A 72,089-nucleotide genomic window follows, 5' to 3' on the forward strand; every position below is an offset into this window, starting at 1 on the left:
CAGTGATAGCCAGGGAAGTGGCTACTTCAAATTCAGACCTTTGGGTGTATATTGACTTAAAGAACAAAAGAATGGAAGATTGTTGGTGTTTTGCCGTCAACCTTCTCAAGACAATGGCTTCCAGGTATTTTGTTGCCTTGTCATTAGACTCCAAAACAAATCATTATTCAGAGCTAGAGAAATGTCATAATTTACATTTTCCCAAAATACATATGTCCAGTAATTCTTGTCTCCAATGCATTTAATGTAAAATTTATCCTTTGTATTGCAGGACAATAGCTCAACTGGGAGTACCTGACTTATACAATAATTTGGAGAATAACATCCAACCTGAAATGCTCCGTCAACACTTTTCAGTGCCATGGTGCAGGCCTAATATTGTATAGTTGTTTATCTCCCATGGCATTGCTCTTGAGACTTCACTTTTGAGTCTCTTTGCTGGATCATTTCTTCACCAAAGATCCATTGACCTAGTAACCACCTCATTTCTGAGTGGTGCATAATTTGGGTGATTATGTACAAACGGAAGAGACTGCCTGAAAATGGGATATAAATTTAAGTTACACTAAAATGTAATAGAAATGGGGTCAAGTCATTGTTCCTGACAATTTATTCCATGAATGCTGAGTGCTGGAAATCTGACATCCATATTAGGCAGCGTCACAGGCCCATTAAATGGACCAGCAGATAAAATATGTTTTGCTATAACTCGTGTGGATAATACTGAAAGTTGGTGTTTGTTGACTTATGTCTCAAAATCAGTTTCTTTCAGAGACACAGTATGTCAGTATATCTTTAAGAAACATGGACACCATTGCTGTGTTACAGAAGGGTGTAAAGATCTCAGACTGTGTCTTAACTCATATCACTTGGGGCATGGCATGCTACTAGAAGCATGCTGCTCAATGTTGTTCTGTTGTAATATAAAAGTTTAATACTAGCTCAGACACTATGTGCCTGCAAATGTAATATTTGTACTCAATAGTCAACTCTAATGGATGTCTATTGGGGCCCTCAATGCTGCTCTATCCACGCCAGTTCCTTAGGTTATGAGGGAGGTATAAAAATATTGCTGGAGGCAACACCCACATCAGTGTTTACAAGTGTTTCTGGTTATTGTAAAGGAATGTGCCTCTAGGGCCCACAATAATAGTATTAGTCACATTGCCTGAAACCACCAACCACCTCTATTGCCTCTCCTGTGACTCACCTCTATTATTCACCTTACTGGTGCTTGCACTGTTGTCTTCTCAGCCCTCAATCGGGTGAGCACCATTTACCTCTCTTTGGGAATCCACAGCTTGCCTGCCATGTTTTGAAAAGACCAGTGTTTCAAAATCGTAGAGATCTGGTCACTGGTGGAACAGGTGTCTGACCAAAAGTCAAAATAAACACTCCTGTCTTTTCTTCTCCTCAAATATATTTTAGCTTATATCCTGTTTTATCTCTCGTACTTCTCTTTTATTTCCATCTGTTACTTGTTTCTTAAACTCTTCCTCTTAATTTGTGCTTCAAATGTTAAAAGATAGGATGCATACTCATGGCAAAGGATCACGTAGGAAAGAAACAACATTATGGTTCACCCACAATTCAGAAAATACCATCTGCTTTTTTTAAGTCTTATATTCACTAGGCTGAAAATCTTTAGTGCCCATTTTCATATCAAAAATTCAAAAGAAATATTGTGCACAAGTCGCAGCATTAAATAACATGCTGTGTCAAATGTCTGTCCAGTTCTCTTTCAAATCTGCTGTTGCTTTTTACCTTCACTTTCTGTATTTGCAATCTGTTCTATTTAATCTGTCAAAATAAAACCAGCAAAGAGTGTACTTGGAAGGTCTGCCAGAATTTGTGGAGACAGAAACAAAATTTACATTCAGGGTTTGCTAAAACTTGGATAAATTAGAAACTTAATAGGCTTTAAACAAGGTAAAGATAATTTATTGTCTTTATTCAGAGGCTTTCCCTTTTATTCTTCTTCCTGCCCACATTCCCTTACTTGTTCAAAACATAGTACTTTGATTCTGCTCAAAGACCACTTCAGAAGTGATGGACCTGATTTGTTTCTCCCAATGGAGGCTGGAATGGGGACAGGAAAGTTAAAAATAAAATAAGCCTTTTGACTTATATTTGACCTATAAAAATTCCTGGCCCTGCATTATTTTTCTTTTGAGTTGGGAAGGCCTTAAATGTGAAGATCATCTACACTTTTTCCAAGATCACAGCTGACATTGTAAGAACCTTAAGAAATTTAAATTTCCTTCCCCATTATTTTTCAATAGGCTGGTTTGGGGTTTGGAAGCTTTTAAAAAAATGCCTTTAGGGTTTCAGAGCTTGTAACCACTGAAGGAAGCAAATTGTAGGGTCTGGAACATTTCGAAAGGTAATGAAGGATTTTTTTTAACTGTCCCACCCCTCCCATTAAACCTCATTGATTCATCAGAGGGCTGTATTCCGAAAATGTGAGTTTACTGTTACTTTGATCATCGTTGTGTAAGTGTTGATTGGATTACAAAGTTTCTTGAAATGGGAAACAGAGTGCCATAATGCTTTCAGAACTGTAGAAAGATATGCTGGGAAATGCTCCTGCCATGTTTTGCACGGAGATTTAAATGTTAAGCAACGTGTAACTGAGACAAAAAAAAATAGCGATTCTGCAGAAGATTTTCTAAAAAGAACTAATCATCTGCCCCATTCTATTATTTGAAAGGTAATTTGCTATGGAATGGAAATGAACATTGTTTACAGCTTGCAAATGGCTTTCTCTCGTTTCAGTTTTCACGATCTCTATTGTCGATATCTCCGATGAGGTTTTGAAGTCTTGGATTACTATGAAAGCTTGCCTGAATTCTCAAAAGTTCAGCACCACCTAACTTAATGGGAAGTGGGGACAGTGCTATGTTCATGTTTTGATTGACAGCTTTAAGAGGTCATTAAAGCCTATCTTTAATATTGTAAGTGAATAAGTGATTGATTTTATGTCAGATTAAAGAGTTGAAGGAGTTTTCAGTTTTTGAATGATTTTCATGGGTGAGAGGTAGCTTTCAGCGTGAATATGTCAACTCCATTTGATTGATTGGGGCTTCTTTTTAAATGTACATTTCAAAGCTCTCCTGAGATCTGCTCATGGGGTATACTGGATGAATGAAGGATAAATGGGCAGCATTGTGTCATCTCAGTGACTGTTAGAGGACATGATGGGGTGTCATGACCAGTCCTGGGGTGGGGTTATCCAATTTGTTATAGTTCCAAATGGGACTGGAGAAGCTTGTAGGGCTGAATGGCCTATTCCTGCTCCTATGTCCCTATGACACCTCAAACCATTAAGCATGCACAGGGCAGGGTGAACTGGCTCTCTTTCATTATTTACTTACCACCTTGGTGGGTCACAACAAGGTTAATTTTAAAAAGATTCCTTCCCTTATTGATCTGTTTCTCCAGCCACACACAGAATTCCGTTTTCAAAGGAAACATTTCTGAAACTAACAAAACATTTATTAATTACTAACTGCAAGGAAAAATAGTGGTGCTGCATATAGATTAAAAATAAGAGGTGAGTTCAAAAAGATAAATATTTTTAAAGAATGGAGCCATCTCTGAATTTTTTGTGAAGAGTGCATATTTCAATGCTGTGGCCATTGTAGTGGGTTTTTCTGGAAGCATTGATATTGATAATTGAACAGTCATTTCTCAGATTCTTGGCTTTGTAGATTGATTGAATCTTTTCCATCCTGATTCCTTTTAATAGTGACTGATTGATACCACTCAAGGTGAGAGAGGTTTTCCTTCTTTGTTACCTGCAATGAAAGTGTTTTTAAATCGTTGTTCTCAGAGTTCTGAAGCTCAGAGCAAACAAATCCATAGATATGGACATCAAGTCTCGAAAATGCACAAACTATTCAGTGTTTGTCCTCTTTATTGCATTTCCCAGGATGATCAAAATGAAAAAAAGTTCTGCAAGAGGCATGTGGTGAGCTCCCTCGTCATCTCTTGTTGTTTAGTTTCTCTCTCTAAAATTTCCCTGACATTCTGTTCTTCCTACTGGTGCCACTCAAGACTTTGGCAGACAAAGGCTAGGTTTATAAATGTAGTCATTGTTTGGCCATGGCAGTCAAAACACACATTTTGGAGTGCATTGCTACTTTTGGGATTCCGATAAGTTATCATTACAGGTACACGGGTGATCAGTGAGGATACGGATGTGGAATAAAGGCTGTAAGGGGCATGCAGTGGGCAAAAGAAATAAGTATAAGTGAGCATAGAAGGTGAATGTAAGAGATGTGGGCTTAGGGTCATTGGTCAATGGTTGTCGGCTTTTGAACTAGCCTCCTGGGCACATAGTCCTGCTACTCTGCCTTGGAACTTGGGAAAACCTGAACCTTGCTTCTGTCTCCAGATGGTTACATGGTGGCGTGGGCAGAGCCTATGGCCCCAGGATTCCGAACTTGAACATTTCATTAATGCAACTTGGATATAACGCTTACCACTCCACGGATAACAAAGTGTGTAGCTGGATGAACACAGCAGGCTAAGCAGCATCTCAGGAGCAAAAAAGCTGACGTTTCGGGCCTAGACCCTTCATCAGAGAAGGGTCTAGGCCTGAAACATTAGCTTTTGTGCTCCTGAGATGCTGCTTGGCCTGCTGTGTTCATCCAGCTACACACTTTGTTATCTTAGATTCTCCAGCATCTGCAGTTCCCATTATCTATTATCAGCTGTCCACAGATGTTTGGGTGTTCCTGGTATTTTCAGTTTCAGATTTCAGATTTCCGGAATCTGAAGTATTTTACTTTTGTTCAAATTAAAGCAAATCTGATTTTCTTTCTTCCACTGAGCTTTCAGCTTCCTTTTTAAAATACTTATTTGCTGATGAATCCAAATATCCTCTGTTTATCTCTTTTTCTTTTGATTCAATCTCCTGGTCTTCAAGATGTGCATTTCCACTTCTTCCTTATTACAAAATGCAACGTTGCAGTACCAACAAACTCTTTACTTCATCCTTTCTTGCATGCTTTAGTATCTTCCTCATTTTGTCTTGTTTTTTTGCTCCTTGACATGCTCTACAGTCCAAGCATTTTAAGCGTCATCCAGGAATGTCAGTCCATTACAAGAATGGAAGTGAAATTGTGGACTCACCTTACTTTGAAGAAATTCTCATGCATTTAGATTACAGCAATTCTTTTTAGATCTTTCACACTTCTGAAATTATTATCTATTGTTGGTTTGCAAGACATTTTCAACCCTTTATTTGCCTTTAAATTATTTTTGCCCCTGTACTTTAATTTCACTAGGTGCTGGGAAATTTTAGTATGAGGAGAAAATTGTGATTCTGGAAAGCAGGGCTAACAGGAGAGGTGTGATAGAGTAAACATGAAAGGACAATTAATATAGGGCTGACAATGGCCTATGAATTGAAATGAATTTCTAAATGGGTGAAAAGTCAGGAGACATTTCTTCATGCAGGGGCTAATTGGAGGCTTTGGCACATGGAACGACTGAGGTAATAAACATGATTCATTTTAAGAAAACCTTGGAGATATATTTTAAGCAGTGGGAAATGTAGGACCAAGGGGAGAGAGTGGGGCACTAGAATTTATTTTAAATTACTTTAGCAAGGAGTTGGCATGATTGCGATGGTGATTGTTCAGTGCTATAAATCTCTATGGCTCTAACCTGGGAGCATCCCATCTTATAATGCTTTGTGAGTGCTCATCGTCATCTTGAATACTGGCTAAGTTTTTAGGAACATGTCTGGGAAAACAAACAGCAAACTCTTTCTGGTAACATAGGGAGGGATAACAAATATTGGCAATGCCAGTGATACCCACATTCCATGAAAGAATAAAGAAAACTATTTTTAGTGTCTGGATGAATGCCTTCTTAAGATTTCTTTTGACTCCTAGAAGGCAATGCAGCTTTATGTCAGACCCTTTCAATCCCTGATGAAAGGTCATTGGTATGAAACATTGAGCTGGATTTCACAGCAGGTTGCGTACTGCATGCCCTCCAACTCCTGCCAGATGAAAAGTCAGCCTCGAACAGACTGACCTTACTGACCCCTAACACGGCCCCGCTCTATCCGTTCAACCCTCCAGGTGGCATTGAAGAGGTGAAGGTCGAAGTTGTGCCCCTATGTGGAGGGAGGCCTTGCCCGCAAGAGCTAGTGCCCAAATTGATTGGCCACAATTCTAGTAGACCCCATAGCTCCAGCAATTAGCAATGCCCCCTGCTGGGACTGCATTCACAAAAGTCAGAGCCTCATTGGGCAAGGAGGTACAGTGGAATGGGAGGGGGGTGCACTAGGATGCAGGGGTGAAGGAGGTACAGATTTTGGATGCCAAACGGTGTGGCTCAAAGTGGTATTGAACTCTTGGGATGGGTGCCCCGATGCACACAGGGCACCCTGAAGGCAGGTACCTCCCTCCGGTCCCACTTTTCAACCAGTTGTTTATTGAAAACAAAAGCCCCCTCACTCATGCCCAATCTGTAGTGCTCAGTATTTTGGCAGTGAAGGTGGAATGAGAGCCTGGGGGGGCAATAGGCCCCAGGGTAGGCAACCCACTGGGTGCATTACCCATCACCTGGTACTGGAACTAGTTTGGCCATGGATGGGAAGGTGGTGCTTAAACCACCTGAAGGATTTTATGTACGTTCCCCTCCATATCCCAGCTGAAATCACACCAGTGGAAGGCTGTAAAATTCAGCCCACAAACTTCTCTCCTCTCAGCTGCAGCAGATTCAGAATCAAGTTCAGATTTTCAGTGTGAAATCCACAGAGATTACACTATTCTATTGCAGTGGTTAGATAATTAAAATATTTCCACCACTTTTTGTTATGACATCAAATTTTAGCTCACATTCAGAATATCTAGTAAATTTACTTCTGCAAAATAAGCAAGTTCATAAGTGTCATCCGTATAAGTATTTCTCTACAGTCACGTAGCTCCACTAGCTAAGCAAATGAATTGGTGACCCTCAAGTAACCCTTCGGTAATCCCAAATTGATAACCCTTTGCAGGTAACTTGTCAAATGCTCAAGTGGGTTGATGCTTGCAGAACAGATTATCCATCCTTTCTTTAACATTACTGGTTACCATTTAATTGAGCAGAGAAAACAAAAATCTATCCTTGTATTATAGAATACAGAATATATAGAATACACGTCCTCACACCCAGTTCCTGTAAAAATGTCATCCCCTATTCCCAATTCCTTCGCCTCTGCCACATCTGCTCCCAGGATGAGACATTCCACTCCCAAGCATGTCAGATGTCCTCATTTTGCAAAGACTGCAACTTCCCTCCCTTAGTGGTCGAGAACGCCCTCGACTGTGTCTCCCGCATTTCCCGCAACTCATCCCTCACACCCCATCCCCACAATAACAACCAAAACAGAATCCCCTCATCCTCGCTTACCACCCCACCAACCTCCAGATCCAATGCATCATCCTCCGACACTTCTGCCATCTGCAATCTGACCCCGCCACCAAAGACATTTCCCCTCCCCACTCTTATCTGCTTTCTGGAGGGACCAGTCTCTCTGTGGCTCCCTTTTCTGCTCCACACTCACCTCCAGTCCCACCACACCTGGCACTTTTCCCTACAACTGCAGGAAGTGCTACACCTGCCTCTACATCTCCCCCCTCACCCACATCCCAGGCCCTAAGAGGGCTTCCCACATCAAGCAGATGTTCATCTGCACATCTGCTAATGCAGTATACAGTATCTGCTGTTCCCGATGTGGCCTCCTCTACATTGGGGAAACCAAGTGGAGCTTGGGGACCACTTTGCAGAATACCTCTGCTCGGTTTGCACTAAACAACTGCACCTCCCAGTCGCGAACAATTTCAACTCCCCCTCCCATTCCTTAGATAAAGTGTCCATCCTGGGCCTCCTGCAGTGCCACAATGATGTCACCCGAAGGTTGCAGGAACAGCAACTCATATTCCGCTTGGGAACCCTGCAGCCCAATGGTATCAATGTAGACTTCACAAGCTTCAAAATCTCCCCTCCCCCCACTGCATCCCAAAACCAGCCCAGCTCGTCCCCGCCTCCCTAACCTGTCCTTCTTCCCACCTATCCCCTCCTCCCACCTCAAGCCCCATCCCCATCTCCTACCTACTAGCCTCATCCCACCTCCTTGACTTGTCCGTCCTCCCTGGACTGACCTATCTCCTCCCTAACTTCCCACCTACACTCACCTTTACAGGCTGCACCCCCATCTCTTTGACCAGTCTATCTCCTCTCCACCTATCTTCTACTCTATCCATCTTCTATCCGCCTCCCCCTTTCTCCCTATTTATTTCAGAACCCCCTTCCACTCCCCCATTTCTGAAGAAGGGTCTAGGCCTGAAACATCAGCCTTCCTGCTCCTCTGATGCTACTTGGCCTGCTGTGTTCATCCGGCTCTGCACCTAGTTACCTCTACCCTTGTATTTTCCTTTTCATGCTCTGATCTTAAATTAATGGAACTGACTCTTTGCTTTCCTGAGAGTTCAAGCCACCTTTGTAGAATGTTCAACTATCTCCATTTTAATCAAAGGAACATCTTAATTCTCTACAGAAAGGAGAGGATCCTTTGGGAATGGGTGCTTTTGAGGAGGTGTAGAGGCAGTGGACAGTTGGGATTTTGAACACCTGATCTCAAATTCAACAGGAGCTGGCAGTGATGGACAAAGTAATAGTATTGTACAAATTTAAAATATATATCTCTTAAGCTTGTAACCAGGACTAATTATGAGATTGTGTGAGGTCCTCTGGGGACACTGGCCTTTCACAATAGCCTCCAATAATATTCTCAGATACCAAGGGTGTGTAGAAACTAAAATTTAATCAAATTGATGCCTCATTTTTAATACAGTTTGGTTTTAATCTAGGGAGAGGCTGAATAGGCTGGGATTATTTTCCCTGGAGCATCAGAGATTTAGGAATGACCTTATTGAGGTTTATAAAATCATGAGGGGCATGGATAGGGTGAATAGCCAAGGTCTTTTTCCTGGGGTAGGGGAGTCCAAAGCTAGAGGGTATAAGTTTAAGACGAGAGGGCATAGGTTTCAAAGGGACCTGAGGGGCAATATTTTCACACAGAGGGTGGTACATGTGTCAATTGAGCTGCTGGAAGAAGTGATGGAGGTGGGTACAATTTCATTTAAAAGGATCTGGATAGGAAGATTTATAGGGATACGAGCCAAATTCAGGCAAATGGGGCTAAATTAATTTAGGAAATCTTGTCAGTATGAATGAGTTGGACTGAAGGGTTTCTTGAACTAGCGGTCAAAACAATATCTTAAACGAAGCGGACGGTTTGCTCACTAGCAAGTATTTAATGACTAGTTAGGAACTGATGGAATGCATCACACAGGTTAGCCATCCAGCCATCACTGGAAAACAACTGGCTGTATTCTATCCATCAGTTACTAAACAGAACATGACACTTTACCTTTGGCTTTCAAAGTCCAACTGGCTGTCAATATGGCAAGGGCCATGCTATTACTTTCTTTAGAATTGTGAATATTGCATAACTCCCTACTGCTTAATTAACGTTGGCTAAGTAGCAGATGAGAAGATGCAATAAAGACTATTGTTTGCAAAAGCATCTCACAAAGTGAGCTCAAAGAGAAGCAATGAATCCGAAATTGATTAATGCTAGACCTCGCCATTGATAATGCACAAGGGACAGATTTATTACAGGAATTTCACTCTACAAAATCAGCACATCTCCTTGTGCATTTATTTGTGGATCTAACACTGAGGCTATTGATTTTAGCATCTACCAAGATCATTTGTCAGAAATGATTCAAATGCAACCATTCCCAAACTTTACAAGGTCCACATGGTGGCTCGGTGGTTAGCATTGCTGCCTCACAGTGCCAGGTTAGGTGGATTGACCACTCTAATTGTGGAATTATAGGGAGAGAGTGGGTCTGGGTAGGATGCACTTTGGAGATTCAGTGCAGACTTGATGGTCCAAATGGCCTCAATCGACACTGAAAGGGAGTCCACGATTCTCAAATCTGGCAGTATGAACAGTGGAAAGGTAGCACAGTTGGCAGGAGACTTGAGGGCTGTTGATTTCTTGCCCAGGACAAATGTGGGAGAAAATGGGCTGACCGTATCTCCATCAATTAATAGATGTGAAGAACACATTTCTTCATAGAGGATTTACTTTTATAAACATGTGATCAATGTTGTTCTTGTTGAAATCAAAAAGACAAGTTATCACAATATAAGCACCTACATTCTATCTACACCAGCTGAAAGGAATGGCTGGCAAACCAGCAGCAAACCTTTAAGGACATCTAATAGCAATTACAAAGAGCTCTCTGACTCAATTAACTGACGTTAGGATGTATACAGTGAGAGCACAATCATCTTGCTTCTGGGAATAATGCCTGAACACTAGAGAAAATAATGGCACCCTTTGTTCATTTGCTGTTATTGATTCAAACAGAAAAGAATTTGTAAGCTTAGAAACCAAATGCCAACCAGTAGCTTCATTAGATTCAGTCTGGTTGGCACTCATTGAATAACTCTCCTTTTAGAGGCCATGGCAAGCTATTAGGTTGGAGAGTTGAAGAAGCCTTACATCTTCGAGTGTTGTATGGTTTGTAGAGTACTCCACACTTCTAGTGTAAATTTTAATTCAATCCTGCTGCAAGTTCATTGACGTTTAGCTCAAAAGGATGTTTTATCTGATCATCAGAAGTTAAATTCTTATTCAATTGCATTACAAACTTTATATAAAGATATGTATCTTACTTTAGTCAGTTAGTGATGAACTAATAAGTTTGATTAACTACACAAAATAGTGGAATGTTTTAACTATGTACTACGTATTGCTTTATACAATGAATTTATAGAGACAGACAGCCTAGCAGAAGAGACATGCTGATCCCATTCATCAATCTTACTAAAAGTGAATGACTCGCCTCATCACCCTGCCCACACTCACGCTGACATTATATAGCCAAACGCAGTTTGAACTCAGTGGCAAACCAGCATATTTCTTTTGTTAAGACCCCTCTGTTCATCCCTTCCGATCCTAGCCACTATAATCCAAGTAGCTAACATCATTTTCTATCTAGAAAGACCAGAAAAAAAACTTACATCATCTGACTTCTACAGCATTGGAATGAAAGCTACATTGTATGCATAACATGGAAACATAGAAAATAGGAGCAGGAATAGGCCATTCAGCCCTTTGACTCTGCTCCACTATTCAATATGATCATGGCTGATCATCCAACTCAGCGGCTCTGTTCCTGCTTTGTCCCCATATCTTTTTTGACCACCTTGGTCATAAGAACTATATCTAACCTCTCCTTGAAAACATTCAATGCAGTGGCCTCAACTGCTTTCTGCAGCAGAGAATTTGATGGGCTCCCCACTCTCTGTGAGGTGAAGAAATTTCTCCTTATCTCAGTCCTAAGTGTCCTTGGGGTGTTAAACTTTCAGCTGAGACTACAATTGTTTGATTTTTGACTGGCATCTTCAGCAGTGGTGAAATTTGACTCATCGGTGACTACTTGTTTTCCCAGTTTATATTTACATTGGACATTGTCTTCTGAGGTTGAGAAAAAACAGGGAGAGTGAGAAACTTCCAGTTGTTACAACTTTTTTTTCCTTCTTTTTCTCTGCCACTCAAAAACAGCTACTGAAACATGGTTTGTTTGTTAATTCCCAAAACTGCCACCATGTCTTTCCAAGCTGAAAAGTTGCAGACAACCTTTTATGTCAAACATGTGTACTAATCATACGAATTTGAATTAAAACTAGAAATATGAATTTCTTGATGCAGGCTTAGTTGCCTGTGTTCAGTGTCTTTAGATAAAATGAGAATTTCAGTATAGACAGTTTTGTTTATTCCATACTGGCTTCCTGCATATGCCTCAATCTGTTGTCAAGTGATCATGGCAGCCATCTTAGATTAGCATATGTCCTTTGTTTAAAAGATCATTTAAAATTGTAGAAGGCTAGCGAGTTTTGAGAAGATTTGTAGCTCAGGTTGAGGTTCTAGATGTGAGTTTGCTCGCTGAGCTGGAAGGTTCGTTTTCAGACGTTTCGTCACCATTCTAGGTAACATCATCAGTGAGCCTCCGACGAAGCACTGGTGTTATGTCCCGCTTTCTATTTATCTGGTTAGGTTTCCTTGGGTTGGTGATGTCATTTCCTGTTCTTTTTCTCAGGGGATGGTAGATGATTGTAGAAGGCATCAAGTATAACAATCAGATAAAAGCCAAAAGAACTGTGGATGCTGTAAATCAGGGATAAAAACAAAGTTGCTGGAAAAGCTCAGCAGGTCTGGCAACATCTGTGAAGGAGAAAACAGAGTTAACGTTTCGGGTCTGGTGACCCTTCCTCAGAGCAATCAGATGTTGGAAATTAAGATTTTATGTTCCAGTTTACTACTGTCAGAACACTTTGGATGTCTTGCCGGAGCAGAATTGTTTCTGGAACGTTTGCACTGAGTGAAGAACCTATCACCTATTTCAGGCTAAGACCATCAAAGCCTTTCTTCTGCCTTTAGCAATAGGGAGGGCAATGTACTTGTGTGATGGAAATTGGATACCTCACTGCCTGGTCAATGATTGGAAAAGGACGTGGCTCGATGAAGTTTCTGGATTAGTGTATTCTCATTTTCCTCTCCACTGACTGCTTTGGCTTTCTGTCATCGGTGTCTGAGTTTCTTCATGCAGCGTCTTGGCATTGTTGTAGTCAGAGTGATTCACCCACAAACGTAAAATGAAATACCAGTGGCACTATCTCTGGCACAACATCAATACTGCCTTCAACCCGGCCGCTTTTCAAACCAGGACCTGGTGTAACTAACAACCACGTTGTTAAAACTGAGAGCAAACAAGGCTCCCCGGATCTACACTCCTCAGAAGGAATTATGTGAGCTTCAAATTCCACTGGCAGCTCAAGAAACTATCTCCCCCATGGTAGCTTTTGTTCCAAGTTAAAACTTTCACTAGAATTAAACGACCCCTTTATCTTTCCCATGCAAAATGCCAAATTGCTTTTCAACGTTTTGGTCGTAAAGGTAAGCATTTTATGTTCAATTCTGCTTTCATCCGTAACCTATCGACCCTCTTTGAATTTGACCCGGTATCAAATTAGATTGAATTTTTGTTCAGCTTCAGTTTTGCGTAGTTTAATTGTAGCTCAGCTTCCTGCTCCTGCCAGCACAGAAATGAAACGCTTTTTCATTGGCCTCTTGACAGGTTCCCTGAAGGCAGGACTTCATTCCAACAGTGAGAGGCTGCTCAGTGAGGAATGAACAATAGACCCAAGGGTGATCACCTGTAGCAGGCAACAGTGTGCCAGTAAGAGTGGCATGCCAAGTTCACACATTAATAATCATTCAAGAAAAAAACCACTCCTTGTTCAATCATTTTAATATCACAATAGTTCCGAGCAAACGTATCTGTCCTTTAGCTCAATTGCCGCGTTAATGCTTTGCTGTTGAAAACAAACTATTTTCACATGAATAGTTGAGACTGTTCCCAAAACACATTAATTAGGTACTTAACATTAATTGCTCTTGTTAACAGGTGAGTTGATGGTTTGAAAGGCAAGCATATGTGAGCAAGGTCTTTGGAATAAAATGTATGCAGTGTTAAATTTGATAAAATGATACTGTGATAACTTAAGCCTTTTTGTCAGCTTTCAATGTTACAGCATTAGAACAGGCCATTCAGCCTTCAAACGTGTTACTATTTTAATCTCCACTTGCTATCAGGAATCTCATCTCTCTCCCATTCACCGTCTATACTCTTGAATGTTCACTCATGAACAGCTACCTTATTCAAAATACTTTCTAGTCAACCTCTAAAAGAATGATGGGCTGCAAAGTGTAATGGTGTGGATAGAAATGGAACTCTCTGTGAAATTCGAAGTGGGCACTTTTCTTCAAGTTTTCAATGAATTTAATGAATGGAGCTGTTTGTTTTAAAAGTTGAGTATTTTGTGCCTGCTGTCAGCTAGATTACAGATTGACTGGATTTTGGGAAGTATGTAGTTCCCAAAGCACAGTGGGCTCAGATCATGGACAAAGTTAGAGAGTTACAGCCCAGACTGTAGCAGGTCAGTTCATAACCTACTGGTGGGTAAAACAAAGGGCAGTCAGATTGTAGTAGGGGGTGAGGACAGTACCTAGGGGGCACAGAATATACTGGGGGCTGGTGGGATGGGTAAGGACAGTGCCGAGAGGGTACAGATTGTAGCAGATCTGAGGACAGTACCTGGGGGGGCACAGAATGTAATAGGGGGGTGCAGTGGGTAAGGGTAGTGCCCAGAGGGTACAGGCTGTAGTGAGGGGTGAGGACAGTACCTAGGGGGGGCACAGAATGTAATGGGAGGTGTGGGGTGGTAAGGAAAGTGCCCAGAGGGTATAGCTTGTAATGGGGGAGTGAGGATAGTGTACAGGCGTACAGATTGTAATGAGGAGGGAAGATAACAGTGCCTGGAGGTGTAAATAGTAGTGGGGGAAGGGGGCGGTGAGGACACTGCCCATGGGGTTACATTTTGCAGTGAAGAGGGTAAGGACTGTGTGCAGGGGTACAGATTGGAATGTGGAGGGAGAGGACAGTGCACAGACGAGTACAAATAATAATGGGGAGGGTGAGGGCAGTGTGTTGGGGGGAACAGATAATAATGGGGGGGTCAGAGCAATGTGTAGGGGTTACAGATAATAATGGTTGGGGTGAGGGCAATGTGCAGGGGGACACAGGTAAGAATGGGTGTGGTGAGGAGAGGGTGCAAGGGATACACATATATAATGGGCAGTGTGTGGGGGTACAGATAATAATAGGGTGTGAGGGCAGTGTGCAGGGGGTACAGATAATAATAGGGTGTGAGGGCAGTGTGCAGAGGGGTACAGATAATAATAGGGGGTGAGGGCAGTGTGCAGGGGGTACAGATAATAATAGGGGGTGAGGGCAGTGTGCAGGGGGGTACAGATAATAATAGGGGGTAAGGGCAGTGTGCAGGGGGGTACAGATAATAATAGGGGGTGAGGGCAGTGTGCAGGGGGTACAGATAATAATAGGGGGTGAGGGCAGTGTGCAGGGGGTACAGATAATAATAGGGGGTGAGGGCAGTGTGCAGGGGGTACAGATAATAATAGGGGGTGAGGGCAGTGTGCAGGGGGTACAGATAATAATAGGGGGAGAGGGCAGTGTTTGGGGGGGTACAGATAATAATAGGGGCTGAGGGCAGTGTGCAGGGGGTACAGATAATAATAGGGGCTGAGGGCAGTGCGCAGGGGAGTACAGATAATAATAGGGTGTGAGGGCAGTGTGCAGGGGGTACAGATAATAATAGGGGGTGAGGGCAGTGTGCAGGGGGTACAGATAATAATAGGGGGTGAGGGCAGTGTGCAGGGGGGTACAGATAATAATAGGGGGTGAGGGCAGTGTGCAGGGGGTACAGATAATAATAGGGGGTGAGGGCAGTGTGCAGGGGGTACAGATAATAATAGGGGGTGAGGGCAGTGTGCAGGGGGTACAGATAATAATAGGGGGTGAGGGCAGTGTGCAGGGGGTACAGATAATAATAGGGGGTGAGGGCAGTGTGCAGGGGGTACAGATAATAATAGGGGGTGAGGGCAGTGTGCAGGGGGTACAGATAATAATAGGGGGTGAGGGCAGTGTGCAGGGGGTACAGATAATTACAGGGTGTGAGGGCAGTGTGCAGGGGTGTCAGTGCTGATAATAATAGGGGGGCTAAGGTCAGTGCGTGTGGGAGTACAGATATATAATAGCGGGTGATGGCAGTTTGCAGAGCGTTACAGATATTGATAGGGTTTGAGGGCAGTGTGCAGTCGGGTACAGATATTTAATGGGGGTGAGGACAGAGTGCAGGGGATACAGATAATAATAGGGGGTGAGGGCAGTGTGCAGGGGATACAGATAATAATGGGGGGTGAGGGCAGTGTGCAGGGGATACAGATAATAATAGGGGGTGAGGACAGAGTGCAGGGGATACAGATAATAATAGGGGGTGAGGGCAGTGTGCAGGGGATACAGATAATAATAGGGGGTGAGGGCAGTGTGCAGGGGGTACAGATAATAATAGGGGGTGAGGGCAGTGTGCAGGGGGTACAGATAATAATAGGGTGTGAGGGCAGTGTGCAGGGGGTACAGATAATAATAGGGGGTGAGGGCAGTGTGCAGGGGGGTACAGATAATAATAGGGGGTGAGGGCAGTGTGCAGGGGGTACAGATAATAATAGGGGGTGAGGGCAGTGTGCAGGGGGTACAGATAATAATAGGGGGTGAGGGCAGTGTGCAGGGGGTACAGATAATAATAGGGGGTGAGGGCAGTGTGCAGGGGGTACAGATAATAATAGGGGGTGAGGGCAGTGTGCAGGGGGTACAGATAATAATAGTGGGTGAGGGCAGTGTGCAGGGGGTACAGATAATAATAGGGGGTGAGGGCAGTGTGCAGGGGGTACAGATAATAATAGTGGGTGAGGGCAGTGTGCAGGGGGTACAGATAATTACAGGGTGTGAGGGCAGTGTGCAGGGGTGTCAGTGCTGATAATAATAGGGGGGCTAAGGTCAGTGCGTGTGGGAGTACAGATATATAATAGCGGGTGATGGCAGTTTGCAGAGCGTTACAGATATTGATAGGGTTTGAGGGCAGTGTGCAGTCGGGTACAGATATTTAATGGGGGTGAGGACAGAGTGCAGGGGATACAGATAATAATAGGGGGTGAGGGCAGTGTGCAGGGGATACAGATAATAATGGGGGGTGAGGGCAGTGTGCAGGGGATACAGATAATAATAGGGGGTGAGGGCAGTGTGCAGGGGGGTACAGATAATAATAGGGGGTAAGGGCAGTGTGCAGGGGGTACAGATAATAGGGGGTGAGGGCAGTGTGCAGGGGGTACAGATAATAATAGGGGGTGAGGGCAGTGTGCAGGGGGTACAGATAATAATAGGGGGTGAGGGCAGTGTGCAGGGGGTACAGATAATAATACGGGGTGAGGGCAGTGTGCAGGGGGTACAGATAATAATAGGGGGTGAGGGCAGTGTGCAGGGGGTAGAGATAATAATAGGGGGTGAGGGCAGTGTGCAGGGGGTACAGATAATAATAGGGGGTGAGGGCAGTGTGCAGGGGGGTACAGATAATAATAGGGGTTGAGGGCAGTGTGCAGGGGGTACAGATAATAATAGGGGGTGAGAGCAGTGTGCAGGGGGTACAGATAATAATAGGGGGTGAGGGCAGTGTGCAGGGGGTACAGATAATAATAGGGTGTGAGGGCAGTGTGCAGGGGTGTCAGTTCTGATAATAATAGGGGGGCTAAGGTCAGTGCGTGTGGGAGTACAGATATATAATAGGGGGTGATGGCAGTTTGCAGAGCGTTACAGATATTGATAGGGTTTGAGGGCAGTGTGCAGTCGGGTACAGATATTTAATGGGGGTGAGGAAAGAGTGCAGGGGGTACAGATATATTATGGGGGTGAGGGCAGTGTGCAGCGGGAACATTTAATAATGGGGGGTGAGGGCAGTGTGCAGGGGCTACGGATTTGGAAATTTTGCCTGCAGTTTATAGGAATAAAAGAAGAAATAATGTGGATGTGCACTGTCTCTTTACATATTGTAAATGTAAGTATTTCAACATCTCTCACCCTTTTTTTTCTTTAATTTCGTGTCTGAGGAAAATACCAATCCTTTCCTGAATGTACTACGCTGTGAAATTGAGTTGTGGCAGGTTTGTGAGAAAACATGTGATCCCTGATTTCTGCAGGGCCATGAAGATGCTTCACACATTTAAAATGGTAGGCTGGGCCTGTTTGTGACATGCACATTTTCATCGCTAGGGGACTGGTGTGGGGCATGATTTAAACATGGGTGAAATCCACAGTCAGCAACACCTCTATCAGTGAATACGCCTAGTGCGTCTCCGCGCTGAGTTTAATTAAACCTCATCTTCATTGTAGAAAGGCCAAAGAAAGGAATGGTGGACATCTAAGCATGGGAATGTGTGGAAGTGTCAGTTGGCATCGAAAGTCTGAGGAGCAATTGGGGGTAGGTAGGGGTTATAAGTTGGCGTGAATAATGGATGGGGTGGTGCGGGGGAGTTGAGCATCAGTGTTAGGGTGCCAAATAATGAATAAAACAACTGGATGTAGACTCAGAGTTCTGAAGTTGGCCTATTAAACTGCCTTTAGTGCATTTCCTGATGAAGGGTCCCGACTTGAAATGCCAGCTTTCCTGCTTTTCTGAAGACAGCATCCCGACCCGAAACATCAGCTGTCCTGCTTTTCAGACGCTGCCTGGCCTGCTGTGTTCCATCAGTTCCACATTGTGCTATCTCAGGCTCCAGCATCGGCAGTTCTTACTATCTATTAAACTGCATGTCTTGTCACTTGTCAGAACCTGTGGCCACATTTAATTTTCATTGAAGGTTTGGACACCCAGCTCCTTTCTGTACACACTACCACAGTGGAAATTCCACCACTCAGTGGCAACTCTCTGAAGGCAAGTGCAACAAGCCGGGACAATTCTCATCTCCTGCTATCATATCAAATCCAGGCCATTGTTAGCAACTTGCTGTGTCATCCAGCCCCACACTTTGTTATCTCGGATTCTCCAGCATCTGCAGTTCCCATTATCTCTGATCACAATTTTAACCTCACTACGAAGCCTCTTCCAGGGATGCCTAACCTGAAGAAGGTACCCCACTCCCTCCGGACAAACCTCAGGGAATCTGTCTCCCACTGCAACTCTCCTCTCCACCTATCTTCTCCTCTATCCATTTTTGGTCCGCCTCCCCCTCTCTCCTATTTATTTCAGAACCCTCTCCCCATCCCCCTCTCTGATGAAGGGTCTAGGCCCGAAACGTCAGCTTTTGTGCTCCTGAGATGCTGCTTGGCCTGCTGTGTTCATCCAGCTCCACACTTTGTTAGCAACTTTGCAGTTTTCTTTTGTTTGCGATTATCTAATATTGAAGTTCTGTCATTCTGTCTTGCCTCTCATGTTAATAAGATCAATCACTATCAAATTGGAAAACACATTGGAAGGTAAAACGTGTGAATGCCTTAACATTTCTGAACCCTTAGGAATATATAATCTAAACAGGCATTTGGGTGGGGACTGACTTAATGGAGGACCTTAAGACCTTGTGACACCAGATCTCTCGATCTGTCAAGAGAAGGCACATATCATACGCTCTCCTCAGCACCATCCTTCACCTCACTGTGCTCATATATCACTAAAACAGATAAGATATCGTCACCTACCAAGACTTGTAACAATACTTTTCGTCTCTACCATGTAGACTAGCATCAAATTGAGTGGTGAAGACATCTTCTCATAAAGTTGCAAGGGTAGACTCTTACAACTAACATTTCTAAATCCCTAACAAGGGTGGAAACAATGTCTCAGTCATCTGCAGATTTGCATTCAGTGTCACCTGGCAAATTCACCTCTGTTATTTAAACCTGGGCATAATAAAAGATTTGATTTGATTTGTTATTTTCACATGTACCTCGGTATAGTGATAACACAGTGTGGAGCTGAAGGAGCACAGCAGATCAGGCAGTGTCAGAGGAGCAGGAAAGTTGACGTTTCTTCAGAAGTTTAGAAGGTGTACAGTACAGGCAGATCACACCACATAAAGATCGTGGTGTGATTGAACAGAACGAGAATACAACATTTACCACCGAAAGAAGGTGAGTAATTGTAATAGACCTAAAATTGAGATTTAAAAGCGCAGAACAATTGCAAGAAATGTGATAATAAGATCTGCCGTAGAGAGCTCGCAAAGAGCCACCCTGTTTCAGAGCTCTCTTGAAACCAACAGAGGCTCCCCGAAGGAATTCCCAACATTTTTCAATTGCAATAGCAACCATTGAAACTGGGGCTAGATCCTGTAAGATAGTTTCTGCACTAGAGCTTTTCTATGTCCTGCCAGGAACAGGAACTAAAACAAGCAGCAAAATGTGACAGAGTATCACTGCTTCTTAGAAAACAAAAGAGTATCCACTATTGGCTCTTTATTATCTGAAAGTGTTATAATTCAGATTTGACATTAAACTGAGCGCAATCTTTTTTTAAAAAAAAATCCTTCAAGCCATATGGATATCACTGGGATCATCGCTTCCTATCCCTAATTGTCTTAGAGCTGAGTGACCTACCAATCCTGTCCAGTGGGCAATTAAGAGTCGGGCATATTACTAAGGGTTTTGAGTCACATGTAGCCCAGACTGAGTAAGGATGGGAAATTTTCTTCCATATTCATGAACCAGGTTAGTTTTCATGACAAAAATGATAGATTCATGGTCACTATTGCTAAACGTTTGTGTCAAAACCCACTTTCATCGTGCATTTTCCTGAGATTGGCATGCAATTCCAGACTTTTGTTTATCAATTATATTTAGATTCCACCAGGTGCTTGATGTGGGATTTGCAAACACCTTTCTAGAACACAACCTCAGTTTCTGATCCAGTGGATTACCATCAGCTATCCTTATTTAAATATCTCTTGCCATTGGGAATATTTGAAAGAAAATTAGGAGAGTTATGACCAGGCTCCTGCTGAAAGTGTATCTCTTAATCAGTATCAGCAACAAAGATTACCTCATCACGATCACATTGATGTTTCTGGGATCTCACTATTAACACGATTTACATTGCTCTTTTCACAACTTCCAGATCTCCCAAAGTATTTTACAGTCACTGAACTACTTTTGAGATGTGATCACGACTGTACAGCAGCCAATCCTGGCATCCCAGAAGCTTCATTGTGATACCAATGAGGTAAATCCCTCTCAACTGCTGCCCCTCTTAAGAGCTGCTCGTTTGCACAGAGCACTGTGTTGCTTCTACCAGTTGTAGGCCGAACCCTGAGTTCTATTTTCTATCCATGACCAAAATTATTTACTTTTGCCTCAACAGCATTTTCTGAATTCTGCCATTACTTCAGCTGTATCAAATCAGAATTCAGAACAATCCTGAGGAAGAGTCTGCATTCAGTTCTGGTCTCCCTGCTGCAGGAAAGATATTTTCTAACTTGAAAGCATTCAGAAAAGATTTACAAGGCTGCTAGGATGGAGGGCATGAGGGATAGGGAGAGACTGAATAGCCTGGGATTATTTTCCCTTTGTGTATCGGAGGCTGATGGAAGACTTTCATACAGGTTTATAAATTATGAGGGGTGTTGACAGAGTGAATATCCAGGGTTTTTTCTTCCCAGGCTAGGGGAGTCCAGAACTAGAGGAGGTATGTTTAAGGTGAGAGGGGAAGGATTTAAAAGTGGCATAAGGGGCAACTTCTTCATGCAGAGGATGGTGTGTATATGGAATGAGGTGCCAGAGGAAGTGGCGAAGGTTGGTACAATTACAACATTTAAAAGGCCTCTGAATGGGTACATGAATAGGAAGGGGAGAGAAGGATATGGGCCAAATGCTGGCAAATGGGACTTGATCAGTTCATGATATCTGTTGGTTTGTAATACATGGACTGAAGGGTTTGTTTCCATGCTGTACATCTCTGTGACTTTATAAGAGTCATATTTGACTTGAAACGTTAACTCTGTTTCTTTCTCCACAGATGCGGCCAGACCATGTGAGTATTTCCAGGTAGCACTTTCTCTTTTCATATTTCAGATATTCGATATCTATGTATTTTGCTTTCAACAAATATTAGTTTCTGTATCCAGATCATCGATTTATCTCAAAAATAAGTCACTGAAATGAATGAATTAATCCCTTAACCTGGCAATTTTTTAAAAAAACAAAAGAAACTGTATCAAATTGAACAGCCAAAGCAGCCCAAGGACACTGGAAAGTGCTTGAATAAGCTTGAAAAAAGACATTGTGAAGCATAGAGGGAATTTTCAAGATGAGTGTAGATAAAGAGGTGAGACATTCTTTCAGTATCAGAATGGCTAAAGAGGAAGTGAGCATTCTAACATGGAAGTGAAAGGAGGTCATTGAAGTATCAAAAGAATGTTTCACAGATTTACTGCAGAAGAATAAGATGAAAGTATTGGGGAAACATTGAGAAAGAGACAGAAAGAGAACCAGAGAGATGCAAGCAATGGTGGGAAATAATTTGCCATGTAAACAAGATTTGAAATGTGAGGTTGTCCAAGAAAATGCAAAAATATTTGCACTATTTCCAAATGTTTTTAAATGACATTGAAATATTGAAAGACTGACATGAGACACCATAAAATTTACATTCACAAGAATTGTCTAAATTAGCTGATGAATGTAAAGTTGAAGGATACCAATTATATAATTTAATTAATTCAGAACCTCAGAATTGCCATGGTAAAGAAGGAGGCCATTTAGCCCATTGTGCTTGTGCTGGCTGTTTAAACAAACTTCATTAACTCGTGCTTATCTCCAGTTTTTAACCCCCATATCTTTGCATTCAATGTCTATGCAAATAACCGTCCACTACCTGCCCTTTGAAATGCAGTATGGTTGGAAAAGTACATAACACATTCTTTTCTGGAAGAAACAGTATGAGAACTACAATGGGCCAGGACAACAGCCCATTACCCAATAAACTTAGAATAGGCACTCGGATATTTCCTGGGGTCTGTGTGACTTAAATATTTTGGGTAGGCCTCTCACGTTGATCCCTCTTATGCAACAGAGTCAGCTGCTGCTGGCATAGGAGCTGCAGCAAGAAGGATGAGCGGCACAATTTGGGAGCAATGTGTGGCAATTGAAAGGACCAACCTTCTCTGTTCTGCCCTTTAAAATAAAACTGGGGTGTGGGCATTACTGGCATCCGCTGCCCACCTTAATTGTCTCGGTGAGTTGCCTTCATGCATCAGTGGAGTCCCTGCATTTCTCTCAGGAGGAGAGTTCCAGGATTGTCACCCAGTGACAGTAAAGGAATGGCTACACACTTCCAAGTCAGGATGCTGTGTGATATGGAGTCAAATGTGTAGATGGTGGTGTTCTCATGTATCTGAGCCCCTTGTCTTTATCTTGAAAGTGCTGTGATTGTTTCAGCTTCCTGCATGATTAGAGTATTGTGCTTGAGATGAGCAATTACATTAATAACCCAAACCCAGCCACACTGAAGTCAACCACAACTCACAAATATAGAGAGACAAACTGGAAGAATAAGGAAAAGGAAGAGAAAAAAAACTTTCATCTGGGGGCCATTTGCCAGGTATATGTTGCCCATCCCGAGCTACCCTTGAAACAATTGATTCTTTAGATGATTGTAATGGAGCCAGGGGTCATGTGCAGGCCAGGCCAGGTAAACATAGCCTGTTTCCCTCCTTAAAAGACATCAGTGAACTAACAGGGTTTTTACAACAATCAATGACAATTTCACAGTCACCCTGACTGAAATTAGCTTCATAATCCAGATTTAATAGCTACATTTAAAATTCAGCAAATATAATGGTGGGATTTGAATTCATACCCCAAGCATATTAGCCTGGGCTAATAAAGTGTGAAGCTGGATGAACACAGCAGGCCAAGCAGCATCTCAGGACCACAAAGAAGATAGGTGGAGAGGAGAGTATAGGTGGGGAGGTAGGGAAGGGATAGGTCAGTTCAGGGAAGACAGACAGGTCAAGGAGGTGGAATGAGGTTAGTAGGTAGGAAATGGAGGTGCGGCTTGGGGTGGGAGGAAGGGATGGGTGAGAGGAAGAACAGGTTAGGGAGGCAGAGACAGGCTGGGCTGGTTTTGGGATGCAGTGGGGGGAGGGGAGGAGCTGGGCTGGTTGTGTGATGCAGTGGCGGGAGGGGACGAACTGGGCTGGTTTTGGGATGCGGTGGGGGAAGGGGAGATTTTGAAGCTGGTGAAGTCCACATTGATACCATTGGGCTGCAGGGTTCCCAAGCGGAATATGAGTTGCTGTTCCTGCAATCTTCGGGTGGGATCATTGTGGCACTGCAGGAGGCCCATGATGGACATGTCATCTAAAGAATGGGAGGGGGAGTGGAAATGGTTTGCGACTGGGAGGTGCAGTTGTTTATTGCGAACCGAGCGGAGGTGTTCTGCAAAGCGGTCCCCAAACCTCCGCTTGGTTTCCCCAATGTAGAGGAAGCCACACCGGGTACAATGGATACAGTATACCACAATGGCAGATGTGCAGGTGAACCTCTGCTTAATATGGAAAGTCATCTTGGGGCCTGGGATAGGGGTGAGGGAGGAGGTGTGGGGGCAAGTGTAACATTTCCTGCGGTTGCAGGGGAAGGTGCCGGGTGTGGTGGGGTTGGAGGGCAGTGTGGAGGGAACAAGGGAGTCACGGAGAGTGTGGTCTCTCCGGAAGGCAGACAACGGTGGGGATGGGAAAATGTCTTGGGTGGTGGGGTCGGATTGTAGATGGCGGAAGTGTCGGAGGATGATGCGTTGTGTCCGGAGGTTGTTGGGGTGGTGTGTGAGAACGAGGGGGATCCTCTTTGGGCGGTTGTGGCTGGGGCGGGGTGTAAGGAATGTGTTGCGGGAAATGCAGGAGACGCTGTCAAGGGTGTTCTCGACCACTGTGGGGGAAAAGTTGCGGTCCTTGAAGAATGTGGACTTCTGGGATATGCGGGAATGGAATGCCTCATCCTGGGAGCAGATGCGGAATTGGGAATAGGAGATGGAATTTTTGCAGGAGGGTGGGTGGGAGGAGGTGTATTCTAGGTAGCTGTGGGAGTCAGTGGGCTTGAAATGGATATCAGTTACAAGCTGGTTGCCTGAGATGGAGACTGAGAGGTCCAGGAAGGTGAGGGGTGTGCTGGAGATGGCCCAGGTGAACTGAAGGTTGGGGTGGAAGGTGTTGGTGAAGTGGATGAACTGTTCGAACTCCTCTGGGGAGCAAGAGGCGGCGCCGATACAGTCATCAATGTAACGGAGGAAGAGGTGGGGTTTGGGGCCTGTGTAGGTGCGGAAGAGAGACTGTTCCATGTAACCTACAAAGAGGCAGGCATAGCTGGGGCCCATGTGGGTACCCATGGCCACCCCCTTAGTCTGTAGGAAGTGGGAGGAATCGAAAGAGAAGTTGTTGAGGGTGAGGACGAGTTTGGCTAGGCGGATGAGGGTGTCGGTGGAGGGGGACTGGTCGGGCCTGCGGGGGCCACTGGTTTGTCAATCTAGTAAAATGACCACTATGTCACTGTCTCTTGAAAAATAAAACAGCAGAGTGGGTATGAGACAGAATCAAAAGAGCAAGGAAGCAAGAAGTGAAGGAAAGTGAATATTTCAAAGTGGGTTATAGCAATATTATTGCCTTGGGATAGCACAATTTCCATTTGATACCCATATTGAAGTTGTAATGCAAGTGGGCCCTCATGCATCACAATAATCGTGCAGGCCGATCCAGAAAAATCCATCTGCCTTACACATAACAGCAGGTGGTAATGTTGGGGGACAGCCCATCAATTCTTCTGGTTCCTCCACGGAGGAATGTCTTTAACGAGCTGGAGAAGATAGAGACAAAAGTCATGGACAAAGGATAAAGGAAGAAGGAGCAGGATGTCAAAACTTGTGAATAAGAAGTTTTTGATGGTGATTAGGGAACCAGGATGGGGTATTGGAGCAAGAACACAGCTGCTGGATGTCTGGCTAGACTGATTGGTGGTATATTTGGGCTGGAGAAGCTTCATAGAGAAAGAGAAAGAGAGAGAGATGGAAAGAAGAGCAAGACAGGGGAAGAAAATGAAGTTATGGATCAAATGTCCGAACTCATGTCTCAGCATAGAAGAGCAAGGGCTACAAATAGTGCAGACCATAGTCACTGACATGAGCTAGGAAGTTGGAAAGTGGCAGGAGAATGAGCTGGTGATCTTGGCAAAGCAGAGTTTGAGAGATTATGAGGAACAAAAAGCCCCCTTTCTGTCTGGGATGCAATGTAATTAGTGTGACATGGTCATGGGAAGTTAGCAGTAGGAGCACCTTAAGTGAACTTGGTCCCCAGCATATTAGACATCAGGAGTTTTATTCCAAAAAAGCTAGACTTTTCTATTAATGTTTATACAGATTTGTTGACAGTGTTTAAAGAACCCCTCTGCTATAATCTCTGTGCAGTGATTATGTTTAAAAGGATGGTTAAATGCGGACAAAATTACATCTTAACAGATGTACCTTTTTGAAATTCATTCATGGGATGTGGACTTCACTAACTGGGCCAGTGTTTATTGCCTGTCCCTAGTTCCCCTTGAGAAGGTGGAGGTGATCTGAATTCTTGAATCTCTGCTGCCCATCTGCTGTAGTTTGACCCATAATGCCCCTAGGGAGGGAATTCCAGGATTTTGAACCAGAGACAGTGAAGGAACGGTATATATTTCCAACTCAGGATGATGTGGAGACGCTAGTGTTGGACTGGGGTGGACCTGAGAAGGAGTGAGGCTCTGAAAGCTTGTCTTTTCAAATAAAACTGTTGGACTATAACCTGGTGTAGTGTGATTTCTGACCAATTCAGGATGGTAAGTGGCTTGGAGAGGAACTTGCAGATGGTGGTTTTCCCATGCATCCACTGCCCTTATCCTTCTGGATGGAAGTAGTCATGGGTTTGGAAGATGCTATCTGAGGATCTTTGGTGAATCTCTGCAGTGAATCTTGTAGACAATGCACACTGCTGCCACTGAGCTTTTGGTGGTAGAGGGAGTGGATGCTTGTGGATGTGGTACTAATCAAGCGGACTGCTCTGTCCTGGATGAAGTCAAGCTTCTTTCATGTTATTGAAGCTGCACCCATCCAGGCAAGTGGGCAGTATTCCATTACACTCTTGACTTGTGCCTTATAGATGGTGGACAGGCTTTAGTGAGCTAGGAGCTGAGCTAACACTGCAGTATTCCTTGCCTCTGACCTGATCTTGTATCCATTGTATTTACATGGTGAGCCCAGTTCAGTTTCTAGTCGATGGTAACCCCAGGATATTGACAGTTGGAAATTCAGCTGTAGTGATCCCATTGAATGTCAAGAGGAAGTGGTTAGATTATCTCTTTTTGGAGATATACAATTTCAAGCATTTGTGTGACATGAATGTTCCTTGTCACTTTTGAGCTCAAGCCTGGATACTGCCCAGATCTTGGAGCATTTGAACCTGGGCTGCTTCAGGATCTGAGGAGTTGTGAATGGTGCTGAACGGGGTGCTATCATCGGCAAACATCCCCACTTCTGAACTTATGATGGAGGGAATCTTGTTATTGAAGCAGTTAAAGATTGTTGGGCACTACCATGCACCAGATGGGCTCTTGTGGCACATTGGTAGTGCACCAGCCTCTGAACAAGGAGGCCCGTGTTCATGTCCCACCTGCTCTAGAGGTGTGTAATATCTCGATAACTCCTTTCTCATGTAAGGTTCCCACGCACTGGCCAATTTTTCTGTATGAGCTTCATAATGGGGCCAAATCTTGAGCTGATCTGAAGTTCAGCTATATTTCTAACTGGATTGTCTAAGAATCTATATATCTGACAAATATCCACCCCGGGAACCATCACCAAAATCTGATTCAGCCAATGCCTGATTCCGGTTTTGCACGATTTGTTTGACTATAAGTGTTGTTATATGCAGCTAAGGATTGGCAAGAAACACAATCGCCAGTGATACTGACAACTTGAGAACAAATTTAAAACAAAAACGTGACTGAAAACTACACTTATTAGCAAGTGGTGTTTGAAATTGGCTAGAAGCAAAGAAATGAATGAGCAATATATAATGTTACCATTTGCATCATTAGTTTTGACAAGCCATCAATAGAGAGTATACATTCTCAAAGAGGTTATTCCTTTGTCAGCAGTCTTTCACCATCTAGTCTCAGCTTGCAACTGCAGAAATGAAACTACTGAGTTTCCTCTATGGGCTCATTTGCAAACAATATTTTGTATTTTGCACGCACCTGATGCATGCTTCAAACAGGTTTATCAGCACACACTTGGAATTGGAATTGGAATTGGAATTGATGAAACTGAAGAGGAATCTAGCACCAGATGATAAGGTTGCTGTTTATACCCCTTATGTAGCCATCATTAAGTGCAGAATCACCTGCGTGCAGGAAAACATGAAAAAAGTAGCAAACAAAATTACCAAATTTGATCTTTTTGCATAAGAGAGGAAGAAACTGAGACTTATTTTTATTCAGCACCTTATCACTCCTCACAGAAATGTCACAAGATACCTTTGAGTGATGCAATAAGGCCATCACCCAAATCTCAAGGACCTGCTTTTCCATTGGGCACTGTCTTCAGCCTCAACATCTAATTTCAAGAATGCTGGGTCCTAACCACTGCGTGTACTATATTGAACAGCGTGTGCTTATAATGGAAACAAAAAACAAAATTGCGAGAAAAACAGAGCAGGTCTGGCAACTTCTGTGTAAAGAAAGCAGAGTTAAAATGTTTTGGGTCCAGTGACCCCTCTTCAGTTCAGTTCTGTAATGTGTCACATTAACATAAAAATGTGTTTTCAAAGAACTGTGCAAAAGTGCTAATACAGTGTCGAGCTGGAGGAAAACAGCAGGCCAGGCAGCATCAGAGGAACAGGGAAGCTGAGATTTCAGGTCAGGATCCTGATTTTCTGAAGAAGTGTCCCCACCCAAAATATCAGTTTTCCTGTTCCTCTGAGGCTGCCTGGCCTGCTGTTTTCCTCCAGCTTCACACTGTGTTATCTCTGACTCCAGAATCTGCAGTTCTTGATATCTCTGTGCAAAAGTGCTATTATTTTCTGTAGGTTTCAGCCAAACTTTCCATATTCCCCAATGACAGAAGATTCAGCACAGAGAAGATTTTTGTCCAGACACACAATATAATCGACACTTTTCCCCACACCATACACACATACAGTATCAGCCCCTCTTTACCTTCCCTCCTAAATGATAATCAGGTCCTTTCATGTCTTCATACAATCATCAGCTTCTCTTCCACCCAGACACAGTGATCAGCTTCTCTTTTGTCGAGGTACAGTGATCAGCCTCAGGCATTCCATTACCATCCCTCTCCCTAGTTGCCAACAAATGCTATAAGCTTTTGAGAAGATTTGTAGCTTGGGTTGTGGATGAAGTTGTAGACTTGCTCACCGAGTCGATGTATTGGATTGCAGATATTTTGTCACCCTGCTGGGTAACATCGTCAGTGCACCTCCAGTGGAGCACTGGCGTTCTGTCCTAACAAGATGTAGAGCTGGATGAACACAGAAGGCCAAGCAGCATCAGAGGAGCAGGAAGGCTGATGTTTCAGGCCTAGACCTTTCTTCAGAAATGAGGGAGGGGAAGGGGGCTCTGAAATAAATAGGGAGAGAGGGGAAGGCAGATAGAAGATGGATAGAGGAGAAGATAGGTGGAGAGGAGACAGACAGGTCAAAGAGGCGGGGATGGAGCCAGTAGAGGTCAGTGTAGGTGGGGAGGTAGGGAGGGAATAGGTCAGTCCAGGGAGGTCAGACAGGTCAAAAGGGCGGGATGAGACTAGTAGGTCGGGGATGGGGATGGGGCTTGAGGTGAGAAGAGGGGATAGGTGAGAGGAAGAACAGGTTAGGGAGGCGGGGACAAACTGGGCTGGTTTTGGGATGTGGTAGGGGAGGGAAGATTTTGAAGCTGGTGAAGTCCACATTGATACCATTGGACTGCAGGGTTCCCGGAATATGAGTTGCTATTCCTGCAACCTTCAGGTGACATCGTTGTGGCACTAGAGGAGGCCCAGGATAGACATGTCGCCTAGGGAATGGGAGGGGGGGAGTTGAAATGGTTTGCGATTGGGAGGTGCAGTTGTTTAGTGCGAACCGAGCGCAGGTGTTCTGCAAAGCGGTCCCCAAGCCTCCACTTGGTTTCCCTGATGTAGAGGAGGCCAGAACGGAAACAGCGGATGCAGTATACCATATTAGGAGATGTGCAGGTGAACATCTGCTTGATGTGGAAAGTCTTCTTGGGGTCTGGGATAGGGGTGAGGAGGGAGGTGTAGGGGCAGGTGTAGCACTTCCTGCTTTATCTCAATGTTCTAAATGTAGACATTGTCATGGTTGGGGACAAATTGGGAAGGCCTAAATGTGGACTGTAGTCCATTAGGGATGATCCGGCCCCATTGGCAAGTACTAAGAAAGGTGATGTGGCAGTAGTACCTGATGTACTTCAGGATGTGGTTGAGCAGTTTCAGAGCCAAAGAGATTACGAGAGATTGTAGTGAGAGAGAGTTCTGTCCTGCTTGTTATTAATACACTTGGTTTGCTGGGGTGTGTTGACTTCACTTCCAGTTCTGTTTTTCAATGGTTTGCATATTCGGTCCAGTTCAATGTGTTTGTTGATGGGAGTTCCAGTTGGAATGCCAGGCCTCCAGGAATTTCCTGGCATGTCTCTGTTTGGCTTGTGAAATTATGGATCTGTGTCCCAGTGGAATTTGTGTCCTTCATTATCTGTGCAAACTGAGACCAATGAGAATTGGTTGTGTCTCTTGGTGACTAGTTGGTGTTCTGGTATCCTTATTGTTGTGTTTTCTTCCAGTTTCAGAGGGTATAAGCCTCAGAATCTAAGCACAAAATGACAAAAACATCTGCATCTGTTCCACATACTTGAATAGCTCATGTCCCAGAATAGTTTGATAAAATAAATTATTCACATAAAAATTCCATTGTAGCCTACTTTTATGCTGAGTTTTCATCATCAGTACTTCTTTCTAGACATGTTTTGTACTTTTTCTGATACATTGGAGTTGTTAACTTAAACTGGCTATCTTACATGATCAATCACAAACAGTTGAAGTTATGGTCACTGAATCACTTCAAACTACTGAATAGCAGTCATCTCTGCACATTAAATGTATGCATTCTGATTGTACTTGATTCTCCAGTATCATTTCTACTTTGGAAATAGCTATGGAGAGAGTAAACTGGTCACTGGCTTGATAGGCAGAACAGGGACTTTGAATATCAAAATAACTATAGCTAAGTCTGTTCAGTATCTCCTGCCTGTGTTGGAACTTCATTAGATCTTATTTCTCCAGTGCAATTCCTTCCCTCCCTACCAATTTCCTATTGCCCTCAATATTTATTATGTCTTCATCTAAACTCTTGGGTAATGAGAATGAAAGCATTGTCCTGTGATTTGTACAATGTAGTGCAGCAGACAGGACAGGAGGGAGAAAGGTCTGAATGAGGGTTGAGCCTATTACACCAGGTGGGGAAGTGAAGCGAGAGAGTTGATGCTAAGAGGGTCAGGTCAATGCGGTGGTGAGAGGTTTGTGTCTCTCGCTATCTCTGTGACTTTACCTCGACGTATTCCCAAAGATGTGCTCTATTGTGTTTAGCATCCTCCCAAACAAATCTTCTCTCCTTTGGTTGGTCACATGTCTTGATTCCTTGAATCACTGGGGATGTTTGATTTCTTCAGGATGTTTTGAGGGCATCCCCCAAAGTGTTTCAGTTGGCCTCTCGGGAGTCATTTGCAACGATTGACGAAGGTGGCTTTGGGAATAGAGTCTGGTGCCAGGCATGTATATGTGGAGGGTTTCTGTTTGCACTCTCCCCCTTACCCCTTACAACAGTTTTTGAACTTCACAAGTGAAAGAACAAAACATATACAACAGAGAATTTAGCTTAACTTCAAACTTGTTTGTTCATTGAACTCTCAAAATCCCTCCCTGATACAAATCCTTCCAAGACTTGTCTGGAATTTTACACACAACCCATAGCACAAACCCCCTGAACAAAGTGAACTGGAACCCTCTCAAATTACCATCTTCAAGCCTCTCCATGGTTTGAGTGTGACATAAAATGTCCTCCAGAATGAACAGGCCTCCAATTGGACCAAAGCACACAATCACCCACACAGTTAGTTGGTGTTTAAAGCCTGGATCTGAAGATAGCCTAAGGCCCTTTGTGGCACAGTGGTAGTGTCCCTACCTCTGAGCTGTGGAGACATGTCCCACCTGTTCCAGAGGTGGTGTAATAACATCTCTGAATAAGTTGACTAAAAAATAAAAGAAATGACAGGTCTCCATCCTTTTCTTCCATCTCCCAAGCTCAGTAACCAAGGGCTGGTGTTGGCCACCTTTTATGATCACTAGTTGACCCATTGGACCAAAGTTGACTTTTATATTGAATGAGAGCTACAAACACAGTTGATCAGCTGGGTGTCAGGAGGACGATCAGCTTGTTGCCTCAGACATTCCTCCACCTCCTTAGTCTTTCTCAATGGCCATCCGGAAAAATACTTGAAATGAGCTCCACTTTCCAAATGATTGAGAATTGATTCAGTTATGAGAGGCAACCAATGCATTCATTTCCCAGCTTTTTGCACTTCAATAATTTTGATACTGTTTGATCTTTGCTCTCTTAATCCATTCCTTTTCTTGAAACTGTTCCAAGTGCAGTTCAGTAGTTAATGCAGCACTAAGAAATTGATGCAAAGAGAATTAAGACCATAAGACATAGGAGTGGAAGTAAGGCCATTCGGCCCATTGAGTCCACTCTGCCGTTTAATCAAAGCTGATGGGCATTTCAACTCCACTTACCCGCAATCTCCCCATAGCCCTTAAGTCAGGACTTGTCTTAGTCAGGAATTGTAGTAACCAAATTGTCATTGGTCTAATCAATGCAGGAACCCGTGGTGATTAATTTGATGTATTGCTCTCTCCTTTGGAAAACCACAATAAAGCTGGTCACTCCTGCACTAAAATGATTTTTGCTGTTTGTTTATTTGGATAGCTGAAATTTAGCCTAATCAGAAGGATCTAGGTGTGCTAGGGCATGAATCACTAAAGATTAATATGCAAATGCAGAAATTAATCAGGAAAGTTAATAGAATAATATTATTTATTCTGAGGGGAACAGAAATCTCAACTAAGGAGGTTATACTTCATGATACAGGACACTGGTGAGATGACATTTGTATGCAGAATTGATCACCTTATTTAAAGCAGGGCAAAAATGCAATGAAAGCAGTTCAGGGAAGGCTCAGCAGATGTAATTCTGGAAGGAGTAACGTTTCTTCTGAGGAAGGGTTGGATAGGCTATTTGTTGCAAATTACTCAAGTTAGAGGAGACGATTGAGACATAGATGACCGCGTGGGGTATTGAGAAACTGGTGCAGATGGGACGTTTCTTCTGATGAGGAAGCTTGAATTAGGAGCTGTTGTTTAAAAATTAGAGTTCATCCTTTCAAAACAGACGCAGTAATATGTTTTAGCCCGAGCATTGAGAGTCTTTCAAACACTTTGACATTCTCTTCCTTAAAAGGTGGTGGAAGCAGAGTCCTTGAACATTTTTAACACAGAGGTGGATCGATTTGTGTTAAAAAAGGTGATGAAAGGTTATTGGTGTAGGTAGGAATGTGGATTTGAGGTCACAATCAGACCAGCCATGACCTTATTGAATGGCAGAACAGGGCTTGAAGGGCTGAATGGCCTACTCCAGCTTCTTGCTCGAGTGTAAGATGCTAGAAGTACTAAAATAATCAGCAGGGAACGATCAAATAATCCACGTCGTTTATCCCAAACAAGGCCAGAATATCTTGCCTTGATATCTCCATTTCCCCTAAATTACGTAATCTCCTGGACAGTTATAAAAAAAAGCAGAATAAAACCCAGAGCTATGAAGAGAAAGCCACCCTGGAAAATATCTTTCAAACGCTTCATTTGACAACAAACTGCCCGGAATTTACATGGGCCATGCATTTACTGTCTGTTAACCTACTTAGCTTCTTTATCATGGAGTAATAAATAGCCTGAAACTTTGCAATGGACACTTTGGTTTCAGAATGATTGTTTTTGTTGTGCGTTTCATGTTACTGACACCAAGAAAAGTTTAGATTCTTCTTTCCCTGTTCCCTCATTTAAATATTTGGTTGCACACTTCCATTGCCATTTGCATTAAGCTCTGAGAGGCTGAGACCAGAGGATGACATAACCATACAGGTACAGTTCCTTAAAATGCCACCTGCACTTCCGCTTGGCTACAAATTGTTCAATTCTGCTTTTGGGTTTGTCTAAACCTTGCTGAGAGTAGCCAGGAGGCTGCTAGTACACAGTGGGCATGAGGAATGTTATGGGAAAGCTCCATTTGCTAGAGAATCCTGCAGGTAATCATACAAAAGGTAGATGAGAGGGCACAATATTTTGAGTGCAAGAGCAGGGCTTGGCTTTAAGCAAGTTGCAATCAGGGAGGGACTGGGCAAGTCAATGTAGACTGTGCAAGAAGTGGATGAGGAAGGATTTCAACATCCTGTTCAGGTGCACAAAGTAAGCAGGTTCTGCTCATATATCCTAAAAGCTGTGTAGCTGTAATACAAATAGATTTATTTCTCTATTTTTCAGTTGACTTGTTTAAAAAGCCAGTGAGACAACACTTCCATATGTACCTCCTATATGTGCCTGTTGTGAAAGATTCCAGATTGCAAATGAGAATGTTGCATCTGGGAGCAGATTTAATGGACCCTGCAAACTTGTGTTGAATTCATCACAAAAACCACATTTTCCTTATCCTATTTAAAACGTGTGCCACAGTTTAAGGAGGCAATAGGGCACAGTCAGCTACTTCTCTGAAGCTGGAAGGCTGTGGATTGGCTTTTTAGCTTCAACACTCCACCTGCCATCGTTCAATGGACAGAAAATCTGCGCATTTGCCAATTAAAGGAGAGTGCTCCTGTTAAACACCAACAAGTGACTGCACCCACCCAGGGAAGGCTCAGAAACTGGAAATGGTTCCAGCTCCAGTTTGCTATCACAAAGGAGGAACCCACTTGTTTGTGTGTCAGAGAGCTTGGGGTTTCGAGTGAGGCAACTCTGGTGTAACCAGAGCATGCCTGGAGAATGTTCTGGCCTAAGCCCCATTCTCCCAGCACTGAAAACAATTCACCTGAAACAGGTATCAGGAGCCTGAGTATAGCACCAGCACTACCCGGATAATTTGCTGGGGGAGGGGGTGGGAGGTGAGTCGAGGAGGAAGGGAAGTTTTCTAACCTGGGCTGGAGATTGATGTTTACCTGCACAGCTTTCTTCACTGCAGTCGATGGAGTGGCACTCCAGTGTGTACAGGGTAAATTCACCCAGTGGAATGCAAGACCTCCCTGTTATACAGGTTGCCCCTTCTAACATAAGGTTCCCTTGGCTTCAGTCAGATAGTGACTGACGAAGTGATCGAGGCATGCGATCAGCGACTGAGCCATTCGAAGTGTTAGGAGAACATGCAGCTTCGTCCTGGGGTAGGTGGGGGTGGGGGTAAGGGGGAGAGGGGGTTGGGGAGGCGTGAAGGGATGGGAGGAGGGGGAAGTGCTGTTAACCCTGTTCAGTAACACCTTTGAAAGACATCCTAAGAAGTAAAAAGTGAATCAAACAGGTGTACTGGGGCTGGAATTTAACCCACTGGGCCCCACCCCAGCAGGACCGTCAGGTGATTGGGGGCGGGGGTGGAGGAGTGATTGGGAGGGGAGGGGGGAAGATAGTGAGAGGAGGGGAGGTGAAGGGGGTGAATATGCCTTCACTGATTTTCAACGCCGCAGCCCATGGCTTCCACCATTTTGAGGCACGATGCCCTTCCTCTAAGTGGAGTGGACTTGCCACAGCCGACCAGTGAACTCCTGGCACAAATGTGTTGCCCACAGTGTCTGCCCTGCCAAAGTAATGCTGGTGACTTGGAGCAGTATCAAGAAATGCGCTGCCTTCAGATTAGAGATGCCAATCTAGCTGGGGGTATTCCTGGAGTGTTCATCACTTGATGTCCCGAATGTGACCCAAACTCCTTTCCCATGCCTATTAGAAAATGAACACTTCATTTCCTAGTTGGATTACTCTTTATTCTGAGTGAAACTACCTTGTTTTTTCCTTCCCCCCCACCAATCTCCATTAAGTTTATGACAAAAAAAAGGAACACATTCGAAGAAACACATCTTGGTTTAATGACCCAATAATTTGTCTTCTGGACTTGCTTGCAGCTGTGTCCTGGAGATTAATCTTTAATGCTTGGAGATGCCCGGGCAATCATGGAGGGTTGGCATCTCTACTTTAGATTCAGATGGAAAAATAAAAGCCAACTGCATAAAAATCCAGGCAGAGAGGACAAAAGAGTCACAAAGAGCCAAGGAAGTGCAATTCTAAAGAAAGAAAAATGACCTCAAAGCCGCTCGGCCGATTAGCACCACAAGGTTTAGTTACATTGATTTAAAACTGCCTGTTAGAGCTGCAGGAAGGGGGATTGCTCAAAGCTTTGAAGGCACACAGCGCTTGTCTTACTCCAAGGCTGCTATTCATCAGAATTCCCAGCTTAGTAAGGACATAGCCTTTAATAATGTCCTCAAGCGAATGCTCGAATGAATTTTGTGCCTGTAACCTTGGTGCACGCTGAGAGGAGCCAGGCTAGTGCAAGCCTGTGCAAACCAGGTGAAACACCTTGTTTCCTGTCCCCTATCCACTCGAGCTGCTGATTTCTCAGCTGTTGCAGTAAACAGTGATAGAGTGAGAATGTCCTTCAAACTTCACAAAGTTAAGAAAATCAGGAGGTAAAATAATGTGCTAAGATAAATGCAAACTACATTTACAATCAGATGATCAAATCGACTTGAAATTTCTTTTTAATGTACTGCCAATCCATCTTTAATAAACTAAGAAATAGTTCTGTTAACTTTTCATGCTTAAGATAGGAGATTTATTGGCAAACCCTGCTAGTTTATTGCAAAAGCCAGAATCAAGCAGTCGGCTGCAGTTATTATTTTTAAGATCCGCAGTGATTGAACCTTTGCATAGAAAACAGAACTGAGCAATATTTTTCACATCAGCAAATAAATATTTTACCAGGATAGATTGTATGAGGGCCCACTTGGATCAAAATATCCTGATGAGTCATTCTAATATAATTTATGTTTTTGATTTGCTTGTCGAGGTTTGATTGTTTCTTTTGTTTGTGTGGAGTCCTCAAACTTTGTGTTAATCATTATTAGTGAAGAAATTGTGCACTTTTGAAGGAAAACTAATTGGGACAGCAAAAATTCAAGCATTTTGTTCATTTTTATTGTATCAAGTGAAAGGACTAATTGTATTTAATATTTTTTTCTTGTATATTGTTTTCCTTCCTAGCTCCTTTCCACTTGTTTCAAGTTGTTTCTCACTACCTTTCAAAATAAAGCTGTTTCACCCAAATATTTTTCATTATACAATGCTATGGACAGTCGAAATTGATAGATGGGTGAAGGTGACCCAACTTCTAGTTGGCTGAAAGCCATGATGCAGGTCTTTATCTCCACCCACAAACAATTGCCTGGGAGAAGTGAAGAAATAAAAGAAAACTGGGTCACGAAGGGAAATATTCTGGAAAATTTCTCTTCGACTCCACCAGCAATTGAAATGATCCTAGCAGTGCCGTGTCTCAGTGGTTAACACTGCTGCATCACAGCGTCAGGGGCCTGGGTTTGATTCCAGCCTTGAGCACCTGTCTGTGTGGCATTGTATATTCTCCCCATGTCTGTGTGGGTTTCCTCTGGGTGATTCAGTTTCCTCCCACAGTCCAAAGATGTGCAGGCTAGGTGGATTAGTCATGCTCAATTACACAGTGTCCAGGGATATGCAAGTTAGATGGGTTAGCTATGGGAAATGCATGATTAGGTTTTTTTTAGATTAAATTAGATTCCCTACAGTGTGGAAACAGACCCTTTGGCCTAACAAGTCCACACCCCCTCTTGCAGCATCCCACCCACACCCATTCCCCTATAACCCATACACTCCTGAACGCAATGGGCAATTTAGGCAGGGATACGGTGCTGGGCACAGTGGGTCTGGGTGTGATGCTGTTTGGAGTGTCGGTGTTGCATACTTAAAAGGTATATAATCATATTAAAAGCAGCTCCCACTTGTGGAAAATCCATCACACATCACACCAATCAACAATATGAATGACTGAATGAAAGAAAACCAAAATATAGTTTCTATCAAAACTACATCAGGTATTTGCATCCTTACCATGGGAACAAGGGGGAAAGTAGGGGAATTATTAAGGAGTATGTGATGAGCGTATATGGTAATTAAGGTACAAGTCATTCTAATGCACCACTTATTGTTCGTTGGGTCACTCTGTTTTACTTTACGAACAGCACTCATGTGGGAGTTAAGTTGCAGGTTTCAGGTGGAAGTGCTGTCAATGAATCAATTTACCTTTGTGTGTTTCTCGTCTTTTCTCTTCCTTGCCTCTAGTTGAAGAGTAGTTCGCACTGTGCAGCAAATGTTGCCAAAGACTTTGTGAGGATGACTGAACAATGTTACCTGATCAGCGCAATCTCTGCTTGAACTAGCCAAATGTTCCGGATAACATAGGTGGAAATGTGTGCATTCCCTGCATTCTGTATTTTATTATGGGATTCTCCAGGAAATCAAGGCTGCAACACATCTCCATAGTCCTCAAGTAATAATCAGTGGAGACTGTCTGATCTTCCTTGGAGCAAGAATTAAATTGGGTTGGATAGACTCGATAGCAGGAAAAACATAGCTGGACAATAGGCCAGCTTCAAAGGGAAGATAGTTTGGGTACAGTCAAGGTATATTTCTTCAAAGGAGAAAAGGAGGGTAAATGAACCTAGAACTGCCTGGATGAAAAAATCAAAACAAAGAAAAATAAGTGTGCTTATGACAGGTACTGAGTAGAAAATACAATTCAGAACCAAATGGAGTACACAGGGCTCAGAGGGGAGGAGGAAAAGCACACTAGAGAGGTAAAGGAGGATTATAAGAGGAATCTAATGACCGATATTGAAGAATCTAACAGCTCTCTATTGACTCATCAATGGCAAGTGGGTAGTAAAAGGAAGAGCCAGGAAGGGGATAAACAAATGGAAGCAAAATGCATGGTTGTGGCTTTTAAATGAATTCTCTGATGTGCCTTTCTCATGCCCAGACCACGGTAACAGAGAAGGAATCTTTGCCACTAGAAATGGTACAAGTTAATGAGGAAGAAGCCTGGGGTACACTGTCGGTACTTAAAGTTGATAAGGCCCTGGGACCTGATGAGATGCATCCAAAGCTTTTAAAGAAAGTGAGAATGGAAATCGCAAGGGCATTGGTCAGTCTCCCCGAGACTCAGGGAGTGCGGAAGGATTGCAAATAGTTGGGACTTATTCAAGAAAGGTTATAAAGATAATCCCAACAATTACAGACCAGTCAGTTTAACTTCAGTTGTGGGGATCGTCTAGAAACAATTATTTGGTTTGGAGTTAGTAGTCACATGGAAAAAGGTATGTCATAGAGAAAAAAAAAGCCTGCATGGATCTGGAGTCTTTTGCATAGATAACAGAAGGCTCGATGAGGGTAATGCTGTTGATGTGGTGTGCATGGATTTTCAATTGGCATTTGATACAGTGCCACACAACAGATTTGTGAGAAAAGTTACATCTCATGGAATAAAAGGGACAGAAGGAACATGGCAAAAAATTTACTGAGTAATGGCCAATGGATATCTTATGGACTGGGGGAAGGTTTGCAGTGGACTTTCCAGGGACCAATCTTGGACCTTTGCTTTCCCTGATTATGTATTAATGATCTGGATCTTGGTATAGAACATAGAACATTACAGCACAGTACTGGCCCTTCGGCCCTCGATGTTGTGCCGACCTGTCATACCGATCTCAAGCCCATCTAACCTACACTATTCCATGTACGTCCATATGCTCATCCCATGACGACTTAAATGTACCTAAAATTGGCGAATCTACCGTTGCAGGCAAAGCGTTCCATTCCCTTACTACTCTCTGAGTAAAGAAACTACCTCTGATATCTGTCCTATATTTTGACCCCTCAATTTAAAGCTATGGCCCCTCGTGCTCGCCGTCACCATCCTAGGAAAAAGGCTCTCCCTATCCACCCTATTGAACCCTCTGATTATTTTATATGTTTCAATTAAGTCACCTCTCAACCTTCTTCTCTCTAATGAAAACAGCCTCAAGTCCCTCAGCCTTTCCTCGTAAGACCTTCCCTCCATACCAGGCAACATCCTAGTAAATCCCCTCTGCACCCTTTCCAAAGCTTCCACATCCTTCTTATAATATATAATGTGGTGACCAGAACTGTACGCAATACTCCAAGTGCGGCCGCACCAGAGTTTTGTACAGCTGCAGCATAACCTCTTGGTTCCGGAACTCGATCCCTCTATTAATAAAAGCTAAAACACTGTATGCCTTCTTAACAGCCCTGTCAACTTGGGTGGCAACTTTCAAGGATCTGTTTACATGGACATCGAGATCGCTCTACTCATCTATACTACCAAGAATCTTACCATTAGCCCAGTACTTTGCCTTTCCGTTCCTCCTACCAAAGTGCATCACCTCACACTTGTCTGCATTAAACTCCATTTGCCACCTCTCAGCCCAGCTCTGCAGCTTAACTGTGTCTCTCTGCAACCTACAGCACCCTTCGTCACTATCCACAACTCCACTGACCTTAGTGTCGTCTGCAAATTTACTAACCCATCTTTCTTCGCCCTCATCCAGGTGATTTATAAAAATGACAAACAGCAGTGGACCCAACACCGACCCTTGTGGTACACCACTAGTAACTGGTCTCCAGGATAAACATTTCCCATCAACTAGCACCCTCTGTCTTCTTTCAGCAAGCCAATTTCCGATCCAAACTGTTATATCTCCCACAATTCCATTCCTCCGCATTTTGTACAATAGCCTACTGTGGGGAACCTTATCGAACGCCTTGCTAAAATTCATATACACCACATCCACCGGTTTACTCTCATCTACCTGTTTGGTCACCTTCTCAAAGAACTCAATAAGGTTTGTGAGGCACGACCTTCCCTTCACAAAACCGTGCTGACTATCCCTAATCAATTTATTGTTTTCTAGATGATTATAAATCCTATTCCTTATAACCTTTTCCAACACTTTACCAACAACTGAAGTAAGGCTCACTGGTCTGTAATTACCAGGGCTGTCTCTACTCCCCTTCTTGAACAGGGGAACCACATTTGCTATCCTCCAGTCATCTGGCACTATTCCTGCAGACAATGATGAGTTAAAGATCAATGCCAGAGGCTCGGCAACCTCCTCCCTGGCTTCCCAGAGGATCCTAGGATAAATCCCATCCGGCCCAGGGGACTTATCTATCTTCACACTCTGTAGGATTTCTAATACCTCTTCCTTGTGAACCTCAATCCCACCTAGTCTAGCAACCTGTATCTCAGCATTCTCCTCACGTATGACATAAAATTTGAAAACATTGTGAATTGTGAAGAGGAAAGTGTAGAATTCCAAAAAGGTATAGTCAAGTTGGTGGAGTGTGCAGATAGGTAGTAGATGAATTTCAATACAGAGAAGTATGTGAGGTTGTACATTTTAGTAAGAAGAACACTGTCAGCCAATGTAAAATCGGAGCTATTATACTTACAGCCGCAGAGGTCCTGGGTGTATGTGTGCATTGACTACTGAATGTGGCAGGAGAGATGCAGAGAATAGTTAGCAAAGCAAACAGTATTTTGGGCTTTATTAATAGAGACATAGAACACAAGAGCAAGAAGATTGAATGAACACCAGATACGAGTAGACTGCAGCTTGAATGTTGTGTATAGTTCTGTCCAGAACACTATAGGAAGCATAGGAGACAGTGCAGAAGAGATTTACAAGAATATTTCCAGGGTGGGGAAATGTCAATAATAAGGATTGATTGGAGAGCCTCAGACAGTTCTCCTTGGAGAGGAGAAGGTTAAGCAGAGATCTTGTTTGAAGTTTTATAAGCGTATGGGCTGAATAGTGTAGTTAAGGAGAAACTGTTACTGATTGCAAAAGCATTGAGATTTATAGTGATTTTCAAATGTGGTAAATATAATAGAAGAAAGTAGAGATTGTAAGAACTACAGATGCTGTAGTCAGAGACAATACAGTGTGGAGCTGGATGAACACAGCAGGCCAGGCAACATCAGAGGAGCAGGAAAGTTGATGTTTTGGATTGGGACCCTTCTTGGTGTTTTGTGGTTCAAAGCTTGTTTGAACAAGGTTGTCATCAATAATGAGCTGTATATGTGGGAATCCTGCTGTCACTTGATGAAAAAGCATTGTCCCCTCCTGATGTTGCCTCTTTTTGTGGGGAAAGCATTGGAAGTGTTTCCCCCCGACAAACTAGATTTTGTATTTCATTCAAGGTCTTGGTGCACTGCAGACAGGCTCGATCTACTGAGATAATGGGAACTGCAGATGCTGGAGATTCCAAGATAATAAAATGTGAGGCTGGATGAACACAGCAGGCCAAGCAGCATCTCAGGAGCACAAAAGCTGACGTTTCGGGCCTAGACCCTTCATCAGAGAGGGGGATGGGGGGAGGGAACTGGAATAAATAGGGAGAGAGGGGGAGGCGGACCGAAGATGGAGAGTAAAGAAGATAGGTGGAGAGGGTGTAGGTGGGGAGGTAGGGAGGGGATAGGTCAGTCCAGGGAAGACGGACAGGTCAAGGAGGTGGGATGAGGTTAGTAGGTAGCTGGGGGTGCGGCTTGGGGTGGGAGGAAGGGATGGGTGAGAGGAAGAACCGGTTAGGGAGGCAGAGACAGGTTGGACTGGTTTTGGGATGCAGTGGGTGGGGGGGAAGAGCTGGGCTGGTTGTGTGGTGCAGTGGGGGGAGGGGCTGAACTGGGCTGGTTTAGGGATGCAGTGGGGGAAGGGGAGATTTTGAAACTGGTGAAGTCCACATTGATACCATATGGCTGCAGGGTTCCCAGGCGGAATATGAGTTGCTGTTCCTGCAACCTTCGGGTGGCATCATTGTGGCAGTGCAGGAGGCCCATGATGGACATGTCATCAAGAGAATGGGAGGGGGAGTGGAAATGGTTTGCGACTGGGAGGTGCAGTTGTTTGTTGCGAACTGAGCGGAGGTGTTCTGCAAAGCGGTCCCCAAGTCTCCGCTTGGTTTCCCCAATGTAGAGGAAGCCGCACCGGGTACAGTGGATGCAGTATACCACATTGGCAGATGTGCAGGTGAACCTCTGCTTAATGTGGAATGTCATCTTGGGGCCTGGGATGGGGGTGAGGGAGGAGGTGTGGGGACAAGTGTAGCATTTCCTGCGGTTGCAGGGGAAGGTGCCGGGTGTGGTGGGGTTGGAGGGCAGTGTGGAGCGAACAAGGGAGTCACGGAGAGAGTGGTCTCTCCGGAAAGCAGACAGGGGAGGGGATGGAAAAATGTCTTGGGTGGTGGGGTCGGATTGTAAATGGCGGAAGTGACGGAGGATAATGCGTTGTATCCGGAGGTTGGTAGGGTGGTGTGTGAGAACGAGGGGGATCCTCTTGGGGCGGTTGTGGCGGGGGCGGGGTGTGAGGGATGTGTCGTGGGAAATGCGGGAGACGCGGTCAAGGGCGTTCTCAATCACCGTGGGGGGAAAGTTGCGGTCCTTAAAGAACTTGGACATCTGGGATGTGCGGGAGTGGAATGTCTTATCGTGGGAGCAGATGCGGCGGAGGCGGAGGAATTGGGAATAGGGGATGGAATTTTTGCAGGAGGGTGGGTGGGAGGAGGTGTATTCTAGGTAGCTGTGGGAGTCGGTGGGCTTGAAATGGACATCAGTTTCAAGCTGGTTGCCTGAGATGGAGACTGAGAGGTCCAGGAAGGTGAGGGATGTGCTGGAGATGGCCCAGGTGAACTGAAGGTTGGGGTGGAAGGTGTTCTACTCGATCTACTGTTGCTTTGCAAACAGCCAATAGCATGGTGATGTCATTCATAGCAGAAAGCAGAACAGTTTCTGTTGTGGAAGTCATAGAACAATATACAGTGCAGAACAGGCCCTTCAGCCCTCGATGTTGTGCTGACCTGTGAACTAATCTTAGCCATCATTATCCATATGCTAATCCAAGGACTGTTTAAATGCCCCTAATGTGGCTGAGTTAACTACATTGGCAGGCAGGGCATTCCACGCCCTTACCACTCCCTGAGTAAAGAACCTGCCTCTGACATCTGTCTTAAATCTATCACCCCTCAATTTGTAGCTATGCCCCCTCGTACAAGCTGAAGTCATCATCCCCGGAAAAAGACTCTCACTGTCCACCCTATCTAATCCTCTGATCATCTTGTATGTCCTATTAAATCCCCTCTTAACCTCCTTCTCTCCAATGAGAACAGACCCAAGTTCCTCAGCCTTTCTTCATAGGGCCTGCGCTCCAGACCAGGCAACATCCTGGTAAATCTCCTCTGCATCTTTTCCAGTGCTTCCACATCCTTCCTGTAATGGGGCAACCAGAACTGCACACAATATTCCAATGAGGCCGCAGTAGCATTTTGTACAGTTACAGGTTATAACTTAACAGTTCAAAGGTAACCAAGCAAAATGATTAAGTGCAGTGACAGCAAGAAAACAGAAACAGATTGCTGAAACAAACAGACATGAGCGAACAATAGGATTAATTTGAAAACTCAGTTGAAAAAAAGAGCTGACACACGAACTCCAGACCAAATGTCCAACTTCAGTGTAGGATCATATCATGATAACATGAACTGAAAGGATATTTAAGCAAAGCAAGTTGACCGTTTACAACGAATGTATTCAGCGTGAAGTTTGATCCCCGTCTCCTACCTTTGCCTGATATTTCACTGCAGCTGACAATAAAGTAATTGCATTCTCCACAGAAATGCCTTGTTTCGTAGTCTGCTCAAAGATTTTTTAAGCTGTTCTCTCCATAAAATGCTGCCAAATCCAAAAGGCCTAACTGTAGACAATAAATAAATGGTGGATATAATATGTAAATAACTTAGAACATAGAACACAGAACATAGAACAGTACAGCACAGAACAGGCCCTTCAGCCCACAATGTTGTGCCGACCATTGATCCTCATGTATGCACCCTCAAATTTCTGTGACCATATGCATGTCCAGCAGTCTCTTAAATGACCCCAATGACCTTGCTTCCACAACTGCTGCTGGCAACGCATTCCATGCTCTCACAACTCTCTGTGTAAAGAACCCGCCTCTGACATCCCCTCTATACTTTCCACCAACCAGCTTAAAACTATGACCCCTCGTGCTAGCCATTTCTGCCCTGGGAAATAGTCTCTGGCTATCAACTCTATCTATGCCTCTCATTATCTTGTATACCTCAATTAGGTCCCCTCTCCTCCTCCTTTTCTCCAATGAAAAGAGACCGAGCTCAGTCAACCTCTCTTCATAAGATAAGCCCTCCAGTCTAGGCAGCATCCTGGTAAACCTGCTCTGAACCCTCTCCAAAGCATCCACATCTTTCCTATAATAGGGCGACCAGAACTGGATGCAGTATTCCAAGTGCGGTCTAACCAAAGTTTTATAGAGCTGCAACAAGATCTCACGACTCTTAAACTCAATCCCCCTGTTAATGAAAGCCAAAACACCATATGCTTTCTTAACAACCCTGACCACTTGGGTGGCCATTTTTAGGGATCTATGTATCTGCACACCAAGATCCCTCTGTTCCTCCACACTGCCAAGAATCCTATCCTTAATCCTGTACTCAGCTTTCAAATTCAACCTTCCAAAATGCATCACCTCACATTTATCCAGGTTGAACTCCATCTGCCACCTCTCAGCCCATCTCTGCATCCTGTCAATGTCCCGCTGCAGCCTACAACAGCCCTCTATACTGTCAACGACACCTCCGGCCTTTGTGTCGTCTGCAAACTTGCTGACCCATCCTTCAATCCCCTCATCCAAGTCATTAATAAAAATTACAAACAGTAGAGGCCCAAGGACAGAGCCCTGTGGAACCCCACTCACCACTGACTTCCAGGCAGAATATTTTCCTTCTACTACCACTTGCTGTCTTCTGTTGGCCAGCCAATTCTGTCTCCAAGCAGCTAAGTTCCCCTGTATCCCATTCCTCCTGACCTTCAGAATGAGCCTACCATGGGGAACCTTATCAAATGCCTTACTGAAGTCCATATACACCACATCCACAGCTCAACCCTCATCAACTTTTCTAGTCACATCCTCAAAAAACTCGATAAGTTTTGTGAGGCGGGACCTACCCCTCACAAAGCCGTGTTGACTGTATTTGATCAAGCCATGCTCTTCTAGATGGTCATAAATCCTATCCCTCAGAATCCTTTCTAACACCTTGCAGACGACCAACGTGAGACTTACTGGTCTGTAATTGCCAGGGATTTCCCTATTTCCTTTCTTGAAGAGAGGAATTACATTTGCCTCTCTCCAGTCTTCAGGTACGACTCCAGTGGAGAGCGAGGATGCAAAGATCTTCGCAAGTGGTGAAGCAATTGCATTTCTCGCTTCCCAAAGCAGCCGAGGACAAATCTGGTCCGGGCCTGGCGACTTGTCAATCTTAATGTTTGACAACATTTTCAGCACATCAGCTTCCTCTATCTCTATCCATTCCAGCATGCACACTTGCTCTTCAGAGGTTTCATTCACTACAAAGTTCGTTTCTTTCGTAAAGACAGAAGCAAAACACTCATTTAGGGCTTCCTCTACCTCCTCAGACACCACACACAAGTTCCCTATGCTATCCCTGATCGGCCCTATTCTTTCTTTGATCATTCTCTTATTCCTCACATAAGTGTAAAATGCCTTTGTGTTTTCCCGGATTCCTTCTGCCAAGCCTTTCTCGTGCCCCCTCCTGGCTCTCCTCAGACCACTTTGAGCTCCTTCCTTGCCCGCGTGTAATCCTCTCTAGCTGAACTTGACCCTAGCTTCCTCCACCTTATGTAAGCTACCTTCTTCCTTTTCACAAGAAGCTCCACCGCTCTCGTCATCCAAGGTTCCTTTATCTTACCCTTTCTTGCCTGTCTCAGAGGGACATATTTACTCATCACTCGCAACAACTGTTCCTTAAACAGTCTCCACATGTCTATAGTTCCCTTACCATGGAACAATTGCTCCCAGTCCATGCTTCCTAACTCATGTCTAATCGCGTCATAGTTTCCTCTTCCCCAATTAAATATCCTCCCATTTTGCCTAATCCTCTCCTTCTCCATAGCTATGTAGAATGTGAGGCAGTTATGGTCACTATCACCAAAATGCTCTCCCACCACAAGATCTGATACCTGCCCCGGCTCGTTTCCGAGCACCAAGTCTAGAATGGCCTCTCCCCTCGTCGGCCTGTCAATGTGCTGCTTTGGGAAGCGAGAAATGCAAATGCATCTGGAATACCAACTTCATTCATGGAGCGTAGATAATGAAGACAAAAATCTTAAGTTTATCCAGATAGGTGTGACTACAAGTAGACCGGGTGACCGGGAGCCAAATGTTTCAACTTGAATTGCACCTGCTTTCCTCCAAATGCCTTCAGTATATGTAGTCAACTGGTTCAGACATGTAATGACACACCTTTGGAGCAGGTGAAACTTGAACCTAGACCTTCCAGCTCAAACGTAGGGGTACCACCACTGTTACACAAAAGCCTTCTCCTTCTCCAAATCCTAGAACATTGAACAGTCATCCTGCTGCAAGTGAAATTGCAGATTTCTCTGAAAGTATTGTGGGATAAAGATTACTGGAAGAAAACACTTTGGTTTAAGTTAAACAAAAGATCCTTGACAAAAGCAGGAAGGAATGCATGACTAAAAATGTAGACAAATAAAAGCAGAGAAACAAGAACAGATAAATAGTGAACTGCCAAACATATCTCTGAGGAGATAAATTAACTCTTGCTTCTCCCTCAGACCACAGCAACTAGTCCCAGCATTGTCAGTTTTATATGTGCGAGCCATTGTGGATATGTGCCAGGTGAAAGAAATTGGGGAAGTTGGCATGTGACTGATTTACAGAGGTTATTGAAATGAAGGATGGGTTTCCCACAATCGTATTCCCGGTCTTCCGCTATAATCTTGCTAGAGGAGCATTGAAAAGTTTATTTACATGGACGTTCCAGTAAACGGATGAATTCATATTGATTTAGCAAGAGTTGTTACAAGGAAGTCTCTGTGCTAGAAACTGCAAAGATGTTTTTACATGCTCACTGTGAGACCTTTAGAAAGCTTGCAAACATCCCATTTTGAGAAAGGGTCAGTTAACCTGAAACACTAACTCTGATTTCTCTCCACAGAGGCTGCCAGACCTGCTGAACTGTTCCAGTGATTTGTCTCCTCTTTTACCAGATTTGTTTCTTCACAAGCTGCTGGTTCAGGGAGGGTACCAAATGCCACCACAGTACATTGATTTTGTTTGTGAACATTGTCATCGCTGAAACAGCTTATGGTGTACAATGGAACATCTACCCCACCAAATGAACACGGATCAAGAAATCTTCCAAATGAAAGGGGAAATGAACACACCTCAGAGTTGAATGGTTTGTTAAGACTTTAGAAATACTCTCCTGGTGCTGCCATCAAGGTGGCTCCTGAAAATTAGCAGCAAGAATTATTTGTCCATTGTCCTCAGTTTTCCAATCAATGAATTGGTCTGAAATAAATGCTCTGAAATTCTGTCATGCTTGGCTGGTGATGAAACCTTACTGTCAGCCGGCTAAACTCACAGAATGATCCTTAGAATGCAACTGAGAATCAATCTTGCTGATAGAAGCTTCTGGAAAGGATAAGATGCATGTCAGCAGCACCACTTAATTCCAGTTTTGATAACAACAAATCTCGATAGTTACAATACGTCAACAAAATATTTGTTTAACAGCAACAAACCTTCCCACCCAACATGAACTAATTGCTCTCTGTGTAAAGGGAGTCAAATTGCTTAAATGGTCTCAACCTGATGAGTCACTTGTGCAGGTGTCTTGTTTATCAACTCTTCAGTAATTGGCTTTCTGTTTGACTTCCTCTTTGGCCTGAACACAGGTATCGATAGATCCACGCTTGTCTGAACATGTTGTGCTTTGTCAGATCACCAAGCCCAGCTGTCACTGAGCGTGGGCAGCACTTCACAAAGAGGCAGGTGGTAATTTCTCTGAAAGTATTTGTGTGGTGGATGAATCAAGAAAAAAATTCCAGTGACCTCACTTGCTTGGTTGTGGTTACAACCACCAGCACAGTTACTTTTCTAGGTCTTTATTGATCATGCTGTACTTGAGGTTTCAGATCAAAAATGAAAGTTTGGCTCAATTGTACATCCTTTCATTGAAAAAGGCTGATGAATAGGTTTATGACAAATGGGAACAATGAGGGAAGGATTTGGAAGAGTGAGGGGAGAGGGGGTTGTTTTTTAAAAAAGAAACCTTGTTTCTTCTAACTCTCTTGTCAAATTGCTTCTGATTCCCATTGTTGACCCACAGTAAATAGTTAACTGAATGTTTGATGAGTCAAGTGTGAGCCACAGCTTCATTCACCATTCGTTCAGGACACAGTATGATAACGTTTCTCTGTTCTCCCGAATGAGAAGTGAAGGGAACTCGTTTTTATGACAAAATAAGAGTCACTTTGAATGCTGAATGCTTGCCCCACTTAACTGGCCATAGCATACTGACACATTCAATCATGTGACAAATTAAACAATTTGAGACTTTGTATTTGCTACACTCACATTTTGTGGCTCTGTCTGGTTGCTGTTGCACTATGTCCTTTATGCCTGGGTCTAAATTAAAGCCAATAAAAGCAAGCTTCCCTTTATACTTGGCGTATTATCCTCCTGAGTGTATACGGGTACAAGGTTGTAGTTCTCGGTAGCTCCACCCTGGCGTTCTCACTTTGTCTCCTCAACCCTGGACTGTGAGCCATGTGCGTCATTTCTCTGCAGCTTTGATGTAGAAACTAGCATATAATAGTGGCCAGATTTCCACCTGTCCCCTTACCAATGCTGACCCAACAATTCACATCCATCTACTGTCCCACAGCCACAGGTTGGAAGCACCTGGAATCCTCACTGGATCCTGCACCAATGAGCTATCTCCACAAATGTTTTGCCGCCTGGTCCAAACTGACCACCGGCTAACGTGCCAACTAGGTCCTTGTACAAATAAAAAGAGAGAAACATAGAACATGGAACAACTGAAAACAAAGGGGATGAGAAAAGCAGAGTATAACAGAAACACAGAGAAAGAAACAGAACAGGAGTGAATAACACAGTAAGGACCAGGGCGAAGGGAACAAAAGAAGAAGAGGGAAAGACAAGAGCAGCTAAGATGCTGCTTGGCCTGCTGTGTTCATCTAGCTCTACACCTTGTTATCTCAGACGCTCCAGCATCTGCAGTTCCTATAATCTCTCATATGATAAAGCTTGATGAGATGAGACTTTTACTGCCTTCAATGAATTCCTCCCAAGCCCACAGCCCCTGTGTGGCCTGATCCAGGCTATCCACCCATCCCCAATTCTTGGGCTTTTATGATGTCCACTGCCATTGATATCTTTGCTTAGCTAAACTGCCTGCGTAAACACAACCAAGGCAAGAGGCTGAGGGCGAGAATGCTGTACTTTCCGTTGATCCTCTCAGTTGCCCCAACAAATTGTTTCAGTTTGGCAACATATTTATAAAACAGGTACCTTTAACCAGGGGCAGAGATTTTACCTTCTGCAGCCGAGAGCTCAATGTACATCAGGAAATGTTGGTTGTGAAACTCATAATCAGTGAGAGTTCTTCAGATAACAAATCTCAGCTATAGAGACAGCTCCAGTTGATAAACACTCAGTTCCACGTTCCTTTACTTTGGGATAGCCCAGAGTATGTAAAGCTATCGATGAACCCTGAAGGGGCAGTTTTGACCGACAGCCAATAAAGAAGCAGATGAATAATAATCTATCTTTAAGATCTTCCATTTTTAAATATGTTTATTATAACAATGCCAGCCAGCTACTGCTCAAACATTGAGCCACTATTCCTGTACGAACATAGAACATATGAATGAGAGACAGGAAAGGGCTATTTGATTCCCTCAAGACTGCTCCTCCATCATCAACTTGCAATTTCTAGTCTCCCATTGCAGAAAACTGTTTGACCTCTGGTTGCTGATTTGTTTCAATACTCTTAACGTTTTGATGCGAATCTGCATCTGAACTTGATTCAATGAGTCTGTTTCAGTAATATCAACTCAACTCTATCTTTCCTGGAAGCACTTTAAATTAAAAGTTGCTTTTGTATACAGATTAAGACAACAGACCTGAAAACGTTGAATATGAGGCCTGTTTCAATCTTGACATGTGGTCAGGGCCAGCAACAGCTGGATGAGTGGGTGATTTTGTTTTCCACACGTCAATGTGAATTTGCGTGGGATAACTATATGTGCGTGTTGCGAAAGATTCCAGATTGCAAATGAGGATGCTGTATCTGGGAGCAGATTTAATGGACCCTACAAATTTGTGTTGAATTCATCACAAAAACTATGTTTTCCTTATCCTATTTAAAACATGTGCCACAGTTTGAGGAGACTGTGGGGCAGATACTCTGGGTCACAGGCCAATAAGTAGGTGGACCCAGCAACTAGATCACACTCGCATCTACTAATGTGATGGAAGAAAACCATCCAGTCTCATGAGAAGAGTGTCTTATCTTCAACAAGAAGCATTTATTGCATAAGAACAATTGAGTATAAGATCTGTTAGAATATTGGACATTGTTATTACGACTATGTGGAAAGCCACTGCATTTCCTCTGGGGTACAGAAATTGCTCTTCAGTGTAAGGCCTTCCATGCACAATTATAGTAGGCACCAAAATATAAGAAGCTGCAACAAAAACGTGATCACAGTCAACATTTCCTGGGAAAAACACTGGGATCAGTAGGTATATAATATCATGTGGTCAGAATGAACATATCCTTCCACTCAGCCACAAATCCTTCACTACTGCCAGAAACAATTTTGTAACTAAAGTTCTATATTACTTCTACAACACAACAGATTGATTGTTAATATCATTGGGGTTTATTGGGGCAGCACAGTGGCTCAGTGGTTAGCACTGTTACTTCACAACACTAGGGACCCAGGTTCAATTCAACCCTTTGGCAACTGTCTGTGCGGAGTCTGCATATTCTCCCTGTGTCTGTATGGATTTGCTCCAGTTTCGTCCCACAGCCCAGATATGTGCAGGATATGTGGATTGGCCATGCTAAATTGCCCACAGTGTTGAGGGATGTGTAGATGAGGGGGATGGGTCTGGGTGGGATTCGCTGAGAGTCAGTGTGGACTTGTTGGGCTGAAGGGCCTGTTGTCACTTTGTAGGGATTCTATGGCTTGTTGTGAAATAAGAATCAATGTTCTGCTGCACTTGCAGTGTGTTGCACTTTTGTGTGCTAAAAGGCCTGTCTTTAGGATCTTCATTTTGGTCAGTTCATTTCTTGGGGGATACATCAACCTCTTTTTGAAACCGTTAATCAGTCTAAACGGATTTTGTAGGTTTTCATATCTCAACAGCAGGGAATTCCTGTTTCTATAGCGGGGTAAAGGTTCAACTGCCTGTGGTGTTCTGCTGAGGAGTTTTATTGTATACCCCTAAACAGCCAGGGATCAAGAAATGAAAGAAGTTGCATTTAAGTGCCTTTCCTCTCTCTTTACCTCACCCTTTGTTAATGTTTTCATGTTGAGGTGCCAGTGTTGGACTATGATGGATGAAGTCAGAAGTCACGTGACATCAGGATATCATCCAACAGGTTTAGTTTGAAATCACAAGCTTTCTGAGCACTGCTCCTTTTTCACTTCACCAGACAAAGGAGCAGTGCTTCGAAAGCTTGTGATTTCAAATAAACCTGTTGGACTATAATCTACTGACATGTGACATCTAACTCTGTTAACTTCAGCTTTTGGATGCTTGCATAATACAGCAATGGTAACATTTAATAATGTTATTGTAGCCAGACACTTTTGAATACATATTGCGTTGGGTTGCATGCCAGAATACTCTGAAATTCAGAGCTCTTAAATCCCAAAGTCACCATTTTGGGATATAGCCCAGACTAAGTTCTTAGAGCAGCCAAAACTAATCTGCTTTGAAAGTAAAGTTGAAATTCTGCCATAATGACCACCGGAGTAAGTCTTTGCTTCGTTCAGATGCCGCACTGCATATCCTTACAATGAGTTTACTTATTAAAGTTTAAAAGAAAATGTCAGGGTCAACAATGATGTTGGCATTGGTATTTAATGCAGCTGAATGGATTCAAATCCATCTGAAAGAATTGTAACACGTTTAACTGGGCTTCTGCTAATCAAGGAAGCTGCTAACTTTGATCACATGGCAGAGAAAAACAACAGCTATTTGGAAATAGGATGAGAACCAGAATGAGGCAAGTTAAGGTGGAACTATGTGTTGGTATTCCATGAATCATGGCACTACATTTCAATTCATTGTTACTGTAATGAGGTATTGCGAAGGGAGACGACACATTAATGTTCTAAAATTGAGCACTAAAGAGTAAAGTTGGTTGCATTACAACTGTAGCAATATTGCTGATTCTACAGTTGAGTGGCGTTTGCTGAATAATCCTAAGTGTGGTTATTGTGACACTAAAACTAGAACGTAAGATATCCACTTAAACTTGTACTGTGACTCATTGACACTTGTTGGGAGCAGAAAACATTCATTTGCAGGAAAGTATGCTCTGTGTCCAAAAGGAATTTATTCAGGGCATGCACCTTTTTCGAATTACTCGAAGATTGGCGACTTTAATATGATCTAATTCTTTCTTTAGGCAATACCATGGCCAAATGAAGTCAACTTTCCAATCTATCAGTACTCCTTTTCTTCTGTTGCATAAATTGTTCTGACGGTTGTAAATAGACATTTTCCTGATGAGTGCAAGGTGAACAGCTTCAATGCAGATGTTCTAGTTGAAGAGAAGGTGTCTGAAATCATAGAGAAAGTAACTACAATGGGTAGGGAAGTACAGGAAGGACTTACCTCCTTAGAGGTGGATAAATCCAAAGAACAGGACAAACAGAATCCTATACTATTGAAGGAAGCTGGGTAACGATTGATGCAGTGAAGATCATTTCCCAATCCTCATAGGAAATGGGTGGATCACCAAAGGGCTGGAAGGAAAGGAGCATTGACCTTTTCTTTAAAAAAGTTCAAAGAATAGGATTGCTAGCTACCCAGTCACAATTAATCCTGGATAATTAGCAGGATTTAAAGGGAAGGCTATGCTCCACAACTTAAATTGACCCTTCCAGCAATTAACAAGGACTGACAAGGGTAATGCAGTGGATGTTGTCAACATGGATTTAGTAATGTACTTGACAAGATCCCACATGGTAGATTGTTCAGAAAAATTAAAGCCAATGGGATATAGAGGAACGTGACGAGTTGGATCCAAAATTACACAAGGACAGGAAAACAAAGGTTAATACTCGATGGATGCCCTGTACGAATAGAAAGTGCTTTGAATGGAGACTGCTCAGTTTGAGCCACTTGCTATTTAAAGAATTGGTTAATGATTTGGACTGAACTGATTGGGAAATCTGCAGACAGTTGACTGTAGGAAGACACCGACTTAATTGAGGTGTATGATTAATTGAGGTTAATCAGGAAGCCTGACTGGAAAGGAACATCATTTATTGTTGAACAGCAAAATAGAGCTACTACTCGTGGCATACATGGATTTATCTTAGTTTGGGGGAGACAGCTCTGCAGACTGTCAGTTCTTAGTAATACCCTACATTGGAAACCAACTGTCCAGACAATTGGACCAACCAACCCCTTACCTGGGTCTGCTTTATTTTTGTTTCTTTTCTTTTATATATCTGGCAGTGCTGTCACACACAACCCCAAATTTCTTCCACCACCAAATCACCGTGACGTTCTTTTTAATATTAATTGCCAACAGTGTATCAACCATGTGGCCAAGTGGACATTTACACGAGAGGTGGGGGCAAAAACAGAAATGACAGGAAAATCTCAGCAAGTAAGGCAGCATCTATGGCAAGAAATCAGAATTAGTGTTTCAGCTCCAGTGATGTCCTCCGGAAAGTAAGGGGGAGTCTACGGTGAGAAGGAAGGGACTAAATCAAAATGGAGTTAGAGGGGCAGATAATCCCCTGGCATGCCCACCTCTCTCTAAAGGCATCAAGAGCGTTGACAGGCACCAAGTGCCCCCTCTCCGATGACAACCAGGCAGACAGTTGGCAGAGACAAGCCCTTCCACAGCTCACTGCCTGGCCCAGTTTATAGCCAGCCTGGCCAGGCCCAGGAGCAGAACCACAAGGAGACCCTCCAAACTGCCTTCACCGTCCACACCGGATGCCCGATGGTCAGGCGTGTGCGGCTGAAATGCAGCCAAAAACACAACAAAGATTTTACAGATACCTTAAATAGGTGAGGTGGGCCTGCTTTATCGTCTTTTCTTGAATCTGACTTCCCCAATGCCAAATCACGGTGACTTTTGTTTTTAACTGTTAACCATCACCAGTAATTATCGTTACAGCCAATTTGGAATTTATAGTAGGCCTGCTCTTTCTTCCCCGGGACCCGGAAGTGCTATCACACACAACTGAGTGACTTCCCCACCACCAAAATCACTGTGACCATCTTTCCTGTTTATTTCTTTTAAACGCTACCACCAGTAATCATCCATGTAGCCAATTAAATATCTAGAGGCAAGGCGCATTATGATCAACACAAACTATCAAAAGTGAGGCGGAGGTAGTGAGAGAGGGATTGAATTAAATCAAAATGGAGTTGGAGTGGGGGAATAAAGCTCTGTATCCCCCACGGTGCCCATCTCTCTCTAAAGGCATTGGGAGCACTGATGGGCACCGTGTGCACCCTCTCCAAGGTTACCTGCGCAGGAGCATAATCACAAGGTGATTTGTAAAAGAGTTAGTGAGTGGTGAGTGTCTGGAATTCACTGCCCAGTTTGTTGGTTGAGGCAAAAACCCTCAATTTATTGAAAAGGACACTGCATCTGCACCTGAAGTGCTGTAACCTACAAAGTTACAGAGGCAATGCCTGCAAGTGGGATTAGAATGGACAGCTAGTCTAATCAGCTAGCTCAGAGGCGATGGGCTGTTTCTGTTCTGGAACTATTACCAATGGACAGTTTAATCCCTCGATATGAAATCTGTAGACATATGCTACAATACCAGAATCACTTTTAAATGTGTGTAGCAGTATGACAAGAAAACAAATGCTGAAAATACTCAGCAGAGAGGGAAAGAGTTAAAATTTCAAGTCAGTGTCCTTTCTCCAGGTCAATTCCTTGTTTATCAAACAATGTTTGATTATTGTGTAACTCAATCCTTCTTCTTACCTCCATCCATTACTGGTTCAACTGATTTCTGTGCGAGTAATGCATTTGATCTATACCCTTAGAAAGAATTTTGAAAAAAAATGGTTCCATTGGTGGCACTGTCTTGATTAGAATTTAGGCTTAGGTGCCTCTCCAGCACTTTAGCATAAAAATCAAGGCTGACATTCTAGTGCCATACTGAGGATGTGTCATGTTGCCTGAGGCGTAGTCATCTAGATGATACATTAAACTGAGGCCCTGTCTATCCTCTCAGGTGGATGTGAAAAGTCAAGTTGCACAATTTCAAATCAAAACAGAGGAATTATCCCCATTGTGTTGGCCAATGCTTATCCCTCAGTCACCATTACACAAGCATGTAGGCTTTCTGATCGTTATAATATTGCTGTTACAGGTGGCTAATGTGCGCCAATCAACTGCTGCATTTCTTACATTGCAAGAATAACAACACTTCAAAAGTACTTCATTGGCTGTAAAACATTTTCAGAGTTTGGTCATGAGAGGTGCAATATAAATCCAAGCTTTCCATTATGTAAGATAACAAGGTGTAGAGCTAGATGAACACAGCAGGCCAAGCAGCATCAAAGGAGCAGGAAGGCTGAAGTTTTAGGCCCCGACCCTTCTTCAGAAAGGTCTAGGCCCAAAATGTCAGCCTTCCTGCTCCTCTGATGCTGCTTGGCCAGCTGTGCTCATCCAGCTCTACACCTTGTTATCTCAGATTCTCCAGCATCTGCAGTTCCTACTGTCACTTTCCATTATGTAAACTCATTTTGTCCCCTTGTACAGACAACTATCTTTTGAGCAGATGCATTCATTCAGAATGTAACTCTTTATAGAGGAATGAGGTGAACTATTTCTCGTCTGTCATCCTTATGTGGTGAGCTGTGGACACCAAAGATAGCGTTGGTCTTCCAATCCATGTGCAAGTGTCACAGCACTGTGGCCTATCTCTTCCATTGCACCAGCACAAAATCAAGCCTGTGTCCCCAGAGCCTCACAGGATGCCTTCATTTTAATAGTAATGAGGACCATCTGGCTGACCAGGCCATGGCAGCAGATGACTGCCATTTGCCAACTGCAGGCAGAAGCAGACCACAAATGTAACAAATCTCATGCTTCGACAAGTGTACTCGGATGTGGAAAAGGTTAGGGAGAAACAAATATAGCAGTACAAATAAAATGGCGAGGAGTGATGTCAAGGAAATGCCAGAAAGTATATCTAAAAGGCAAAAAGAAAACCCTTCCAATCTAACATTCAACATCTGAACACGGCCACTGGAGGAAACTACTAAAGGCCAGGGAAACAGGGCCCATCAGCACCTACTTTATATCGATTATGTGCATTGATGGTGTGAACAGGTGGACTTGCGCTACAGATCCGTTTGCCTCAAATTAACATACATGATCAGGCTGTCCGAGTTTAGCTGTGAGGCTACGGCCAGTGGGAATCTTTGTTGAGCTGCATTTGGGCCCAGGTGAATTGGGTGTTCTATACAGCTTGCTCAATTTAAAGAGCTGCATTACTTCAATTTTTAGATGCTTTCATGTGAAACGCCGTGGGATAACCTGGCTAAGGCACTGACCACCACTAAAGACCCATAGCCGTAATTAGAGAACATTTAGTGTAATTTAGCCATAGGCAAGGACTGGAACCAAATGTATTTCCAAAACAAAGGATATTTAGATGCTGGTAGTGATCATTTACTATGAAATTAATGAGATTTTTGTCCCTTTAATTATTTCTTTTGCCTTGCAGTTGTGACAAGATATATCACAGGTGGCGACGAAGGGTAGACAGCACGTAAATTGAGCAGCTTTAAAAATCAACACAGCTGTGATAGAAGCTTTAGACTACATCTGAACATTTTCAGTTTGCATTGATAACATTTTAATTGATATTTACAAAATTGATACACATTCTCATTCAAGCCGGCTAGAGCAACAAGGTGTTAAAATCTACGGTGCTAATACAGAGAAACCACCATGGATTTTCTGCAGGTGTTGGTAAATATCGTCTTTTCATTTTCCACAGAATGTACACAATGTCGCTGCTGGCTGGTGTCACAAGACCAATATTGGCCTCAAAAGAGGCACCTGTGAAGGCAAAATATGTTTGACAGAGAGAAAAAAAATACAAGGATATTTATTGATGTAACGGTAGCAGCTCCCACCTGAAGCATTAACCTTTGTTCAGATCCTGTATGTTCACCAGTGACCTTTCCACATGTAGTGTGTTTGTGCAAGATTGCTGTGCCTTGGCTACTTTGCCTGATGAAAAGTATTTTAAATGCTGCAAAACTTGAGTCTACATTTCACTACAATGTTGTTAGTGTTTATGTCCCTGAGCTACAGATTTTAAGTTCTACCCAGATAAAGGGGTGAAAGTGGAAGATGAATGCAATTTCCCATACCACAATCATTATCAGAGTGTGCAAAGTAAAAGCAGAGACTTTCCTGTTGGCTCCATTGCGATTGAACTTCATTGTGCGTTTAGTCAAATACATCCCTGGAAGTTTCCCATTTTGACTGGTGCAGCAGTGATAAGGACAGTACAGTTAGTGTTCCTGGGCTAAGGAAGGGAAAAGCAGTCAGGGCTTCCACTCCTCATAAATATTCATTGACATCCTGCCCACAAACAGCCTACATGTAGCTGAGGCCAGAAGCAACTTTAACTGTGATGCTTGCATCTGCCAACTCTCACTGTTTTGGTTCTCTCTGGGTGACTGCTGAGGAACTGTTGGGATGGATATTCCAATGTAGAGCTTTGGAATAGAACGCCAGGAACGTAGACGTGGAGGTCACGTAATATCTGGGTTCAGAAACATCATTACAATGCTGTTTTTCTGAAGGTGAAGGTGAAGGTCACTTTGGGTCCGGGATCTTTGCCCATGTGTCTTTTTGAGCATGGTATGGTTTCCCAACTACCTACTGTTTTAATTTCAGGTCTTCCGGAGTTTTTTTAAACTTTTGGTCCGAATAAATATTTCTCTCATGCCTTGAAAACTGCTTCAGGTTTTGATTTGCATGGTTTGAAACAATAAGTGACATTTGCAAAATAAAAAAGATTTTAACGACAAGTTGAATTATGATGAGGGCACAAGTTAAGTAATTGGCTCATAAACCACGAATGCACTTGAAGTGGTAGTAGAACAATTTGACAATCAATGTAAAGCAGTCTGACTAGCAGTGCTCAGGGGTCAGAAGATGGTTGTAGTGAACCGTCTGATTTCTGTTGCCCTCTGATACCTGGTGTGAAAGCTCTTATATACCACCAAGCAGTCTCCTGCTTTTCTAATGCATGGTGACTCAGTGGTTAGGCCTGCCGCCTCACAGCATCAGGCACCCTGGCCTGAGTCCACCCTTGGGTGACTGTCTGTGTAGAAGTTGCACATTCTCTCTTTGTCTCTGTGGGTTTCCTCCCACAATCCAAAGATGTGCAGCTTAGGTGGATTGGACATGCTAAATTGCACGCAGTATCCAGAGATGTGCAGATAGATGGGTTAGCCATGGAAAATGCAGGGTTTCAGGGATAAGGCGACTGAGTAGAATGTTCTTTGCAGAATTGGTGATGGGCCGAATGGCCTGTTTCCACACTGCAGGGATTCTATGATTCAGTTTACTTACAATGTAATTCAGCCGCTTTGTGATTACAAGTCCCCGCTTTTATCTTTTTATGTTTATTGATATTTAGGGGCTTCCTTACCTTTTCATTTTTCATTTCTGATGAATGACACTTGAACCATTGACCTGCTGGTTCCCTTCTTCACACATTTTATCTGGGGTGCCACATCTCCCTTCCACTGAAGTTTTTATTTCTTTTTAATATTTTGTTTTTCTCTGAGTGGTGCACAGCTAAACCAAACCAACAAATCCTTCTGTAAAATTGTGGTAGTTTTTCTGCCTGTCAGTTCCCCAAAGCAGTCTGATAACGTGATTCACCTTTATGTTATAGTGACTGTTTCATAGTTTACTTTCTCTGTTACATTTCCCTGTTTAAACTTTCCTTGGTGTTTTACAGGTATAATAAGGGTCCCACCCAGGACTTTGCCTGAGAACATTGAATTTACATCTGCAGTTTTTTTTTGTCTGTATAGTCTTCTTTACACAAAAACACATCCCAGAATTCAAAATTAACACAGTTCACAGTACTTTGTTGTTCTGATCCATTGTCATGACAATGCTCCATAAATTCACGGTGCCACTCCTCACTGCAGATGCTTGTTTCAATAATAGAAAACAGCCAGATATTTTAAGGAGGCTATCATTAGAAATTACCAGATCTTGATTTCTGTTCTAACAGCTTGTATCTCTCTGTATTTGAGCGTACCAATGAGAAGCACTGCTCTACATAGCCAGTAAAGTGAATGAATCAAAAACCCAAGGTGATCTAGTGTTGTGAAATAAAATTATTATGTTGAATGCCGTATTATGTTTGTATAATTGTTTGAACAATTTCTGCCACATGTCCAAAATTGTGAAGTCAGCCCATCTTTAAGAACATAGCAGTGATGATACTCATATAATGCAGTGTTGCACAGTGCTGCTGCAGTTCAACACTCTTCCAACACACCTGGAAAGTATGTCTTATTTTCCATAGATTAAGCTTTACAACATCAATGATAGTTTATTTTTACAGTTGACCCAGGCAACTGAAGCATTTCTTACCTCATTAAATCTGCTTTATCATGAAATAAAAACTTCCTATTCAGATTGCTAATTATTAACTTTAGTCAATTTCAATAAATGAACAAGCAAATTTGCCACATTGGATTACCCAGACTACGCTGCATTCTATTAAGTTTATTATTTTTTGTAAAGTCTGCTATTGATCAGAAATATTGGATTCCAGCAGATTTTAAGTAGTAGAATGTAAGATTTTATGTGGAAGTAGAGACCTTGTTATTAAAAGTCAGCTCTCTGAAGGAGGTATCAATTTTTCACACTCCTCTTTTCCTTTCAAAGTTTTTGAAAATTATACTGGGTTATTATGGGCTCTAACAGATGTGTCATGCACTCATATTGCTATCAGTTTAAGCCAGGAATGTAGACGTGGAGGTCACGTAATATCTGGGTTCAGAAACATCATTGCAATGCTGTTTTTCTGAAGGTGAAGGTGAAGGTCACTCTGGGTCTGCGATCTTTGCCCATGTGTCTTTTTGAGCATGGTATGGTTTCCCAATTACTTACTGTTTTAATTTCAGGTCTTCCGGAGTTTTTTTTAACTTTTGGTCCGAATAAACATTTCTCCCATCCACTAACATAACAATTTAATGCATTGAAAATGGTTTCCAATTTTTAGCTGCAGGTTTCATCTGAATGTCCTCATGACTGACTCATTGACCAGTTAAAATTATTTTTCCTTATTTCCCTTATCCAGGATTCTCATCACTTTGGACATCCTCTCAGACCTGAGTGTTAATGCAGAGTCCCACTTTCTTTAGCCTTTCCTTATGACCTGCATTTTGAGAATGATCTGATTGGATTGCTTCTGCAACCTCTCCAATTGTGTTTCCAATTATCCCTTAAAGTAGACTGCCCAAAACCAGACAGAATATTCTAATTGCTGCATTTTAACTATAGGACCTTTGGGCTATATTTTAAATAAATTTCATACAGACCACTTTGATCAATAGCACAATAGCAGTTTTCATCTAATCTAATGTCAGGGCATATTTTACGAAGCAGAGGTAGAAAACTCTCAGGGTGTTGGCCAAAGGCAGAAATCAAGAGCCATTATGAGCCTTCTGGGTGTAATGACCAGAAACCAGGTGAAGTTCTCCAAATTATTTTGGTTTCTGGTAAAATGTGTCAAATTGTCAAGTTTCTGGACAAGGATGGATGAATTGGCCCCACCATTTTTTTAATCACTTGCTGCCTTGTTTGGTTCCAACATGGATATTTGACAAAGAATCCCCTCACTTGTGTATATCTTTCTCCCAGAACACATTTTAAAAGGAGCCAAATTAACTAGGCTCTTTTGAGTTAACAAAGGGTAAGCTCAGTAAACGTGAGAACGTATAATAATACAATACATATATACAAAGATTAAGAATAAGAAGTGAGTTTAGGAAAAAAACATAATAGAAGTTAAAATAAATATGCATCAACTTGATGGGTAATTTTTGAGGATTAGAATATTGACAGATAAGCAGTTGATTTTGGGGATTCTTTACATTTCCATGTTAATTTTACATGGCTGGCTGACAGCACTCAGAATAGGAGCATTCTTATTTTGTCCTGTTTTCTGTTGATTGTCTTGCTGACCAACTAGCTTCTAGCACTCAGAAATAAAAAGGGGCAGAATCTTTGACCTGAAATGGACAGCTGACAAGTTGGGGTTCTCTGACGGTGAAACTTCATGGTGTTCTAGTGATCAAACCCAGCCTGGTGTACAGAAGCCCCTCAGCCCATTGGCACTCACAACATCTTAGCCCACTTGTACATCTTCTTCCAAAGCAAGTTTGAATTGGCTTATAACCCTTGTTCTTACAAGGCACAGATGAGAAAACATCTTCCACTTAGATTCCTGTCTTTTTTCTCATTGTGTTCACAGTCTGACATAATTCTGAGGAGATTGCAGCTCAGTTTGTGGTTCATTTCCCCCCTCTTAAATCACCCCCTTGAAGATTCCTTTACATCTGCTCAGGTGTGACATTCTAGCCTCTCTTTCCTCAAGCAGCCACCAAATTTACATTAGTGGCCATTTTTTGGCTGTGTGTTCTTTTAACGGACTGTATTTAAAAGTTTAATATGTTTGTAAGTACTTTCCGAAATATTCTGTCATTGTGACAACAGAATGGGATACAATGAATGAAAGACCAGGCTCCCATGCCAGGGCCACAAGAACCGAGAATAGGTAGTGATAAATCAGATGAAGAGAAGAGGCACACTTGAGGATAGAATTGAAGAATCTTTCCAAGGTAGAGTAAACCAAGACTGCAGAGGGATTTAAGGCAGAGGTCTTGAAAATGATAGCGTAAAAAAGAGAACTCAGTTACTCCCCCTCCAGTAGTTCAGCATTTTGCCTTTTCCCAGCAATAGTGTTTTACTGAGAGAAAGCTGTTTGCATAAAAAAACTATGCAAAATCGTCACATTGTACATTCAGCTGAATTTTCAGGTCAGACTTTCTACTTGAGATAAACACACCAGTATTTATTTACATAAATATAACTGTATGTGTTTGTCAAACCTATTACAAAATTGGCTAGGAAGAGAATTATTGAAAATTAAACACAGACCAGTTAGTTTTTATGTTTGAATTTTGGCTAGAGTTAGACGATCCAAATTCTGAAAAATTTCAATTCCTAAAAACATTTTGATTATATGTTCATCATATTGCCTCAGTTATATTATGTCAAACTGCGCATTATTAATCATTTTGCAAATATTGAAAATGCAGCTCTGTCAATGCTTCGTATTCGCACAGCTCATCCCAGAAGGAATACCCAGTAAGACAGGTGAATGAGACATACTGATCTGACTTGTTTATTATACTTCAAAGTGGAGGTCCACTATGGACAGTGCATTTGTTTCCAAATATTACTGGCTTTGTGATCAGAGATAATGGGAACTGCAGATGCCGGAGAATCCAAGATAACAAAGTGTGGGGCTGGATAAACACAGCAGGCCAAGCAGCATCTCAGGAGCACAAAAGCTGACGTTTCGGGCCTAGAAGGGCCTAGGCCCAAAACGTCAGCTTTTGTGCTCCTGAGATGCTGCTTGGCCTGCTGTGTTCATACAGCCACACACTTTGTTATCTTCTATTACTGGCTTTGTATTGTTTCTTTTCCCTCTGCTTTAAGGGGTGGTGTGCAGCACATCCTTACATTTGGGAGACTTGCTTAGAACCTCTACAGTGTGGAAACAGGACATCCAGCAAACCCAATCCATACCAACCCTCTGAAGGCCAGCCCACTCAGACCCACCTGTCTCTCCAATGGCGAATCCACCTAGCCTGCACATCCCCGGATACTACGGGCGATTTAGCATGGCCAACCCACCTGACCTGCGCATCTTTGGATTGTAGGGTGAAAACGGAGCACCCAGAGGAAACCCTCACAGTCATGGGGAGAATATGCCAATGCCACACGGACAGTCGCCCGAGGGTGGGGTTGAACTCGGGTCCCTGGTGCAGTGATGCAGCAGTGCTAGCCACTGAGCCACCATTTGCTTCATAGTCTCTGAACCTGAGTAGGTCATTTGGATGTTGGAGATAAGCACAAGGAACTGCCAGGTGTTTATTGTCCTTGGCAGTGTGTAGCCCGCTGCTTGAGTTTATTTTTAACATTAACAAGTTGATGATCCAGCAGGTGCACAACTTTCTCAAGGTGGGAGCATCAAACCATTCCATTTAATGTTATAAATGATGCATAAAGGTTCAAGATGGCCTGACCATGAACGTACAGCTCTGCTGGGACTTCATGTGTGAAGGCATCATAGAAATATTTCAGAAGAAAGAAGGGCCACCAGAGTCCACTTTGATCAATTCTACCCCAGCTGTGTGCAACCTCCCAGTCTGAAGCAGGTAATATATCAAATAGCACAGCTGAAAGCAAAAACTACTCATGTGTTGAATGGATGAGAGTCTCTTCAAGACGTGTTGAAAACATCTAAAGGGAATACATAGCTTGCAGTCAGCACTATTCATGGCACAAGGTAGCTACTTCGAAGTTGCGGTGTGATGCTGAATGCTGGTGGTATCTTGCCCAGGAGATCTGATGTCTTCTCGTGTAAATTCAACTAACTGGCAGCAGAGACTTAACATGTAAAAATGGCCAGTTTCTCATGTTTGACGTAAGATTTTTTAAAAAAATTGACATTCATTTTACATCCAGTTTACTATGTCAAAAATTTTTTCTTCAAATTCAAAGTTGCTACTTACTTCCTGGATTGCATCATCTACACCAGTCTATATCCCTAAAGACTTGCAATGTTACACTAGGAATTCTGGATGTTGTGAAGAGCACGGTCTCACTGAAAACAGAACAACCATTAAAGCTTCGACCGAGGAAAAGGGAAAAGGGCGTCACGAAATATTACAGAGACAATTTTCAATTTGTGTGGGTGTAAGTTTCCATTTCGGACTGTCCCATTTAGCCACTGTGACTAGCATCTTGTTTAAACTTTAACATTAAAATCCAAACTCAGTAAATAATGAGAAATGAGTGTACTTCACCTTTTTAATGGAGAAAGGGTTAACCTTATGCGGCCTCACTCTTGCTATAAAAATCCAACCAAGCACTGCTTTCCCTCAGAAAAAAAAACCATAATGGAAGAATTTATGTTCTCAGAAAAGAGACCTTTATACTTCCACCTGCATGTTATAGCACTAATAAACCTGTTATCAACTCGCAAATACGATGGCAAACAGGTGACTTTAAGACCTGATAAATCAGCAACAAAGATTAACAGCCTTTTCAGGGAAGCTGTTGGAGTTCACTGTTAAAATGCACCTCTGGCATTTACCTTCGTAATACATTGAACTACTTCAGGCAAGTAGTTGAAGCAGCTGTTCCAGGTTACAGGCATGTCTAATAATATTGGTGTGAATGGGGGCAAAGCAATGTCCCAACTGAGACACCCAGTTGGCTGGACTTTAGATTACTTCACCCAGCAAGAGATGAAGTAGGCAACGATAAGGTGTGGGAGGTTTTAACTCTGGTGTATACCCTTAGCGTATTGATAAACTTTTTTTTTAGATTTGCATTTGTTAAAGCAACTGCTAGAGAAAAAGTACAACTGTGATTCATAGTTCAGCAACTGATTGACAAAAGTCCTATGTGAAGCCAATAGAATGTCACACCTGTAAAACGTCAGGAAGAAACAAGAAGAGATAATGAAGGGGCTGACTATCCCCCCCATCAGCCACCCCCTACAGCAGAAAGCCATTTCTTGCGGACATTTTTTGTTTTAACCTTCATGAATGCACTAAAAGAAAGGTTAAAAAACTGACTGCAACACTAGCCTGTGTGCATTATTAGCTGAATGTCATAGGGTGTGTGGACTAGAATATTGGGTGGGCCATAGCTTTGGGAACAGCCCTCTTAAGCAGCCTTGCATAAGTGGGGTGGACGTAGTTACCAAAATAGGTACAGTGGATTCAGCAGTGATGCCTTTAGGTATTTCATCTCCTGGATCTGAATGTCCTTGCCTGTGTTTAGCTGCCAATTCCCCCGACCATCAATAATGAACTTTAAAATGTCGAGTAGCAATGAGGCTTGCAATTCCATTGCCATGTTTACAGTGTCAACAAACACCTTGGGGCAGCTTGTCCTCTCGCCATCTTCCCACATCTGTTAAAACTGGAGAAGGTACTGTGGAGGCAAAACTTCAGCCTTTCACTTGCCCTCAATCTGATGCTTTTTGAAGCGGAAGCTCCCTCAGTTAATTGTACAATCACAAATGGGTTTTCACATGCAAAGTTGAAAGTGTCATCGGTTTGCTAAGGAACCGAATAAGCATACTGAGTAATATATCAATATTCATTTCGTATTAATACTTTGAAGAGATCAGAAATGGTTGCTAAAAGAGATTCTAATGTTTAATCCTCAGATAGCAACAATCCCTTAAATTCACAAATGAGGGTGTCACACCGATAGTTGCTGAATCCTGAAATCTTTCCTGACAGCATGGCTTGTGAATATCAAAACTGTGAATGGTAGGATTATGGGCTACATATATGTGAGAGTCATGGGGTTAGAAATCAGGTGGACTACACCCCTGTGCGAATTTAAATGTATGGCATGACTAGATAGGGTAGATGCAGGGAGAATGTTCCAGATGTTGGTTATGCCCAGAACCAGGCGTCACATTATGAGGATTCAAGGTAGACTATTTAGGACAGAGGCGAGGAAGCATTTCTTCACCCAGAGTGGTCAGCGTGTGGAATTCATTACCCCAGGAAGTAGTTGATGCCAAAACATTGAATGTATTCAAGATGTAACTAGATAAAGCACTTGGGGAAAATTGGATCAAAGGTTATGGGGAGAAAGCAGGATTAGGCTATTGAGGTAGATAATCATCCATGATTGTGAAGAAGGACGGAGCAGGTCCGAAGGGCCGAATTGCCTCCTCCTGCTCCTATATTCTATGTTTCTGTGTTTGAGTGGCAATTTGATGTCAGCAAGTGGGTGGCCATGTAAATAAGTGCGCATCTGCCACTTTGAAACGAGCAGTTGCCCAGTGATTCAGCCTGTTAAAGTGCCAATCATACAGAACTTTCCATTTCATACTGCATTTGTTCGCAGGGGAGATGGGAAACCTTTTGGGAGTGCTTAGTGGCTGCTGTCATGAGTTGGCACAGGAATGGAGGGAAAGGCCTGCTTTTGGGACCATGGCTACACAGAGCAGTGGATTTTGTCGCTGAAGGTGACAGTGCCTTGGACTTGGTTTTTGTTTAGCTTTTTCAAGACTGTCGTAAGAAAAAGAGATTGAGAGATCGAGGGGCCTTTAGGTTTATGGCAGTGCCTAACTTACTGATAATGGCCTAACCCCTCTGTCACATGATTTCCTGGCCTGCGCTCCTGATTGGGTGCAAGCCTTTCTTTGGCACCACTGGTTCCTTGCTTTCCCAGCAGCTGATTTGTGACCCAATGCTTGCTTTGCTAACTAAGGCAAAGTCTGGGGGCACGGGGAGGGGGGGGGGTTGGCAGGAGAGGACTGCAGTTTCCTTTCTGTCTTCCTGATTCTACTGAAAAAAATATTTCACCCAGTCCCATGGTTGTCAGTTGGTTGCATCATTTTAATGAAAGCAAGATTTCAAAAGTCGCATATTTTTACATAAACACGAAATTTCCTTTTGGAGGAATCTACCTCATACCCATGTAAACAAATGAGAAAATGTATGGGCTTCCTGTGCTGGTGAAACTCTTTTTTTCCAAGTCCTGTCCTGGTGAAACTCTTTTTTTCCAAGTCCTGCACCAGCAATCCAATCTAGCAGGAATCTAGGTATAGTGTGAAATGTGAACTCACTATAATTATCATCCGACCAAACTGATTTTGTAGATGGGTCTTGCTGTCAGCACAGAAGGAGCCTTTGAACTCGAGGGAGCCACTGAGGTTGATATTTCAGTGCGGCACCATCGGAGTGCTGCATTGTTAGAGGTGTTCCCTTATGAATTAAATTTTAAATTGAGGCCCTGGTAAAGGTCACTTAGCATGCAGGGAGAAAAGCAGAATTTTGAGCTTGCCGTGATCACAAATATGTTAGATGTTGCATATGTTGCATTACTTCTGCTTATGGAATCTTGTTTTGCTGTGAGCGTAAACAGTGTGATTACTGTAGCTCACGAGTAATTGTTAATGCTAAGATGCAGCACAGTATACAAGGATCCTTAAATTTTTATTACTTTGAAGGACGCAAGCTGAAATAAAATGTAAACACCATTCTGACAAGGATATCTGTTCTTGCTCATTCCTTGCTGGGTCAAAATCCTGGAGATCGCTAACTGATGTCCACCATGGTCTATAGCACTTAGTTTAAAACTGTCCCCTTTTTTAAACAGGGTTCCAATTTTTGTGATGCTCTTGTGTGCTGGCATCACTCTAATATGAGGAGGATTGGAAGCCTGAGGCCATGGGCTCTGAAAAATGTTTTCCTATTTTCTGCAGAAACGGAGCACGTGTTCTGATCCAAGATGCATTTCTAATTTCAGCCCTGTCAATTTGTCCCACAAGCTCTCTTCAATCTTTATTTCCCAATTTAATTTCTGTAATGTGCTGTGTCGCACTTAGTCTGCCAATAGCAATCTCTTCTTTGGTAAGTCAGACGCAAAGTATTAATTTAGCCCACCTCTTCCTGCAACAAGGAGACCTTTTTGGTCTATAACCAGCTCCTCACTTACATTGACAACATGTTAACTATTTATGTATTTGTTAAACAGAATTTATGTTGATTGCTCATCTATCCTCTTACATTCTCCATTCCACCCATTTCTTTCTTTTACTGCTTCCTTGCTTTGGATTCAGCTTGTTCTTTTCTCCTGAATTATGATCACAAATCTCCTTTTTCTGTTTCATTTTAAATCTGCCAGGGAGCTAAGCATTGGGCTGTAAGAGTGGAGTGTGGAAAGGGATCAGAACTTGGTCTGCACCTTTTGAGTCGGTTCCTTCTGCCTCAGAGCTGACTCAGTGCCAGATGAATCTGAAACTCTCACTCCCATCCCATTTCCACAGCCACACATTAATCTACATAATTTTATTGATCAATACTTGCTAGCACATGGCGCAGTCAAGTAATCTAGAGATTACTACCTTTGAGGTCCTGGTCTTTAACTTCCTCCCTAGCTCCTGAAATGCTGATGTGGGAATTTTTCCTTCCTTAAATGTTGGTTCCAACATAGACCACAACTTTGGCTTGTTCCTCTCCTGCTACAGATTCTTTGACATCTGGACTGTGATATTCTTTATCTTGCAACCAAGGAGATCCAATGACACGCAGCGAGCTATAAATTAACGAATGCACCAATGTTTGCTGTTTTGTGCATATGGACGTACATGGAATAGTGTAGGTTAGATGGGCTTGAGATCGGTATGACAGGTCGGCACAACATCGAGGGCCGAAGGGCCTGTACTGTGCTGTAATGTCCTATGTTCTGTTTTGTGTTAAGCTGCTTCGTTGTGATACCCAAGGTTAAATGTTAGATTTAAATTTCTGAAGCTTTATTATGAGGTGAGAGGTCACTGATTATGACAAAAAGGATGATTCAGCAAAACTTTAAATGCTTCAATCTGGGAAATGCATTTTCCACGTACATTTTGTCATACATTGATCTGTGGCCACAATAGCAAGCATCATTGTAAATCCGTTTCAAGGTAACCTATTTGAGCAAACAAAAGAACACACATGCTCATAAAAAAAAGGACGACAAAATTCTTAATCAAATATCCTTCAATGTGAACATTGTCAATGGCAACTGAATGTTACACTTTTGTTGGAAAGTTTTAGAGATTGGAGTAGCAAAAGCATTTTGACAGTAGCTTTGGGTTTTTAACTTGTCAGAAATTTCCTGCACAATGTTATCAAGAAATTGCATATTCACATCTCATTCAGCACCATCTACATTTTCACTGTGGCTTCAGTGTGCAATGAGTTATTTCCTATAAAGTGGAGAGCTAGTTTTAAGTTGGAATCATTACCTCACATTTCAGTTATTTATGGACCAGCATTCATTATTTAAAAGCTGAGCTGCTCTGAGAATGCATTACAAACCAATAAGGTTATTAATATACTAGAATGCTTCAGTAACTATTCATGTAGCTGATTTGAGCATATTTTAATTTTGTGAGCATTGCTCTTAAAGGCTCCCTCTATCATAATATGCTATGATTACAGGTACTGTCCTGAACATAAGTTTAGTTTGGTCACTGCACTAGACAATGAAAGTAAGTATTATCTCTAAATCTGTTTAATCTGTGACTAACTCAGGGCCCCATGTGATTCATTGGGCTGTGTACTCCTAACAATTCCCTAACATTGTTATTATGGGCACCTAAATGGTGCAGTAACTAAATTTAGCTCCTGATGTCATTAGGAGCTATAAAGATCTCATGTGCAATGATGTCAGACATTAGGTGGGAGTCGACACAACTACTGTCTGGGTTATAGAGGGAAGGCAGAAACAAACTGACGAGGAGCCTTAACTCCTAATTGTTCTTGTGATTCGAGCTTGAAGTGATCATGGAGAAATTCCTATAGTGTGAAACAGGTGAGAATAGGTGAAATTTTCCAGGCCCTTCATCGTGAAGAGAGCGGTGGCACGTGAATGTAATCGGACAAGAGGCAGGCAGTTAGATTTTGTTAGATTTCAGCAATTAATTCAGATGCTGCATTAAGTTATGACACCAGCAGAAGGTGGGAATTCTATCTCATTAATGCCACAGCTTGCTGGAATTATCTGTGCATTCCCAATCAATTTCTACCCAACAGAGAAACTCTCCCTTTCAGAAAGGCAACAGCAAAATGCAGGGGTAGTAGGAACTGCAGATGCTGCAGAATCTGAGATAACAAGGTGTAGAGCTGGATGAACACAGCAGGCCAAGCAACATCAGAGGAGCAGGAAAGCTGACATTTCGGGTCTAGACCCTGCTTCAGAAATGGGGGAGGGGGAGGATGTTCTGAGATAACAAGGTGAACACCAAAATGCAGGAGTGTATCTGGTGATCTACTTCATCTACATTGCGGGAACTACTTGTTTCTTTCTCCTTAAAGTGATGCAGCTTTAGATGATGCTGATTGTCACATGCACTGTTACGTTTCCAAGTACAGTCGACATGTTCAATGAGCACAGGCAGCCTGTCCGCACGGGCCCTTTCCAAATCCAACTGGCACGGGATTAAAAGGGGTGGCTTATGGCTCCAGGGCTAGCATTTAAAAACAAGGGCTACAGGGGAAGCTTGTGGCTGAATGTCAGGATTTAGCACACACTGCAATAGCTGCTTATGGCTGAACTGCACAGGGCCACAGAAGCAACTGGGGGAAAATGATAAGCTGGGGAAGAATGGAAGCTTTGGAAAGGGTGCAGAGGAGATTTACTAGTATGTTGCCTGGTATGGAGGGAAGGTCTTACGAGGAAAGGCTGAGGGACTTGAGGCTGTTTTCATTAGAGAGAAGAAGGTTGAGAGGTGATTTTATTGAAACATATAAAATAATCAGAGGGTTAGATAGGGTGAATAGGGAGAGCCTTTTTCCTAGGATGGTGACAGCGAGCACGAGCGGGCATGGCTTTAAATTGAGGGGTGAAAGATATAGGACAGATGTCAGAGGTAGTTTCTTTACTCAGAGAGTAGTAAGGGAATGGAACGCTTTGCCTGCAACGGTAGTAGATTCACCAACTTTAGGTACGTTTAAGTCGCCATTGGATAAGCATATGGACGTACATGGAATAGTGTAGGTTAGATGGGCTTGAGATCGGTATGACAGGTCGGCACAACATCGAGGGCCGAAGGGCCTGTACTGTGCTGTAATGTCCTATGTTCTAATGTGCTGTGTCAAAACCGAAAGAACTGAGAATGCCGTGAATCAGGAACAAAAACAGAATTCGCTGGAGAAGCCCAGCAGGCCTGGCAGCATCCGTGAAGGAAAAAGCTGAGTTAACGTTTCGGGTCTGGTGACCCCTCCCAGACCTGTGCTGTGGGTGGTCGG

The 72,089-nt window shown here is 43.0% G+C and overlaps 1 long non-coding RNA gene across 1 annotated transcript; it reads left to right on the forward strand.

Annotated features, from left to right (window-relative positions):
* The first annotated feature begins 12,863 nt into the window (after positions 1-12,863).
* Positions 12,864-48,739, forward strand: LOC125452970 (uncharacterized). Its single transcript, XR_007247648.2, has 3 exons — positions 12,864-13,039; positions 21,559-21,573; positions 47,878-48,739. It is a non-coding gene; the product is annotated as an uncharacterized LOC125452970 (long non-coding RNA).
* The last annotated feature ends 23,350 nt before the right edge of the window (positions 48,740-72,089 follow it).

Source organism: Stegostoma tigrinum, chromosome 4 (genome assembly GCF_030684315.1).
Source record: "Stegostoma tigrinum isolate sSteTig4 chromosome 4, sSteTig4.hap1, whole genome shotgun sequence".
In the NCBI taxonomy this organism is placed as follows: Eukaryota; Metazoa; Chordata; class Chondrichthyes; order Orectolobiformes; family Stegostomatidae; genus Stegostoma; species Stegostoma tigrinum.